The 57,021-nt window shown below is 39.1% G+C and overlaps 2 protein-coding genes across 2 annotated transcripts; both read right to left on the bottom strand.

Annotated features, from left to right (window-relative positions):
* Positions 1-22,164: 22,164 nt before the first annotated feature.
* smc3 (structural maintenance of chromosomes 3) lies at positions 22,165-46,837 on the bottom strand. Its single transcript, XM_072384523.1, has 29 exons — positions 46,631-46,837; positions 45,895-45,970; positions 45,700-45,738; positions 45,534-45,601; positions 45,258-45,329; positions 43,741-43,820; positions 43,566-43,644; positions 43,205-43,322; positions 42,585-42,760; positions 42,359-42,439; positions 41,770-41,934; positions 39,170-39,291; positions 38,525-38,738; positions 38,171-38,274; positions 37,085-37,184; positions 35,393-35,553; positions 35,040-35,181; positions 34,786-34,936; positions 34,390-34,540; positions 32,089-32,242; positions 31,803-31,961; positions 30,808-30,915; positions 30,418-30,526; positions 29,684-29,931; positions 26,474-26,686; positions 25,989-26,180; positions 25,024-25,201; positions 23,729-23,835; positions 22,165-23,096 (listed from the first exon to the last, which is right to left on the bottom strand). The coding sequence occupies exons 1-29, from the start codon at positions 46,643-46,645 to the stop codon at positions 23,025-23,027; spliced, it is 3,654 nt and encodes a 1,217-aa protein (XP_072240624.1). The 5' UTR covers positions 46,646-46,837; the 3' UTR covers positions 22,165-23,024.
* Positions 46,838-49,232: 2,395 nt separating this feature from the next.
* On the bottom strand, positions 49,233-54,260 carry dusp5 (dual specificity phosphatase 5). Its single transcript, XM_072384529.1, has 4 exons — positions 53,777-54,260; positions 52,815-52,954; positions 51,955-52,174; positions 49,233-49,955 (listed from the first exon to the last, which is right to left on the bottom strand). The coding sequence occupies exons 1-4, from the start codon at positions 54,138-54,140 to the stop codon at positions 49,549-49,551; spliced, it is 1,131 nt and encodes a 376-aa protein (XP_072240630.1). The 5' UTR covers positions 54,141-54,260; the 3' UTR covers positions 49,233-49,548.
* Between the last annotated feature and the right edge of the window lie 2,761 nt (positions 54,261-57,021).

The raw sequence follows: 57,021 nt of genomic DNA, 5'->3' as shown, positions 1-57,021 counted from the left end.
GAGACATGATCTCTGCAGAAATGAAATTTCTTGTAGGAATCAGAAATAAATGTAGTCCATAGGAATGTTCTCAATTAAAGTGCTGAACGTGTTTATGTCAGTATTTTTTATAATCCCTTACATTCATCAGTCTGAGACCACCAACATCTTTTGGATAAAATATGACCTCGCTTACTTTTGCATTTAAAATTAGTTAACCGGAAGTACTACTTCTTTAATGAACAGTTGGTGAAGAGTTGTATCTGTCGAGGAATATTCTGAAATCTCTTGTTCATCCACCTTTCCACACAGCAGCAACAACCTTGATTCATCTTGACGCAGGCCATGAGGCGACCTGTTCTCAGCTGCCAATAACCCTCATAATGTCAGCTGCCCTGCTCACCTGCTTCCTCTGTTGGCAGAGGCTCGTCACACAATCAGACCCAGTACTCCACAGTGGATAACATACATTGCTATCCATTACCGCCGGTGCAGACTAAATTCTAGTTGCTGAGTTGTTAAGTTATATATTAACTCTCACTGTAAGAGTCTCCCCACCAACTCCAACCGAATTTAGTTTTGAAAAGAGTTGGAGGTTTGGCTGGGAATGTGGCATGCTTAATAATTTATGCATTACCCACCTGGTGCTCTCCAGATAGCATAACTTCTGAACGGTAACAGATTGAGAACAGCTTACAAAATTTATTGCAGTCCAACTTTCCCCCTATCTCAGAAGGTGTAAAACAAATATGAAAGGGTCCAAAAGCAACATGAGCCAACCTTATTACATATCCAGCTGTAGCTTAACACCATCACAAATCAACAAGCTTCTTCAGTGGGCAACTCATTGCTTCATTTGGTATAAGCACGTGAGGTGTGAACAGCATCTGTTTGACTTTGTCTGCTTAATGAAAGTTTGGTACTCTTTGGGTAATATCTAGGCAGTTAATTAGACCTTGTAAATGTGGTAAGGTAAGGTATGGTTGGTTTATTCATCCCTTTTATGGAAAATATGTTTATGTCCGTGTATGATACGTGTAAAAGATGGATTTAGAAACTACACATGCTGCTTTCATTTCCAAACAACAAACAAGTCGGTTTGGATGCTTTTTAATGGGCACAGACAAGCAATAAATACCTGGAAATGTTTTCTATGATAGTAATGGGAGAGGAAAGCCAGTCCAAAGAGTAAAAAATGAACTATGTAAATGCAAAGATCTACATAAAAAACTGCATGGGTCCACCACTTTGAGAGACACTTTGTGTGGTTTAAAAGCTATTTTTTTTTTTACTTTTTAAAAGATGCTGAGAATCCTGAACAAAACAGAAGAGACACAATGGAGAAGCATATGCTGCCATCCAGACTACATCTTTGTCAGAGAAAATCTTACTTATGTAGGAAGAAAATGCTCAACAGTATTTTCAACAGAATAACTCTGTATTAAAAGAGTCTGGGTGCTAAACTGCACTGCCAGTTTCAGCTATTGAAAACATTTGGCACATTATGAAAGCGAATACAACAATAAAGCAATGCTCGAACTCTAGAGCACCTGAAATCCTATATCAAGCAAGAATGGGAAACATTTTGCATTCAGAGCGACAGCCGTTGGTCTCCTCAGGTCACAAATGCTCTTACAGTGTTGTTAAAACAAGAGGAGATGGAACCCACTGGTAAATATGCTCCTGTACCACCTTGTTGGCATCACAATCAAACTGAGCATACATTTAAAAAGACAAACGTTAGCTTCAATGTGTAATATTTCAAATAACACTATTTACACAATTTTCACCACATGCCGGCATTTTAAGAAATAACCAATTACAGCTTATCTCTTACGAAAACACACTTTTACATTTTAAAATGCATTCACATCAGAAAAAAATCCATCTTCACAAGCAAGTAAGAGTACTGACGTGAAAACTGCCTCCAAGAGAGGTCACAAAGTGGCCACTGTGTTTTCAACTAACACTGTGTCCAAACTAAACTGGCCTTGAACTTCTCCATAGGGAAGCTAATAAACTATTATATTTACAAGGACATGTGTCCATATAACATCAGAGGTGATCCTAAACTTGGATGGGTGACACTGAACTGGGTCACCTCAATAACATCCCATAACAGTCTTAAATACTTAGTATATATTCACAGTAACCGTTAATCATCTTGTGTTTTCTTTGTAACTTTAGGTCTTTCCACATAGCTTTTTTTCCCATAAATTAGCAAATTGTTTGTTGCTAACTAATCCCACCAGTGTCACATGTCTTTTATCACTGTCAGCCCTAGACCACATAGTCCCTTGACATAAAGGTTGAGCTGCTAATAACAGGTGACTTACTTATCTAATAAAAATAAATAAAAAAGGCATTCATTATAAATATATTTGGTAATGTACAAAACAAGAGTCACTCCTGACTTGAGCATATTCTTTCATGGTTCTATACACAGAGTATCAGCACATCGGTCTGTGGTTTAATTAACTCAGAGGGGCATATATCCTAGTCATTGAACTGGGTCCAGTTTTGTTAGCATCCCACCTTCTCTGCATCAGACACATATCAAACCATCTTAACAGTTGACAAAGTTATGAGAAGGCTTGACATCACATTAGCAATTTAATGTGTCTAAAGCTCACAGACCAGCTGACTCTTTCTCTTAGTGGTCAGATGAATACATAAACATGTCCCTGGTCTAAAACGGTAAAAACAATCAGACATTGCTTCTCTGCTTACTAGATCTTATTTCATACACAGATGATTTATCCTGTGATCATGATTAATCACATGTGGGTAATTATCACCCTTCACCTCCTCTCAGATTGCAAGGGGCTCCTCTCCTGAGCACCCTCTCTCAGAGGCTGAGCCCTGCATTTCTGTTATTTGGGGTCTGTACATCAGACTCCTGGTGATCAGATTGAGGCCACAGAATAAATCAGTTGGAATAAATCTTTAACAGACTTTATCTGCTGATGTCATGTGTCGGGTATTTGCTTTTCAGCTGCTTTATCTGGAATGAAAACAACTACATCTATCAACAGAGCTGTTCACTCTAAAGGTATAAAATTTTTTTTATTATTTTTTGGGGGTTTTGGTTGTATCACATTAGCTGAAGGTACCCTGAGACACACAGCCATACATGCACATGAACACACAAAAATACAGGGAAAATGCATATAAAAAAACTACAGAAAGATTTTTAAAAATTAATGGTATGCCCACATTATGCTATAAAAAGCATGAGAACAAGCTCTGTTTTGTTCGGTTTAGGTGTTATAGGTGACTGTGTCTACTGTGAGTCATGTGGAGCATTTATAGAAAGCTTTGAAATATGCAGCGGAGAGGATTCGAGCGACAGATCCACAAAATAATCGTATTTAGACTGTGTGGAAAAAGTCTAGATGATTGAGATTGTTTAAGCAAATAAAAAACTTTGATTTTTCACCTTATGGGAACGTGAAGGTAATTAAAGAAGACAAGCACTCAGGATGTAGCTGGAAATGCAGAAATAAGGCTCTATGCTTAGTATTACCCCTCCCTCTAAATTTCGAGTGTCCACTTGCCCCTTGAAACGACACAACATGCAGGGTTGAAATGTTCCATGTAAATTCAACATAAACCGATATTGTGCTAATTAGTATGTGGCTAAAAAAGTATTTGCGAGTTGTCCTGCATAACCCAAACTGATCCACACAAATTGATCCACCAGCATTTCCAGGTATCGAAGATGTTTTTCCGTCTTTCTTCCATTTTACATTTTACTCATTCCTTTTCCAGACAGTCATTAGGATAATGACCTGCTGGTGTAGTTCAGCTTATCTCCTGAGAAGAAATAATAGCTCCTGAACAAAACTCAGGTCCTGAGATTATATTAATGGCCATCAGCACACTGAGTAAAAACATAACTACAGAGAATATGTTCAAGTTATAAACACGAAATGTGATTACTTTAAAAAATGGTGTGTTTATCGTTGGATTAACTGTTCCAAAGAGTCTAAAAAATTTTTTTTTTTAGCTTTCCTCTGAAAACACTGTTTATAAGATCCCATAACATCCCTCTGTTACATTATTCAGTATGTTTATACAACATTAGAAAATAACAAATTACTGAGTGAGTTTGATGGAAAAAGCCACACTTTTGAAATACATCTAAATATGTTAGTTTGACCAAAGTCATACAAATCTAAACTTCTCAAAGTCAGACTATCAAACCTCAGATAATGCAGTTTAAAGTCGAAAACCTCCTGCATGTATACGCTCAATTTGACTTAAATGGGCCTGTGCACGTTCCCTCTGATACACAGAAGAAGAAACTGGTAACAACAAGGAAAAAACAGAAGGTATAGTGAAAGTAAAGGGTTTGTGTATATAAATATATCTGAAATATCAATAAAGCTGCTCTCATTTACATCATCTTCTGTTTCTTTTGGGAGACAGCTACACATGTCAGAAACTGTGACATGTTAACATGTTACATGTCACTTAAAGCATCTCCAGTCTATCACTTTTCTCTAACAAAATCCTGATTTTATAACTGTTGCGTTATCTGACTAAATCTTAAAAGCTTAAAAACCTTAAAAAGGATTGTCACTTAGAAATGTATGCAAAAGTGAAAAGGATCTTGAATTATCATCTTAATCTGATGGAATATTTTCAGAAACCTATGTTTATAATGAACAAACATGAGCTGAAACTAATCATTTCTTTAGAATTTGACCAAGTTGTTTATTGATTGACCATATGGTGCTTTAACTTGTCATCTTACAAAATGATTTCTGACCTCTATGTCTGTGTGTATGTGAGATTGAGCTCAACTCTGCGGAGCAGAGGTACAGTAAATTTGATTTAGTGTATTCTGGCCAAAATGCTCACCATGTGAAATAAAGGAAGATGCCTTTGGTGTGAGCACATGTGCTACACTCACCCCCTGGGTTCAGCTGTTGGTGCTGGCCTTACAGAGGGCGCAGAGAGGCTGTGCGGGACTTAAAACAGGGGGTGGGTTTATGTGTGTTATTTAGACGCCTGTGCTCTCCTACAGTTAAACCTGTAGGGCAACGTGCATTCAGTACATTCTCCAAATTCGTAGCTCAGGCAGTTCATTGAACTGTATGTGTTATATATGACCTTGCACTTACATAGCTGTATCGCTGTTGTGTGGTATCAAAACATGACAGACATTTTTCTATTAATGTGAAGAACTTGTAAACCAAAACTGGTTTATTATTATAAATACATTAAAATAAGCCAACTATCACTTGTCATGCTGTTAAAATGCTCAGCCAGATGCTGAACAAGTAGTTCAGGATGTTCATTTTGATTTTGTCCACAAAAAACTACATTTTCCTACAGGAGCTGCAGGAAACTAGGAACCGCAATTGAGAAAAATAACTGGAACAGTGAACCATAAAGCTGTCTTCTCTGTTTGTCTTAAACTTCTATTACTGAACCGCTCACTGAGATATAGACGCCTCCTACACATATTTGCTTGAGAGAGGAAAAAAGCACAACAGTAGCACCGCTGACACAATTATAAAACAGTATCTGACTCACCTATGACTCACGGATTTAATTATGCTGAATTCAAGTGTCCACATACAATAAACGGATGAAAAACATTTTCGAGAAGTATTTTTAGTGTCTCCCTGTTTTTCCTCTGCAGTAAAACAGGTCTTTTTTCTTCCTTAAATTTGTGTAAATTGATTTCCCAAGTCTCAAGCAAAGCAAGTATCTAACGGTAGCAACAAAATGCTAGAAGAGTTTTTAAAAAATCTTCTCTAAGTCATCACTTCAAACAATAACTCATCTCCACTGCACTAGAGGATACTAATCGAAATAACTCTCAATAGAAGTGGCTCAACCAAGGAAACGCCATGACAGCTACAGCTCATTAATCTCATGGCTTTGCATGAGGAATATGTCAGGCAGATGTAAGAGTTGCAAAATTATTCAACTCTTATGATGGTAAAATGGTAAAAAAACAAGAATGATGTTAAACAAACATACACCGAGTGAGATAAAATGAATATGATACATTGAGATTTCAACTTACACAGCTTCCCATGGTTTCAGTACCATTCTTGGTAAATACAACTATGTTCAAATCACAGTAAACGGTTCACTGACAAGCTATAGTTAGTAACCCTCCTTTGTTTATCCAACTTCCTGGCACAGAGTGTGACTTCTGTCCAAAAATCTTCGCTGGAATTTTTAGGATCTTGTCTTAACTGACTTTAATACTATTATTGTCTAAAGGGACGGTTTTGTAATGACAAAATCCAAAGAATTCAGCTCAGTCAGTCACACAAAAAAATATTTCCACTGCAACTTCTTTTGAGGTCTTAATAATAACAATAATAATAATAATAATAATAATAATAATAATAATAATAATAATAATAATAATAATAATAATAATGATAATAATAATAATAATAACAACAATGATAGTGTCTTTTAATAGAATGAAACATGAAAGACTACAGGACTTCCTCTCCCATCAACCACAGAATGATTAATTTAGCTATACTCGAGTTTCATACTCCTTCCGTTAGTAGAAGGAAACTAACCGTGACTAATTGTTATTGGCTTCATATGTAAAGCTGGACTAAATTTATAAAAAAGCCCCTTTTAGACACATCCTGCTCTCCATTAATCTGATGGCAACTAAACATGTCAGCATGGTGTCTGAATGAGCACCACGGTGCTTTTTCATAACAATTTGTGAAAACACTGTTACAAGGTCAGGCCTAGCTGTATCATGTTCAACACCACAAGGAAGGCAGCCTTTTAACCAGTAAACACACACACACAGTGCAGGCTTAACTTATCAATCATCCGACAGATCAAATAACAGCGTGCCTAAACTTTCCTCCTCCACAGTTTTCTTTCTGAATATCAGTTGCACCAAAGCAATCCCAGCCATTAAGTCGGTGTACAAGTACTCTGTTGAATGCTCACTACAGTGTGCAGTTTCTCTTCTCACACACATCAGAACAGCACAGACACAACCATGAAGACAATCACAGTTTTTTAAAAGATTGACGTGTCTATAAGCTTAAACTAAAGCTGTATTTTTAACCTGATCACATCCACAGAACATGTTTTACACGCCCACATAAACTGTTAATGACAGTACGGCGAAATGCTGAGAGAAAACTCTAAAGTAATGACAAGTTTGTCGTTACAACTCACTGGACGTACGGTCAAATCTGTTGAGTGGGCATCTCAACATTTGTTATCACGTGTCTGAAAAGCACTTGTGTTTCTAAACATATACAAAACAAAATGACAGCACACACAGAGACACAAATGCAAACACACATGAATTTAGCACAGTCTAAGAAAAAAGCACTTGTACATTTGTTTTAGGTGTAACAACCAGCGTCCAATTCCAAAAGGCAGTACACTTCATTAGTTCCTTCTGAAGTACCATTTAAATTTAGATAGTGCTTACACCGAGACCTTTAAACTCTGCCAGCTCATGTATTTAAACATTAAGGACTGGAAAGTAAGTGATGAAGAGCTGATCCCAAAGAACTTGATTGTCCCTTGTAACTTGAGTTAAGGTCGACTGCTGCTCACATTTCCATGGAATCAAACTGTATAACAAAGATTCCCCACAGCTGTGACTGTACCTCTATGAGGAAAAGGCTACAGTAGATACAGGGACATTTATGTATGTAGATATTTATTTAATTGCCTATCTGAAAATATTAACCTAATTTCAGTGTGACGAAGCAAAAGCACTACATGATATAATGAGGCAACTGACTGGCCATCCAGTACTGACAACACTGTGTCTTAATAGTGTGACCTTCTCTCTTAATAATCCTGCTAATCAAAATTGGACAGTAACTAAATTACAGTTTCAAAGTAGCTGATTCTGTGTTACTAATTTCAGGCAACTATAGCACAAATAATGTATTCTTAATTTCATCGTTACCGTAGAAGCTGACGTTACTCCCTGCCTCATATCAGAGGACTATCACAACAGCTAAGTCACACAGCAGCTTCATTTATAGATACACTTGATTTGAGCCATGAAACTGTCAAGAATTTGGGATTAATTGGTGTATCACTCTCAGGCCTGTTCACGTTACGTGCAAATCTCATTGGTAAATATATACCAATGGAGCTATTTGATAACTCTCTTTTCTCATTACTGTCTTTAAATGTTGTGACAGTGTACAGAGATATCTAAGCCCCTTAAATTCTGCCCTTTCAAATTGTTCCTGATAGTTAGTCCTGCTAAGTCTACCATCTCAACACCTGCTAATGTTGCTCCACTTGAACAAAACTTACATGTCCTCCAAGAAGAGAAAGACAAACAAGTATCTACAGCAGTGGTAGATATTTTGGGAATGAGTTTATTGATGAAACATTGACGTTGCAAGATTACAAAATCTCTACGATAAGAAGATGAAAACTAGAAAAGATTCATATGAAAAAATCAACTTTATGAACAATCAACAGGCAGTTACAGCATGCCTGCATGTACTATTTTTTAACATGTAGCGAAGGACTTGAATGGTACAGAACTCCAGCAGAAGATATTATTAATTTCACCTTGACTATGATAATACTCACTACATGCACACTTTGCTAATTGTGTTAGAAAGCTATATTGAAAGTTTGATGTTGTGCTTTGTCACTTTCAGTGACACCAAGAGAACTTTATGGATCTGCCATTGGCATTTTAGTATCCTACGTCTGAGCTGGGGGGACATTTTCTTCTCAGGGCACCATGCTGTGAGCTGGGCTATCAACGATGCACTTCACATGAAATCTTTATGGAACTTTAATCATCAAATTACAGTTTACAATACCACTAGATTTGACTGTAAGCAGATGCCAACCTGGCCATGGCAAGTACAGGGCCTCAGGGGCCCCTGTCTGGTGCCATGCAACTGTCAGGCATTTAACATCAGGATTAGCCACAGTTGTTGCTATGTGTCAACACAGCAATGAACACATGCTTAAGGTTGATTGTGAAGGAAGGAGATGGCAGTTAGACTACAGGGGGTAACACTACGAATATAAAATTCCTGTATGCACTTTGAGGGCCAAATCTTGCACAAGAACAGACAAGGCCTGATTAATCTGTAACTCTTGTGTTTATCACTGAAGAAGAGTCCCTGGAGGACTTTACTATTATATCACAAGCGTGCTAGGATTTTAAAATAGATTTTCTGTGAGGAAAAAGACACACCGCTCCAGCACTTTCCCTCTTTTTGGTGCAAACACTTAGTCTGTACAAGTGATTTATGAACTAATGCTGAGTGCAGGCTTGAAAGCAAACAAAAAAAACTCCGACACAAGACAGTAAACTACTTGGTGTCTATTTTGCCCAGCCTTGATCAAACAAAATCCTCAGATTTCAGACAGATCCCCACCATAACAGAGCTGTAAACAAAGTAATCATGTCCTCACCCAGAAGAGCATTCAGGCAGAGCCACGCCGTGTGATGAAGAGTGATAGATTAGTGCATATAAATGACCTTCAGAAAAATAAGACTGAAACCCTCAGCTGACCCCTCAGGTTGAAGTTAGTCTAAGTCTAAATTCCAGACAAGAAGTGTTATTAATCATACTGGTGGCCAAGTGAACTAGTCAGCATGTTGTTACTTCCACCAGTTCTTACACTGCAGTACGTAGCTGAGCTGTGGTGCTGTGGTGGTGATGTTTTATTTTTCTGTAATAAATATTGCTTAGACCGCTGGGATAGGCTCCAGCCCCCCGTGACCCGACCGACGGAATAAGCGGGTATAGAAAATGGATGGAATTTGTCTGTGTTCTTTCAGAAATATTGGACTTTATAAATCTGTCCTGATGCTGCTGAAATTAGCATAAGCAGAGAGGGAGTTTCTGGTATAACTTCAACTTCTTCTAAAGTAGTTAGTCACAGGTGTTACAGTTTGTGGGTGATCTTTATGGGCCACTAACTTAAACCTGCTGGGCTAACAACAAACCAGATGTGTTGCACGTGTTTTGGCCTCTTTAGGAGACACAAGAGTTATGTGAAAAAACTTGAAGATTGTACAATTAGCCACAAAAAGAAAATACACTATAATGTCTCTAATCTATAGCTGCTTTATATATAAGTCTCTTTTGACAATTTTGAATTCTAAAAAGGCCACATAACAACGTTTAGTTTCCAGTCATGTTGTGAAATGTACCATTGGCTTTTCCGGCACTCAAGCTCAAGAAAAATACAAAACTCAAAAGGACATACGAAAGCAGAACAAGAGTAAAGCAGAAAGACTGCAGAGGCCCAGTATGATTTAGTTTTCCCTGTGGTGATATCACATGTCAGCGTACTGATGAAGAGCTGCAGGGACGGTGCAGGTAAAATTTGGTCGGGCAGCCAACTTTCCCTTCTGTGACATGCTGACATACAGCCAGCAGGTGGAACAGAGCAAGGTAAAATAGCAAAAAGGAATAAGGTATGAGCGCTAATGTGAAAATGATGTGACACAACATGTTTACCATGCTTAACTAATCTCTTTGACCACAAACCACACAAAGAATGTCTCATCGAAGCATTGTTTAACATTCCATACAGTTTATAGCACATCTGACTGGTTTTCAAATCTTCCTTGACTGGGACCACACTGAAGAGCAACATCTCAAGGGCACTTGTAACAACAAAAGTCTTTTTCTACGTTTAATCTTAGCTTACAACTTTCACCTCTACGTTGCTGGACACCAACACGCTGTATCAGGGAAGGATACGTTTATGTTCGGACATGCAAACGCTTCTGTTAATGCTCTAAACCAACAATGAGAAACCTACATACAACATCTTTTCAGGATTACACACCCTGACAGGACTGCACATTACTTAGAACTGTATTTTGGTGCAGCTACGTCCTCTTACCAATCAAAACTCAAATGAATTTGTCTTCAATCTAAATCCTTCCTGGCATAATTTTACATAACTACCACTTTCACCCACATTCAGTATTTGGTGGCCTGTTCAGACAATGAAAACTAAAACAGGTTTCTATTGCATTTAAAAGGAGAACAGCACAACTTTAGGCCTGTGTCATGTAACACTATAACTGAAAAAAGCAAATGCGATTATGGATGGGAGCTCAGGCCGAAAAAAATGTGTTCTGTGCCATTCACTGAAATCTATGTGAGTGTAAAGTTCTTCACACAAATGTATGCAATGAAATACTGCATTGTGTAAAATTTAACTATATTGAAGGGCAAACAATCTCAGTTAATCAGTTTGTTACATAATATGTTTGTCTGGTGACAAAAAGCATCAGGAGAGAACAGATAACATTTGAATTAAAGTTGCTTTTACACATGAACTACCTTATTAAACTGTCCGTAAAGAGGTAAAAATATTTCAGATGAAATCTGATTCTTAAATGTAAAACCCTCAGTGGATATCAGGTAAGGCAGCAGCATATCTTTAATGTGCTGAAGATCTAAATTAAGCAGCAGACACAGATTATTCACATTTTCCTAACTCACGAAAATGTCACAAAGTGAATGTTCACAGGGAATAAAGAGAATCCCAATTCTTGCTCTCATTCATTAACCCAGCTGAGGTTCTGACAAATCTTTGACCAAAAACGTAAAAAATCAAGAACACAGAATATTGCACATTGAGGCCGACAGCACCCGTTAAAAGCTGAAAAAACTGATTCAATTTTCAGTTTGCAGCTGTGAACATGAGCCAATGCTTTAAAGAAGGATTATCTACATTTAATTGGATTATAATTGCACTACAATGAATTTGATTTTAAGTGGCTTGAATTGGACTGCATCTTTCAAGTGCCTTGAGAAAACATGTGATTGCTGTGATTTGCTGCTATATGAATAAAAGTGAACTGAACACAAGTGAACATTTACGGCGAACACACTGAATACAAAAATGCAGGTTTATTTGCTGGGGGGATTGGATACTAAACAACAAGTTTCTTGTTGGATTTCATCACTAAAGCACAGATACATAGCAACACTGACAAACTCTGGGTTTTGATTTATTCTAACAGCAAGAGGCCGAAGGTAAATGGCTTCACCAGATGGAGTTTGGCTGAGACTCTACACTGGAACTTCTTTATTCCACGTAGTCAACAAAAGAGCCAACGAAATCTATAAATTCTATCACAGTCTTCAGCATTTGAGTTTTTTGTATTTGTACTGAAAAACATACAATTCTCTATAATCATTGACCAATATATATAAAAAAGATCAAATAGAATATTTGATAAGCACAGCAGCAGCTCTTTTCCGTTTAACCCGGTAAACATTTAAACAAGAAATGAATGTTAACATTTTCCTCATTTTGATATTTATGTCAGCTTTTTTACTAAACAATGAAAATGTAAATGATTCTTCTTTATCTGAACAACTGTTGGAACATTTTTGGAATGAAATTAAAATGTGCAACCTCTCTGTAATTATCAAATAAATATAAACATATTCTAAGTTTTGTGCAGGTGTGATAAGAAAAGATAAGATAAAATTTAAATTCACTGACACATTTCAAGAGAATTTTAGAAACAAGCAAACCGGATCTACTCTCACCGTGTTTAGGATAGTTTTTAATATTATAGGCTACAGATGTGTGTGTGCTATGACTTTCCTTTTTCTTTCTTTTATATTATGTCTGTGTTTAAACATCTTTTCCTATTAAAAGTAGGAAAACATCTTTAAAATAATTTTTTTTCTTCACCTTTACAATTTCCCTTTTGAGATTCTAGTATTTACAGTAGCACGGCATTGCAATGTGTTTCATATTTCTTTAAAGGAAAAATCTAAAATAGCTAAACAACTATATACTTCTCTTGGAACAGACAACGAGCCATTACTTCATTATTGTTAACAAATTTAAAACTCTTTCTGATCAAAAGAGGTACTTCTGGAAATTACAGCAAATTAACAAGCATAATAACACATTTTTTTTAACAATCAATTATGATGAAGCATGTATGAAGCATATGTTTTAATGGTTTTTATCGAGTGAATTTGTGGTGTACATAATTTCCTCTTACCTCTGCAATGGTTCACTCATGTCAGGAGGGTATCCGCCACTTTGTCCTTTTCCCAACATTTTTGCTTGGCCTTTTTTGACACTCTCAATGCCACTCACCCGATCCCAAGCTTGCTGCATGGGAAAGCAAACTCCCTAGCACCACCTGCAGCCTTATCACCTCTGACCGCCCCAAAACGCCCCCTTCAAATAACTACCACAATCCAAAGACAGCAAATCCTGAGAAAGCAACTTTCTTTAGCCGGTTCTGTTTTTCTCTCGTCTTCGTTAACAGACAGATGACAACAAGCACAGCAGACAGGAAGAGATGACTACTGAGCACTTCGGCAAGGTCTCTTCAACGCAGCTACTCCTGATCGGCAGCTGCAAAGGCGACAAAGCCCCCTTTAGCCTCGTCTTGTCAACTCTCTTTCCCTGCAAACTATGCTACATACACTTTCTTCACTTCTTGTGTTCTCTCCAGATGGGAAATCTGAGCAGTACCTCTTCAAAGGAAAAGTGAGGGTTGACTGAGGGAAGTTAAAGAGAGAATAACAGAGGAGGTGGGCTCAGGGGATGGCAGAGAGGGGCTGAGATGAGAGGGACCAAATGGGTGTCCCTGCTCCATGCGGCACAACAACAGGGACAAGAAAGTCCCTCCAGCCACTGCTGATTATCACCTCTGCAGTCACACACCCACAGACACACACACCCTGGCATAGACTGGCCAATGACAGGATGCACTGGGGCTCTGGGAATGCCATCAGTCACTCAGTAGATGTCGGGATCAATTTAGCTGCTGAATCATTGGAGGGATCCAGTTTCCAGCCCTGGAACATGGTGTCAGATTATTCACATTTTGTAATGGTCTGACAGTCTGAACTTTCACATCTATGTTCCAAAAGGTAGAGTGAGTCTGATAATAAATCAGCATTACTAACTAAATAACAAGTGAGCACACAAAAGGAGTACCTAATACACAAAGGGGGAAAGAGACAGGCTGTAGCTTGTGTTGCTTGGTTGAATTCTTAATGATTTACTGTGGTTAAACAGGAAATCAGCAGTTAGCGGGGGTCAGCGTTGTGACTGGAGGACGTTTCTCTTCAAGATGGTAAACTACAAAAGAAAATATGTCTGTTTCCAGAAACCCAACCCCGAACTAAAAACACACTACCAGAACTAAATGTTTGTCTAATAAAAAATTTGACATTTTAAATGTTACTTAAGAAAATTGTAAATTGAATAAAAGAATAAAATCAAGAACTTTTTATATATGGTTGTTCTAAACACCAAACACATTTGGCTGATTTAATTGAGAAATGTGAAATAAAACCAATTATTATATTTTGCAAAATGCTGAAACAGCGAGGCGACTTTAGTTTGTGTCATAAAGTCAGTCATTTATGCTTATAAATCTATTTCATATATGTAGTGAGAGGACAAAAATTAAGAAAAAATAATAGAACCAGAGATTAATTTGTCCACATATATGGTTTGTACTTATGGTGTAAACTAGCTTTCATTCAAGGTTTACTTACACATTGATGGGCTTGAACATATCTTATAAACACAATAATTTGCTTGGCATTGTGTCACTCACTAATGTTCTACCCAAAATGTAAGTGTGTTGAGTATTTTAGAGTCACCCCCATCTCTACTAAGTCATCGCTGAGCAACTGAATGCTGTGCAAAAGGAAATATGGAGTAAATCGTGAGGAAACGGCATTTTCCCATCAGTCGAGAGGGGCAGTATTTTCTCCGTCCTCACACCGTTGGCTTAAATGATGAACTGCAAAATAAATTAAAAAAACGAGCAATTCTTGCTGATAACTCACTATTGCCATGCATTGCTCACGTGCAAATGCATGTATATATTCATGTGGCAACTCTACATAACAATCCCCCCACTTATTTTTGGCCCTGCGAGAAAGCAGATACCAGTGTAGCATGAAGTGGTTTCTATAATGGTGCATGTGTGGATAACCCAGTGCTAAGCTCTGCAGTTACTTTAAACTGTTTGTCTAGTGAATCTTCTCCAATCTTTTAAAACCATCAAACAACACAAGTTACTACCAATGTTATGAGAGGGTAATACACAAGAATACTGTGTTGCCTTCTCCTTGCTATACAGGAAATTGGGATTTCCAGAAGACATTTGAAGGAAACAGCAGATAATAATTATCCCTCCTCGGTCTGACATGTGTTAACATCAAGTTTAATGCTGTAGGTGGACTTTACATTAAAAGAAAATAATGGTTTTCAAAAAATGCTTGCAGGCTGTCGGATTCTGTTTATTCTCTTTTTTAAAGTAAAAAACCAGGCACTATGCCGGAATTGAAATCCATTTTTGAAAACTTATACCCGCAACTACAGCTGTTAATCCAGTCTTAAAAAACGATCACAGTAACACCCAAGAGAAAAAACTTCACGGTCATGCATCTGTGAGTGTGTCAGTCTGTCTGCTGTCCACACAACATTGCTGCCTGCTTCTAACCATGACGGTAGTTGTAGTGAATTAGAATGCCAGTTGCGTCCTCTCACAGCTCCTAAAGTGTGCCATCAAACCACATTTCCCATAATTCACTGATGCAGCCTCACCAGCTAAGATTAGCTCAGCCATGTGAACTGAGAACACGGTGAAAGGTAGTTTGTCATATACAGTGTGGCCAGCTGTGGTTGAAAAGCCAAGTGATGAGAAGTCATATTTGATGATCACGAGTGGCAACAAGGGGCCAAGTAAAGAACTGACCAGTGACAAAGTGTGCAACTCCACAGCAGCTTAGTTTTAAGATCATACCAGATTATGAGCACCTATAGTTAATAAAACCCAACCTGTAGCTGATATCGAAAGGAAATTCTCTGACCTTAGAAATAATGGGAAACAAGATTAGCCATACCTAACACTTGTCGTCTGATGATTAATTCATCACACCTTTGAGGGAAAATGTTTTTCATACTGTTCATGAAGCCCACACAAAGCTCACCACAGGCTTGGATGCATATGCAACACCCTTTGTACATCACCAGCATGTAAATCACTCGTGTCGAGTCAACACCTTACACAAAAAAAGGTTGATGATTAACAAAATTAATATGGTTTTCTTTCTGTCTTACCAATGCAAACCGCGAGAGGATGTTTAGAAAAAAATGATGTCAGTGCTACAGAATATCCTTGTGTAGAACGTCTATATCACTGGTGATACATGCCAAACATAGAAATGTAACTTCTATTCAGGACTACAGTTTTATATGACAGGAGAAATCATCATGCAAAACATGTGATTAAATTTAACTGCCTAAAATATTTGTGTGGCATTATCGAATATGTTCGGCAATCAGCCTTGACAGATTTAAGACCAGACATTTTATGTGCGTCTGGATGAGATTAAGTTTCCAGAATGTGTGTCCAAAACAGTATGTGGAGTTACGAACGCGGAGCAGTGTGTCTTACCATTGAAAGTCATTACATAAAAATCCATCTCTTGTTTTTAAAGGGAACGGGGAGACAGTTTGTCCTTTGTGCTCATATTCTTGACTGAAAAAATTAAAACGGCTTCTCTTTAAAAGTTCCACCACTACCTGAAAAGTGTCTGTGATAAATGAATAACACATGCTATTTGTGAAAAGCTGAAACAATACTGTGCTAAGCAAGAGAGAACAAATTTTTCAAGAGATCAGTTTTCAGACAATTCTCCCTGTGCAGCTGAGAATGCCTCTTGGAGCTGAGCCTTCCCATGAGGAGGGATTCTTGATTCGAAGAGGATTTAAGTTGACATGTGTAAAGCTAGTCAGGGCGCTGCTAATTAAAACTCATGTAATATTCTACCTTTGGCCTTACCGCAGTAACACTGAGCAGGTCACAAAATAATTCACTCAGCAAAGTGGACCACTGTCCTAGTGGAATAGAGGTATTCACTAAAGTATATCACTGCTATGCCGTGGACTGTGTGACAAAACATTCTGTGGGAGATCATCTAATATGTAACTGTAGCTAAGTTCACTGCAGAGACTTTGTCTTTTAGTTACATTAATGCTGTTTTGGTCAGATGATGCTGCAGTTATAAAATCAGGATTTTATGAGAGCAGAGCGGCAGTCTGGAAATGCTTTAAGCAGCCACGAGACGGTCTTAACGGGCTGATTTTCAGTCTGACAAGAGAAATAGAAAAATATGCAATATAGACTTGCCCCCAACCCATGCATGCATTTGCACGTGGATTCACAGTGAAGGTCAAATGTACTTATAGTAATTGATTGAGATGAAGGTATCTATTTCTTTTGTGTTCACCAAACACAACATACAGGGTAGAAGTGTTAATTGAGTTTTGTGTTGAAGCTAATTGTTGGTCAAGCATATCTGCACAAATCACAGCAAAAATGGACGTAGACAAACTCACAGTTTGGACACCGGTGCCCTTGTGGCCATATGTTATGATTGCTCATCAACATTTGGCCAAGAACCCAGAGAACATATGACCTCATAAAACCAGCTTAAAAAAGGAATGAACAATGACAATAACAGCCTGTAAATTCCATCATTCACGACCGGGCAGCAGTTGCATCATTTTACTGTTGAACTAAAATTACACAGTGACATACAGCCAAGCCGCAGCATTCAGAATCGCTTCCATCCAATCACGTCGCTGGCTTCATGGAGCACAAAAGGTCCGCTTTACACACCCAGAAGTAGAAGCAAGTTTATGAACACTTAGAAGTTTTATAGCCCTGAGCGACACTGACACATCCGTGCAACCTGCATCGCATCCTGTGTGAATGGATCAAGCCTCAAACCTGAGAAGCTCTAAACAGCTGAGATTAGAGGAATTTGTTAACACTTTCACATTTTATAGACTTGAACTGCCCTTAGTTAAGTGTTAACTAAGTGACGAATCTTGTAAAATCAAACAGCTACTTGTATCAGTAATATAATGCATAACACAAATTCAGCTGTATATACATTATCATATTGCACACGCAGTACATTACATTGATTTCTCTTGCCTAATTTAGTGAGTTTTAATTAATAATTTCATTCGCTGTTTTTTACGCTCCATCAGAATGCCTGTCAGCTGTCATGTGATCCCTCCTCATTCTGCCACTCACTGAACAGACTGTGGTCGAGCAGTCAGTTGCCACATTTAGGTCTGTATGTGTATCAGTATTGCAGCGATACGAAGTTTCTCTCTTGAATCAAAGCACCACATGTAGCTTTACAGTCAGTTTTCAGAGAAGGCTATATAACACTGTAATGGAATCCCTGCACTCTCACCTTTACGGTGCCATAATAATTCCTTCACAAGCAAAAAGAGCAAAGACAGTTCACTCAGTCAAAGTTCCTGTATGAGACAAACATACATAAGCCTAAAGCAAAGGGACTATAAACTGTGATCTTGATTTGAACATCAGAGTGGATCCTGAAAGTATTTTAGTGTATACATCACCATGTTACTATCTCTGTAACAGCATAGGCTACAGTAAGTTTTCCTTTCCCAAAACAAATGAGCATACCCCTTGAAATGATCTTTCTGTTTCATGATAAATGATATCACCACTTTTGCCATTTCCACCTCACCAAACAGCCTTGATTTAGTTTCAAATTTCTTTTATTTCAGTTTTTTTAATTAAATTTTTATTTCTATTTTTTTAATAGTACTTCTGATGCGCTCAGACATCTTGTTATGGCTCTTGTGGAGAAGAAACTGGAACTAGCCCTTTATTACAATGATTAATTCAGTTTACATGAAGCCTGAAAATGAAACCCATTATGTGAGAAGAACTTTAAAATTAATATGTGCATTAATTTCATTTGCAATGTTTTTTGTTACTTTGGTCAGAGGAAGACTCTGTCTAATGGTGGTCGCTTTAAGTATTTTCGTTTCCTCAAAATCACAGTTCAAAAAACTTGTAAGCAAAATCTGTCCCATAAATTTGGCTTTACTTATATATGGGATGATTTCCCAACAAAAAGTAGAAGAGGCATAGTGTGTTGAACAGTTACTCAGACAGTGAACAGCGTCTGCTAGCAGCTAACGCTCAGCAGTCTTCCGTTGGAACAGGTGTCTCCGAGCCAAAGAATTAGCACTAGCATAAATGTTGCGTTCAGAGGACCACATAAATTTGGAATGCAGAAAAACGCAGTAACGTTTGAGTTGCGTTAGTTTGAGTTCATATGTTTTAACAAATTATTTTCATCAGTTTGTTTTATCCAAATCAGTAAGCATTTCCCATGTGTATTACAGAGGCTTATACATAACATGGACATGGAGATGTATTTAAACTGCCCAGGGTTTGATAATAATAGATCACAACATCACCTGATCAGATAATACAAAATGAATCAGCAGACATTACTTTTCAGATAAAATTTGTTATTAGATTAAAGTTACCTAGTGAAGGATTTGTTCTCTTTTCTCTGAGAAAATACTCCAAAACAATACAAAAAAACTTACACTAAAGAAATAAAATCCTATGTGTTGGAGAATACAAATAACACAACATGTGTTGTGTGTTCCTGTGCCGTTTTTGGGAGGTTACTCTTTATTTGAGCAACTGAAAATGTTTTATGTGCAAGACACATTTGATACGTGTTAAAAATGTTATGACGCCATAACCCTGTAACCGTTTACAAGTTGTCCACATTGCTTGTCCCGGACTCTCATGTCTCACTCAGAACATCAACATCACAAAGCCTTGCGTTGAAGTTAAAAAATTTATCTCTTGACCACATTTAACCATTTCTATTCTGCAAAAAAAAAAAATGTTTTGTGCTAACTGAGCTACACAAAAGACAGTTTAAGCTTAAGTAATCAAATTATTTCCCACCTGAAAGGAAAAAAAAGTCTTATTCAACTTTCTATGCTGCAGCTTTCAGGGCTCCCGTTCAGATTTTGGATCAGCTACATGTTTGTATAAAAGCTTTTACGCAGGCCACAATCCCATATTGACAACATGGGAAAACAGGGAGCTAACAGACAGATGACAGACTGACCGATCAGCTAAAGGGCAGTTAAAAACAGATGGACATGAGTTTGGGGCAGCCGATAGGAATAACCAGTCAGCCTGCCAGGCCAGCATGGCAGATGGACCACCATGAAGTGCAAGGACAGAGTCAGTCTTTTCACAGGCCTCCCTCCTCCTCCCGCTGTCCTCTGCAGTTAATAAGCACCTGTTAGACAACAAATTAACTTGTTGACTTTGAAAATGAGAACAGCTTTATGCCTTTACTGTGACAAGGAGCTTGATTATGGAGTTGGTATTATCTGCTCGTGAACTCAACAATAATAATGGCAGAAGGCGGGCGGGGGGGGGGATTATTTTGTGTTTATTGTTTGACCGTGAAGAGAAGAGGGGACACCAGGGGTAGTTTAGCATTTGAATGATTAAGAATTCAGTTGCTTAACCAACAAAAAGAAACTTTCCTCTGAAAATGATTGAGTAAAAGGATAGATTGGAAGCAAAATGTAAAGAAATGCCACAACGTTTATGTCCATAATGACTTTCATTTAAATAAAAACCAAAACTGTATCAACAGATGATTTTCAATTTTAAGTAAGTGATTGATAATAAGATGAATACGATAAGATTCGGTGCCAAGACGTGCACAGAACACGGATTAAAATATCTAAAGAAGTGGGTGTACTACTGCCTGTTTTAGGTTTACGGTGAATAGAATAGTGAGACCACTTTTGATTTGAGTATGAGATTCTGATTATTATTGCTCCGAAGAAATGAAAAAATGCAAAGAAACCATTGCTTTTTATCCTGTGTGGATTTCAAAGGGTTAAGAGGTCTCCTCCTGTGGCTAAAATGGATTCAGCACCTCCGTTGCTTTGCAGCACATTTCCGCTGCTACAAATTTGCTGGAATAGTGTTAGATTACACATCAGAATAATAACAGCTAAGAGGTGAGATGGGTGAGTGGAATGAGGGTGTTATTTCTCCTTTTTTCACATCAGCGGTGTGAATTAGCTGTATAGAAGGCCAGATGAAAGCAACTTGGTCTGAGGCAGATGCTCCTGAAATATAGTGAAGTCGAGCCATGTTTGCTCTTATGAGGTTTTTTTTCTTCCCACCAATGAAACTATACGTGTTGGTTTTTCTCTTCAATGGTACAGAGCAGAGAGCTGTAAGAATAATCTAACCAGGCCGTTTAGATGATGAGGGCAAACCGCATAATAAAAATAGAGTAAGTGACAACAGAGCTGGTGTTTCACTGTGACGCAGGGGATCAAGTGAATCTTGGCGAGCGCTGCAGACCGAGATACTACAGAGGTCTGCGGTTTAAAAAAAAAAACAGAAAAAAAAAGAAAAAGAGATCAACGACACCGTCTCAGGAGGTCGCAACCTTTCAGATTCGCTGCCAGTGCAAGGTGATGTTACACCAGAATGAAAGCCACGTATGCCTGACATGTGGGGTCTCCCATGGTGCACAGCAATTCAACAGGATCATTGATCACATCACAAACAAAATATATCACGAGTGCAAGGGCTATGAAATGTGCGCCAGATGCTGACCTTGTTGCCACAGTTGCTGCCCACACGTCTTCACTGTCCCGCTGCCGAATGTGTTGTGGATCAAGTTTCCTTCCCAGATTAGATTAATTTGGTGGTGAAATTAAAGGATTATATACAGGAAAACAAGTATTGGAAACAGCCCAGCACAAGTACAGTAGTTACTAAACCAACATCATTGAATACTTTTTCATTTTGTGTACATATTTGAATATTTTAGGATAGAAATGACATGTCTGAATGAGCCAAAACTTTTGTCCAAAATCATCTTTAACGTGTATAAATCCATCTTTATTTGTATTTTACATACAAGCACACATGAGCTTTATTATTTAACCAAAGGCTAATTTCCATGCATGAGTGTTTTCAGTGTTTCAGTTCGACTGAAATCTTACATTTCTTAAAGAGTACTTCAGTAAATGCGAAACAATGAGACCTGAAGGTGGCCTAATCGTGTCACATATTCACCCGAAAAGTCTTGCCTTTACTTTTCGTTGACCCGTTTGATGTAGAAAGAGTCCTTCAACGACAGTCCGGTCTCAGCTGTGCAGCACCACCAAGTGGTCTTTTAAGAAGGAGGGACCATGAATATATGAACATGTGACCGAGCTCAATTTAAACTTTTATTATTTTTGTAGGTTTTCTAATTACATAAAAAGGAAAACATACATTTAGAAATCAGACTGGAAACTAGGCACAATATATGAGAAGTTTAATCTCAAGCAATATCTCCACTAAGTAGGGAGTAACCTGCTGCTTTAGTTACAGACAGCTTCACACCGAGTCAGGAGGTGTTTTATATCCAAAAATGTGTTTTCCAATTAAACTTTCATGTATTCAACTCACCTAAAAACAAGAAAGAAATACACAATACAGTAATAACAATAAGAAGAAACAACCAACTTTTAAACATTTAAAGCCATGTGGCTTTAGTGACAAATACAGGTTATCATTGTTTGGTGCGTACAAAGAGTCAACATCAGAGGAACCTCACTAAAAACGAACGCGGGTGAAGTTCTTTCTCAAGACTGGAAACAAAAACAGACGTCCAGATCAGGTTAATCTTTACCAAAGTCATATCAAAACTGGCTCAGCTGTACACAACTGTCCTGAAGGTCTGCGCCACCGACGCTTCTCACGCCGGACAGATGCCCAAACCTCAGCTCAAATGTATTGTTGGGAAAATTCTCCACAGTAACACAAACCTGAAACGCTCCCACAAAGAGCTTTCCAAGGAAAATAAGGAGTTTTCAGTGTAAAGTAAACACGCTGTAGCTGTCAGAGACTAACACAAATGCCTCTGGCTCACCGACTGTTTTCCTAATAAAACCAGATTTCATCTGGGATATATATATATATATCCAAACTTAAAACTGTTCTGATACGAGTCGACTTTTCTTTATTATTCATCTTTACCGTGGCTTTTTTAAAAAAAAAAGAAAAGGCTGTGGATTCAGCGGGATATTTCTGTCTGTGACCTTTGTTGTTGGAGGCTTCGAGCAGTGCACTAGGCGGAGGAGGAAGGTACGAGGGGATGATAGAGCGCAGGAAAATATTAACCATGTGTGGTGTCATCCTCCACAAAGTCTTTGGCCTGCTCCGCTGTGATCACATCAATGTGACTCACCTAAAAGAAACACATACACACAGTTAATGAGCAATCAATGGCTCCACTTCAGCGCCAGCGATTAATCTCATATTTCATGGAACCTGAAAAACTAACAATAATTCATCCTTCATCTAACAGAAATCCCAGTGAAACTTCTCAAGCTGATCATTTACATTAAATATTGACAAATTCTGGATTTCTGGAACAGAAAACTGGATAAACTGAGTTTCACTCATGTTAACACGGTCAAATGTTATGAAGGAGGGATTTTGAAAATACAGAAAATACCGTAACTAACAAAAAAAAGTCTTATTTTTACTGTTTTAGGAATAAAATGTAAAGTTAAAGTCAAAAACTTTAAACTGTGAATTAAGTGGAGAGCAGGTGAAGGAAATGGGATGAAAGAAAAAGGCAACAAAAATGTTTTATTTCCCCAAACTTCCCAGAATTTTTCATTGAGGACTGAATAATACTTATTAATGAATTATCCCCAAACAGGGAAACTACTCTTTGCAGCACAGAGAGTCCGTAACAGTCATCTGTGATTACAGAACTGCGTAAAAGAAGCTTCTTCTTAACTTCCTTGGCTTTGGGGGAACAACCCACCCGCCCCGCAGCAGAAACACCGAGCCGTGAAGGGAAAGCCTCACCTTGTTTCTGAATTTGACGCCGTAGAACTTGTCCGCAGACTCGAGCAGCTCGGGCCTGAAGGTGGTGGTGATGAACTGAGCGTGGCCGGCCAGCTCAACAATCATGTCTGAAACGGACAAGCATCACAAACATATCAACGAGGCGCCGGCTGATGAACAGTCCAGATTAGTTTATCCAAAATATCTGTGATCATTCCTGAGGAAATCCTCTCGAGTTTACAGAACATGTAACATATATTCAATTCTGTTTAGTTACAGCACAAAAAGAAACAACGGTTCTTTCCTCCGTATGACTGTTTAAGTACAAAAACCTGGATGTTTATCATTTTGAAATCATCTGGTGAATGTTCTGACTATGGAAGCTACCATGCTGCAAAATATCTGTTAGACATCGTAGTTCTAGATACTGTTACTCTTTAAAAAAAACAATTACAACTAAATCAATGCACAATATTTTATTAAAGCACCATCTTCTCTGCCCAAAGTGGACGCAAACTAACTGGTGGTGCTGGTCTATTAGCTCCCCTCAACATAAAGAACGTACACATAGCACACAGAGGTGAAGCTGTCAGCTCAGACCACCACGAAAAGCCACAAACTCTACATAAAAGATGAATGTAGAAAGTGTTCGATAAAGTACTCCAACCCTGCATTTCCTCTAAAGGAGAGTAAAGAGTGACGCCTGTGGTTGCAGAAAGAAAGATCGCAGTCTGAGAAAATGACTGTACTTCTCATTCTATTGTGAACTGCGAGTCACTTTAAGTCTACTTCAGTACAAGAGGTTCATTTAGTAAAAACGATGGCCCCATTTAGACGTACAAAGCAGTGTACGCTTTAGGGCTTCACTAACTTGTGTTAACGAGTTAGTGACGTGTGACAAATGGTCTGCAATTATCTAGCACCTTCGCTAGGTTCATAAATTACTGCCACTGGGAGCAGCTTGGGGCTCAGGCTGTAGTCTGAACCCGTTCAGACATAAATGTTCATCTCTTACATGCAGAAACTACTCCGGTTATATAATTAACTGATTTTAAGAAATTCAGATTTGTATCGCCTAGAGAAATGATTGGAAATTTAAAATAGAAACACAAAAGCGTCACATTCTCTCCGATCCTTATCCAGACCTGGAAAAAGCTAAAAACTTTCCATACTTTAAGACTGGAAGAACTCTGTTGCCTCAAACCAAATCAACCCCATTATCTTTTTGGTAGTCTGTTTAAATCTCGAAATGTTATGGGTGCATTAGCATGACCATGACTCCCAGACGTGGGTGTGCCTCAGTTTGTGTTTTTTACCTGAGACAGCCTTCCTGTGCTGGGCGTCAAGGGCCTGATCAATCTCATCGAACAGGTAGAATGGAGCGGGGTCACACTTCTGAATGGCAAATATCAGGGCCAGAGCCACCAGAGACTTCTGACCTCCAGACAGCTGCTGCATCTCCCTCATCTCACCCTGCTTTCCAGTGAACGACACCTACACAGGAAATGTGGATGCAGTTAAGACCGACACAGGAGCAGAAAAACATTCATTCTCACTTATTGGTAAAACAGTCCACAGATGTCCAACACCCTTTGACCTTTTCTAGGTTTAACAAAGTGCTTTACAGTGCGTTTCTCATTCATCCACTCGCATACACTATCATTTTACAATCTATACGCAGCACCTTTTTGTCTTCTCCACTCACACGTCGATGAGCTTATCAGTGTCAACGTGGGTTTCAGTGTTTTGCCAAAGATACACGGAGAGGCTTAGGATCGAATCACAGATCCTCTAATTGTAAAACTACTCCATCAGCTGAGCCACGGCCGTGTTCAATGATTTCATTATTAATAGATTCTCTCTTTAGAAAGGATGGACAAAGCATCTGCTCTATTATGAAATCCTTTATACTGATTGGGATACATTTAGTGTGAAGACAATTCTGTATCACTCATTGGGTGACTACCTTCACCTTGGACCCGCTTTGTGGGGAAGGATCAGGTGCTGAAGGACTTCTTGTAAATACTCCATAAATACACATTCACATGTTTCCAGACAACAAATTCAGGGAAAAAACTCAAATGCATAAAATACCCGGTAACAAAACAGCTTTTTTTAAAGCACTTAATTAAAAAATAAATCAACATAATTCCGATGCTCACCAGTGATGTTTGAGTGAGTGAATTATATGAAATGAAGGAGGATGTTGCCCTGCATACGGCATTTTTACACTTGACTCATGCAAACTTTATTGGTGGATCTGTATAAAACCGTTTCTTACTCTGATGCCAACTCCTGTGAACTGGTCCACTGAGGGAACGCTACTCTGTGACCCAGAGCCCCTCTCGCTGTCTGCACCCCCCTCTCCTTCATCCTGAGACTGGCTGCCTTCAGCATCGCCCTTCTTCATCACCAACGTAGCCTTGCCGCCTGGCACCAACTTCTGGAAAACCTCACTGAAGTTCTTTGACACCTTGAAGGAAGACGATGAGAAACCGTGACGTTTGATCGCATTACTCTGAGGTTGATTGGAATGTGAAACGGATGCGAGACTGACAGAGCATTTGCACCCTTCAGAAGAAGAAGAAGAAGAAATCTGACAAATCAAACTACATTAGGCTGACGAAAAGAAAAGCGCATCAATACAACATGAATTTAAATTTAGTAAAACATGGCACATTTACAAGCAAGTTAAATATCTAGAGAAATCCCTTTCCATTGGTGTAATGCTGATCGGTGCTGATCAGAAGCGGAGGTGCTCTGTACCTGTTTGAAGGTGAGCTGGATGGCCTCATACTTGCGCAGCTCCAGGACGTTCATGAGCTCCATGATGGATTTGTAGCCACGGTCCAGCTCATCCTGACGCTTGATCAGCTTTTCCTTCTGCTCGGAGAAGTTGACAAACTGGTCGAGAGCCTTCTTGTTGACGTGACTGTACTTCTTCAGCTCTGTGTTGCACTGCTCCAGTTTTCTGAACAACTGAACGAAACAGGAGACGTAACATCATTTCTTCATTAGCTGCAGGACAATGATTTGTTAGTCTAAGAAACCTTTTTGTGTTTACAAAGGTTATTCTTGATTTACTCCTCATTTCACCCAGTGGAGTGGTTTTAAAAGATGCTATAAAAACCAAACATTATGATCATTGTGAATAAAAAAAATAAATACTTAAGGTAGGGAGGCAGAGATATACCGGCCTGCCATCAGTCGATACATCAGCTGAGATTAATATTCAGCTTTTTGACTGGAATCAACCAACTGGCAAATGGGATAAAAATCACACCACAGTAGTGTCTGATATTTATCTGGTTTGTCCCTCTCGTGTCACAATGACCTGAAATCAACCGTATTTACTTACATTTCATTTTCTTGGTCACATTGTCTTTGGACATTTAGGCAGTGAAAAGTTATTGAGTCGGTCCCTTCGTCTCCTCTTCTTTTTTATACATTATACAACCTCACACCATTTTGCTCTTTAGTCATTTGACATTTTCGTGGGCTTTTGATGGAGTCTTTGTGGCCTTTTCAACCTGACAAAAATACATGTGTATGGCTGTACATTTGCAGGTTTCACACAGATCTGCAGTTTTCTGACAGTGGTGGTATGTCTCAAAACTGTCGGGGAAGCCAAAGAGCAAACAAGGTCGCCGTAATTCTCAAGTATTGCTTTAAAAGGAAAATAAATGACAAAAAAAAGAAGAAGCAATCAGTTGTCAGAAAAATGATGATTGTTACCAACTATATCGGATCGTTTTCTCCCTAATTCAAAGGTACATAGATGGAGTAGTTTTTTCTGTTCTTACAAACCAGTGAAAAATAAATCACAATGACTTAACTTTTCTAATGAAAGACCTGAGCTTGGCAGTGCTACAAGATTAGTTTTAATTCTTTGTTTCCCTCCCACAGACAAACACTGTCTGCTTTTAATAAATGCATTTCGCCAGCATCTATTCATATCCGAGAATGGAATGGCCTGATTAATTATGACAAAGTGCCGCACACTTTCCAAAACTCTCAAGCTATAAATTCACCCATTTAAATCACTAATGACCAAGGGAACATGAGCAAGTGTCATTAGTACTCGGCCCCCTCGTCCACTTCTGCAATCAGTGGTACCATCTTGCCCCCGTGCAAAGTCCCTAGGAGAAAGATCAAGTATATGAAGTGTTTATGAGAAACTGTGAAGCTATTTTGAGCCTCGTCAAGGAGGGGAGCTGAGACACAAAGACACACAGAACACACACTCAGACACTTATGAAAGATGCAGCCAGGTCCACTCATCTCACAGTCTTTGCTCCCAGCGGCAGCTGGCTGAAAGGAAAAATTAGACACAGCACTAACTCATGTCTGAGTCACTGAGTGGGTGGGATGTGATGCTTCTGGACTTTATTCCTAAAGAAACAAAGCTCCAGCTCTGTGTGTGTGTGTGTGTGAGTTCATTCCTTAATATGACTCTGGAGTTAAAAGAGGACACGCAGGAACACTTCCACCAGCTACTTAATTACTGTTAACGCTGTTGTTGGCCTGTTATGTGTCAAGTATCACCGTGGAGTCCAACTGTTCATCTCAGGCTGCTTTGTCTTATGGAGCATTTCACCATCTTTTAGCTCATTTCTCTCTTTTGATTGACAGATTTTAAGACATTAGTCTGGTTTCTAAATACTAGCGACGCAAATCTGAAACAATCTTTGGAAAAGCTGGAAAAAAATAAAACCTTTAGAAAAAAATATTCATAGGAATGAAGCAAGTGAGGCTTTGTAGTGTCGCCAGAGGGTGGCAGTATGGGTTATGTTGCTAGTGCTGGTCATTCAACAGAAGCAGTAGCTGTCTGAACATGAAACTAGTCCAGTTAACACTTTCTGAAAGACAAACAGAGATATGTTTGTTCCACGACTTTCAAAGCTTCATTATGTCTGGGATAGTGCGGCTAAATAAGCGAGTTTGAGCAGCCAGTAAAAACATGTTCCACTTGTTAAGATTGCACCAGATGAACTATCCGAAGCACCTTTAGGGGAATATTTATTGAACACCTGACACACTTCACAGTGCACTGCAAGTGTGGTCTGATTCTAACTGTAGTGAAGTCATCTTTTCCCAAGTCTTAAGAGTATTCCTCCTTCCATCTGTCCTTCGGCTTGTGAAGTTTTTAATGAGGTCGGGAAAAAGAGCTTCGGAAAAAGACCATACGAGGCAACACACACATTAAACAGAGCTCTTACGTTTAGGAGAAACAAAACAGAAACAAGTGGAGTGGCAATCCTGACAGGTAAATGGAGAGAGAGCTCTTTTTCAGGAATTTCTTTCATTACGGGGAATAACTTGGATAGTATATCCACTTTTGGAAGATGCCTGTCAGTCGTGTGAGTTTATCGTTTGACAGCTCAAACCGGACACAGCAGGCGAGTCCTTTAGTTCTAATTTTTGCTAAGTCAGACGCAATTTACAAAGTAGTTTCCCCAATACTCACCAGATCTGGTTTGAAAAAGCCTTGCAGAAATGCAGAACATTTGCATGTACTTTCCTTGCACATTAGGAAGAGATTTTCTGATTTTCACTGTTAATATTAATGAAAATCCAGTTACTGATCTTTTTAGCCAAAGGATGTAGCTCTTCTCAATAAAACTGTCTTCTGCCTGGGATTCAACTGCCTATCAACTGGATATTGAATATGAAGAAGTATTTGGAAGCTTATATAGCTAATATTTCACTCTAAAGCTTAAGTGGACAGCAAAAGAAAAACATGGATATATACATTTACCAACTCGGCTTTATAAGTTTGTAATTTATGGCCCAAAAAAGAAAAAAAAAGTTGTTTTCCTGCTGTTATTTTCACGCTTTCACACACTATAAGGATAAAAATATTCGTGTCAAAATGATGCTGGTGTTGGCTGGCAGCATCATTCAAGCCAGGAGCCATCTGTTAACATCATTAAGCATGGCGCGGAAGCGTGCGTGTGCATGTGTGAGCGTGTCTACCTGTTTAAGGGTGAGGGTCTGGTACTTCTCAAAAGCCTCCTGAGGCAGCGAGCCGAGCTCTCTGATCTTCTTCATGCACTCCTCTTTCTTCTTGAGCAGCATGCCCTGCCTGTTGGTCATCTTTTCCAGCTCTTTGGTGTCATGGTTGATGGCGTCATTCTGCTCTTTCTCAATGTTTTTCCATCGCTCCATGCTCCTTATGTGGTCCTTGATCTCTGCCTCCGTCTTGTCAATCAGAGCATCCAGATCTGGGAGGTGAAAATGTTACAGTAGCTTTTTTGTCTGGTATTTGCATAGATGTGTGTGGTTGTGGGCATGTAGTAAATTTATGCAAATTTTTTTTAACAACAGTCAAAACTGTAAGGCAGTTGTTAAGTAACACTTGCACATGAATACTAATCAGCTTCAGAACATTATGAAAGATGTTGTTTTTTTTTCTAAAACACATATTTGTATAATACAATGCTACGTCTGGCCTTTACATTAACTGGGACTGGACTGTTGAAACCAAATAATATGAATCTGTTTTAAATGGATGCAAATTCTTCTCAGGTCACTGAGTTTACTTGAACTGAAGCTGCCTTAATCTACTACGCTAAATAAAACATTTTGGCTGGCTTTTGAAGCACTCTGCCGGAGGATCTGTGGTTTGCATTTTGTTCAAAGGTCATATAGGAGAGGAGTGTTTCTGTGACCACTGGCACCCGCCTGTTGGGTCTTTGTTAAATGCCTACCTTCTGATCGAGTCAAAGTTTCTTTGACACGTTTGTTGATCCCATCCAGCTCAGATGTCGTGGCTGTCAGCACTGTGCCTCCCTCAGTCTCCCGCAGCTCATTTAGCTCCTGTGTCAATGCATATGAGGATATACAAAAGAAAAAGGGGGGACAGGGTCATGACAAATGATAATTTCTGACTTTTACGACCATCATATGAAAACAGTGAATTCAGAACATTCATGTAATAACTTCAGTTTTTTTTTTTTAAATCCTTGTTTAATGATGCTGTAATGATACTTCATTTATAATGAGAACATAAAAATAATGGACATGAATGACAGATGGTGAGGAATAAAAATATTTAACAGTACTGAGCTGCCCTCTAAGTGTTTCCAGGAACACTGTACCTGCTCCACTTGGTCAAGACGCTTCCGTAAGTTCTCATTGAGATACGTTTCCACTCTGGTCATGATTCCCTCCAGCTTGATTCTCTCATTCAACAACTGTCTGTTGTCCTGAGAGCCAAAAATAAGACCAACAAACAACCGTTACTCATATGATGCTGCAGACAAACAGGAAATTTGTAAAATTATTAATTCCAAGTGGCTGAATATCAACCCTAACCCAAGAGCACACAAACACCCACAAAATATACACATTTAGACATAAAGACACGTTAAAACAAACTAATTATTCCAAAACCAAGTGTTATGTAATAAATAACATGATTTGACAACTGAAAACATTTCCGTATCATAAGAGAAAGGCTCCATGTTGTGAAGAGTTGTTGTGTAATGATAGCAGGAATGGAGTGCAGTGAGGTGAGAGCAGTGAGCAGCTGGCAGAGAAAGAGGGGGCCATGCTGGATCACAGGAACATCCCACACACAGCTGCAGGCTGCCATTTTCACCTCACTCGCATCATTTGAATACAGCGACGGAAGGCGGAGGCCCAATGGAAACAACAGAATGTACGGTAGGTACAATTCTACATGTAAGCAGGCACCCATTGTTTCACTTTCAACACGACTCCGATCCCAGCTGCAGGGTGTGAGACCGTCTGATAAATGTGGAAAAAAACTACAAAAAAAAAAAACACTAAAATTTGTCTCTCTGTGCTCTAGATATAAAAAACGTATTTTCATAATATTATCATAAACACAAAGTCTACTGAAGGAACCACGGTTTGAAATCCATTGTTGAATAATCAATTCGGACGAGGACTTTATGGCTTATTTTAGTGATAACATAAACAAATTGCTGGATTTTGTCAACTTAAAATCCTTTCAAAATGACAAACATTCCAACTCAAATACAACATTTAAGGTTTAAATGGAGTGTTTGGGGTCTTTGGAATATAATTCACGATGTGACAAACCGCAACAGATCATGTTTCTCCTGACCTGCTGCAACTGACGAATCTCATCATTGAGGTCATCAACGCGTCTCTGATCCTCGAGGCTGAGCTGAGAAAGAAGATCTGTACCGAGCTCAGCCTTCAGCGACTCCCTGGTCGACTCCATGGCGTGGAGACTGGCCTCCAAACTTTGGAGACTGCGTTGCTGGAGAGGAAGAGGAGGGAGCATGAGTCACACACAGAGACAACACATAGAACTGGAAGTCCCAGACACCATTCAAGCAAAAGTTAATCTGGTTTGGGAATGTATACGTTTAAAATATGGATACAACCTTGGGCATAAATGTCTTCTCCGACTGCTGCCTCTTCTCCTTCAGCATCTTCATCTCTGACAGAATACTGTCTCTGGAAGCCTTAAACTTCCTCTGCTGTGTCTCGATCTGCTGCATCTGGTTCATCAGTTGGTCGATCTCATTGTTGATGCGTGGAACGACCATTAAGGAGGTACAACGACGTTTTTTTATGAGTGAGCATTTAATTCCTCATCCCTCAAAGGTCATTCAGCAAAGACAAGTGTTGACCGTTTAAATTCAGTTCAGTTTTATCTATACGATGCCAAATCACAACAAACGTCATGTCAAGGTACTTCAAAGATGCAATCCAATTAAATTATTCCAATTCATTGTAATCGAATCATAATCCAATCAAATCAAATGAATTAAAATCAAAATTAGTCTTATTCATACATACAAAGCCAGTTCAAGAAAACGTCGCCTAGCTAAGGAAACAACAGATTGCACTGAGGCTTCTCTTTGATCCAATCCCCCATCCTGAGAGTGCACGATGTGTGCATGAGGAACAGTGGAAAAGAAAAATTGGATTTATCATTCTCTACATTCGATTCTGATTGGATAAAATGCTACTGAAACTCATCAGGAAACAACAGAGAATGTTTAGTAGAAGGAGTTCTCATTGGCAAACCGTCTTTGGGGAAGCTTAAAGGCTTTTTAGTGCAACCCACAGTGCTTGAATAATATGATTGGGCTTCAAAGGGGAAGACGGTGTCATTCCGGATATCAAGGCCGAGGATTAAGAAAGGGCTGCACACACTCATCAATAAGGCAAATTAACAGACAGCCTTATAGATTTTCCAGGACTCCACTGGGACTTTGAGGTTTAACAGGACTCAATGAACACGGAAGCAAATCAATCTGCAGATTTAAAAAAAAAAAAATCTCCTTCTGTGGGCCAAATCAGATTGAAAACATAAATGATGTAAGATTACTTATTTTCATGTGTAATATTAGCTGACAGCAGATATACATCTCATCTAAATCCCCCCCAAAAAAGGTACTTTGAACAGAACCAAGCTGCATCAATTATGCTCAGTAACAATGCATAAACATTAACTGTAGAAACACCAATGTGGTGGCAAAATTAACTTGGAAACCGAAAATGGAAAGAGTGAGAAACGGATTCATGAAACAATGAGGTGCATCAACTTAACCTTGTGGTTATCAACAAGGCAGCAGTGGAGAGTGAACAACAAGAGGCTTTTAAATCATTGATCCACTCTGACTCATTAATGCTTCTCCTGCTTACTGACATACAGAGATTATCAGGTACACATTAACCAGCTTATACATCACAGGCTGTCAGTTCAAGGCTGCACATCATCACGCAGGCTTTCTTACTCGCATTTATTCATACCATGGCGGAAGTGACCATACTCAAACATACAGCACTTGCAAGCCAAAACCCTCTTTGATTCACTTGTTTTGCTTTTGTGTGCTGTCTTGAAGTGAGTCATGGCTCTGTCAGGTATGACCCAATATACTCTAATCCTTCTTGACCTGCTTAAATCCTACTTCTGCTGGCTTTGAGGGAGCCACATAACCCAAGCTGCATTTAAAACACAGGCTCAGCCATATCACATCACCATAAAATTGAGTGATTATCTAAGGGCACTTTCACAACAGAGTCTGCTTCTGGTCTGGTCTGCTTTAAACGGACCAGAGTTTGCTTCCTCGGATAGTCCGCTTCGTTTGGGCAGGTGTGAAAGCTCATCCGAACTCTGGTGTGGACCAAACAAGCGAACTCCAGTTCGAATATTCCAACAACAAGCAACTCATCGATTGGCCAGATGCCTCGTTCATAACAAAAACAAACAATGAAACAATACCAAAAAAGGCAGAGATTTACTTCTTTTGGCTGTATCGCCAACTTCAACCCAAAAGAAAAACAGATGCCTCTATCCTGAGAAATTCAAATCTTTCCAGGAAGCGTCAGATATGAGACACCAAATTCTTGGGATCTTGTGAGTCGGCCCATTTTAACATCATCAATAAAGCTCACTGTGGTCGGGCAGCTGTTGACACGATCCCTTTTTGAAGCTTTTAAAAACACAAAATGACTTGTAAAGTCATCTCAAACTCAAGAAACAGAGGGAATGACTAAGTTATTTTTCTGCAGCACTATTTGCAATAAAGGCTCTTAAGTTTTATTCCTAAAAATCCTTCCGTTTACTCTCCAGCTTCCTAAAGAAGAGCACATCAAGTACAAATTTCCCTGTGGTTCTCAATTAAGTATTGTAATAAACATACTAGTTACGCTTCTTAATTAAAAGGATATGTTCTATGTTCCTCCGCAGGTTCTCATTGAGCTTGGCCTCCAGCTCACCCAGCTCCTCCTCGGCTTTCCTCATGTCTTTCTGAAGCTCCAGGCGAGACTTTCTGGTATCATAGTAACCTCCTGTCAGAGCTCCACGGTGGCTCACTTGGTCCCCTGGGAAGTCCAAATACAATGTGTGTACATGTAAGGAATCTGTTGGGCTTTCACAGATCTATCCTGAAGGTGTGTGATAGTGAAGATAAATAAGCTGTAACACCTATGACAGCTTCAACTGTCTGTGACTGCATAAACATTCAAGAAAAGGCTTTAACAATACAAAAAGTACATAACTTTTTCTGCCATCCCTCTCTTATTGTTCAGATGTAGTGGTGCAATCCGTGTAACACGGGTCAGCTTACCCTCCAGAGTTATACAGTCCATGGTGAAAGCTCTTGCAAGCTGGGTGGAAACCTCCATGCTACGACAAATCAGAGTCTTCCCAAACACATGCTTGAAGGCCTTGTCAAAGTTTTGGCTGTAGCGGAGCTTGCTGATCATGGGGATGGCATCCTTTTAGGGGAGACAACAGCAGCAAAAGCTACACTCTCCGCAAACAACCAAGAACAGTCTGTAATATCTAAACCAACAGATGCAGTTAAGGAATGAATCTTACGTTGGTCTCAGGGTAGGCGGTGTCTCTGACATCCAGCTTGGTCAGTGGCAGGAATGTGACTTCTCCAGGCAAGTTCATTTTGTTGAACTCCATGAGAATTTTAGTACTAACTTCATCAGTCTCCACAATGTGGTAAAACAGTCTGGAAGATACAAGTTATGTTTCTTATTCAAATAAGCCAAATTAATAGGCAAACAAACAAAGAATGGCTATAACCAACTTAGGATCTATCATTATGAATTATCTCAGACCAAAATTCAAATCAGCTATGAAAGATACAGATGAGAATAACTGAACGTTGAAGCAGACAAAGAACAATCAGAAGCTAAAGAAAATGCTTAACCAATGCACACCTCGTTCCAGCAGTCACCTCCACACAGGTGTAAAAGGCTGGCTCACATTCAAAATTATTCATGACAATGCCATGGTAACCATTGATGACATGCTGGTTGATTCCCTTCCGCCGAAAATGTTCCAGGACTTTGTTGATGCTGTCGATACCATTCAGAATGGCCTGAAGGAGGAAGGAGATCAATGACAACATGTGAAAAACATATGAAATATAACAATAAACATTCATTTAAACATCAAATTCAAATAATGAAATCCAATTGCAAGAAAAACATTTTCTTATGAAATATCTGTGCACAAAAACATCGAAAAGCATCTGCACTAAATATGTCTCAAACTTCACGCTCAGTAGCATAAAAGAGAAAAACAGAAAAGAAGCGTCTACCTCAATATGGTGGAACACTAAAATGAACTATGCACAGCTAATATAAAACGCTAGAGAGGGAAAATAGGAAGGAGTCCATCAAACGTAGGAGATGAGACTGAATCAGCCAGGACAAATGAAAGAAAACTGAATGCTTGACATTTGTCCATGAAGCTACAAACAGCTTCTTTTCATCTCTGCAGATATTATTCAGAGGTGATATTTGATTGATGTACATGCCCAGAAGAAATGACTGGATGAGGCAGAGCGGAGTGAGTCATATGTAAATATAGCTAGCTATCGTAAAGAGAAAGTAGTGAGGTTGATGAATGATTCCATTTGATATAACCATCCTGATAACCGGGTGAGTCACAAAGTGAGTCCGTCTCAGTACTCAGGTGGGCTCACTTTGAGAGTGATGCACTTACTCAGACACTTGCCCATTTTCACTTCCCCCAGAGTTCTCAACAAGTAAGAGCATGAACGAAGGCTTAATACACATAATGCATGGTTAGACTATAGCTGACGCACTGACTGCAAATTCATAACACTGTGGTCTTGATGGCAACCTGCAGTGGATGCTGAGAAACTGAATGTTACCACCTTCCTTTTCTTTTTTAAATAATTCAAAAACAACAAAGTCAGTAGTGCTGAGCCCTGGCATTGATTGCACATCAACGCTTGCATGTTAGATCCTGGATCTTTCACGGTGAGGATATCTTCCATCTGGTCTGTCATAGTGGTGCGCAGCAGACCTCGATGATGCACATAAGCTCCAGCTGACCATCCACTATCGCTCACTTCAGGGCTTGAGTGGCGGGTCGGACATGATACAAAGATCTTCAGTTCTACTTGAGCCTCTTGTTATTCCCCCGGTCTGCCTCAACAGGCCTTTGTCTGCAATGGGGTGGTGGGGAGTGAAGTTTGCCATTGTAAGCCAGGCTTCCTGCAGCCAAACTACCCTCCTAGGTCTCCAGAGAGCGACTGCTGTCCCAGCTGTTGCTCCAAGGGCTCAAAGACTTTATCTCGATGTAAATGTGGAGCCGTGTACTCTTTATTTCAGTGGAAACATGGACTGGAGTTGGAGGCCATCAGTGTAAGTATCAAAAATTATTAGACTCAAGCAGTGAGGAGAGCATTCGTATAACGACCTATTACAGGCATCAATGAAGCAAAGATTATGTATTTCAACTCCCCAATAGTGCCAATGAGACATCTAAAGTGATCACTGGATAAATATCTTTTACTTGTGCTCAGACTGAAGGACTGATCATGTTGTTGTTTTATTATGCAAATTAGTAATTACGCAGTCATGCACAATGACACAGACCTTGCCTGTAGCTGCTCTAAGGAGCTGCTGTTTCTTTTCCAGGTCCTCTCGTTTGGCTGCCAGGGCCTGCTGCTCTGCGTTCTCCTCACGCCACAGGTAGCTGGACAGATAAGGTCACTCTGCTATGATTATGTCACGAGAAAGACACAGGCGTAACTGCCATGATATGATACTCACTGATAAGAAGTCACTGATAAAAGAAAAAAATGTGTGTAGATATATATATATATATATATATGTGTGTGCTTGTTTTCATTTTTGTGTAAGTGTGAATGTATGTTGTTGAGAATTATGAATGTGGTTCCATATTACAGCTTAAATGCTACGTGATTTTTCAAGAAACAGGAAGCTCAATTCATCCACCTTAGAGGTACTTCTGAAATCAAAAAACCCTGGCAAAGGCCAAAGGTATCATCCTCTGTGTTACATAAATAAACGTCAGTGTTTAAGTGCACTTAAGAGTTCCGGGGCAATTCACAGCAGACAATACACTGCTAAGTAGCTAAAATTTGCCAAGAAGAAAAAGCATGTTGGCTTAGAGGGGGGGAGGATTCAGCCTTCCCACTTAATCTGAGATGCAGACATGACTCATTCATCAAAATCAGGCAGTGCTACACAAGACAAAACTACACATAACAAAAATATAAACCCTAAGGCCACACTAAGCCTCAATTTTAATGCCTATAATATGCTGTTTTACTTACTCATATTCTTCTTTCAGGGGTCTATAAGAATAATTTGAAAGGTTGCACATTTAAAAAGAAAAAAAAAAGGGAAAAAAAGCATTGTTGTTCTTATGCTCTACATACTGTCTGAAATGCCCAGTTTTAGCACCTGTCGGAGTCTGAGGCAGATGTCAAAATTACCACGAGGCAGGCATGACGCATATATGTTCATGCGTGATGTCATCAAGATTAAAGTGAAAAACGTGGACTACAAAACAGGTATTTCTCCAGTGGGATGAAATAAATCTATTCAGAGTGTAATTTGTTACACTGCAGATCACAAAAAGCTAAATTACACACAAAAGGGGTGAAAAGCAAAAACAGGCTTCTTGTGATATCTGGTCAAAGACGCTGTTCTTACTTTCTTTCACTCTGGAGTTCATCTTTCTTGTTCTTCACTTCATAATACTTTTTGTCCAGCTCCTCAACACGGGTCTTGACCTCGTTAAGATCTTGATCAAGTTTCTAAAGTCAGAAAATAAAAACAATTGTCCCCGTCAGGAGATCAAATTAAAACTACATGAACATTTGCAACTGGAATACAAAGCAATTCAAAACCAAATTAAAATTTTCCATTTGCAAGACTTTAAAACTACAGCAACAGGGTGTGCTTTTGAGAAAATAAGTTGGTACACATGGTCTACAACAAACTCAGTGCTAACAGCTTCTTGATGGAAATCACGAAGCGCAGCTCAACAGTTTTGAGTTGCCTTACATTGTACTGCTCAAGATTCTTCTCCTTGTTCGTCTCCGTGTCCTCCAGGTCTTTGTGGATAGCTGCAATCTGCCTCTTCTTATCATTGATGGCCTGGTCCAGAGACTTCAACTCCTTCTTGATCCACTTGTCTCTCTCCTCCTTGGAGGTGAACTGACTGCCACGACCCTGCTTGGCATACAGGTCAGTCCTCTCCTGTGTAGCTTGGGCCAGTCTGGAAAGAAATATCACAAATAAACCATTTTCTTAGCAAATTATCATAATAAAAATATCAACCAAAGAAATGTGATTGTACACGTGTGGACAGCTATTAACTTTGTCAGTCAAAGGGTTACATATAGGTCCCTATTTCTCCACCATTCAACAAATCAGTTAAAGCCAAGCCACATCTTAATGTGTATAATTTCATTCAAATTTAATCTTTAAAACATCTATTTTGAGATGGCACTTTTTTACTCACGTTTCAACAAATTAACGTATCTAAACTTTTAGTTGCACTTGTCCAACTAAAGAAGTCTCAAATATGACGTGCCACCACCTCTTAATCTCGTGCACAGGAGGTTTTCAATGAGTTGACTCATAGACTGAGTTATGCCCGATCTTCAGCTGCTTAAGGAACTGTAGCTGTGAAAGACTCCTCTCTACCTGGAGATGCCACGTTCCTCCTTTTCCTTAACCATGTTGAATTTAGGTTCAGTCTCTTGCAGTTCTTTTTGTTTCTCCTCAATTTTCTCCAGCAGCTTCTGACGCTCCTTCAGCAGGCGTTTCTGGTGGAGCAAGAATTTTTAAACAAATCTTCAAATTCATTCAAATGTTCATGTATTAGGACAGTGTGACATGGCGATATGGTTGACACGACAAAAGCTGATGAAAAAAGCTAACGAAAATCATTGTTTGAAAAATCAAATGCCCTCATAAGCATTGTCAGCATGGCGCCAACGTAAAGATGAAGGAGCATAAGTTTCACCGCATCTCTACAACAGCAGACCTACACTGACAGAAATCTCTATATGGTAGCTGTTGGATGACCTACCGGTACGAAAAGAAAACCTCTTCTGAACCCCCCCCCCAAAAAAAAACTACCTTGATTGATGTCCAACCTAAAAGCTGATTAAGCCAAGACCACCTAGAAGCAGTGAGTTCTTTCATTTTGCCCCAATAACTTTTGGCTGATGTTGTGCAAGCCGTAGCCAGTTGGGATTAATCCAACCACCAGCCAGCATGCTGCCTGGGACCCATCATAGCTCACACACAAATGGAGCCAAAAAAGCCGTTATCTATGATTATCATCTTCGTACTCACATGCTCAGAAACCCACACTAAACACAAGGCCATATGGAGAGTAATTTATGCCAAATCTGTACACAAAAGCTTGTGCCAAGAATAATGTATAGAGGCGCAGAGTCCGATGGTGCCCATTCTGTTTCGCCTCTCATTTCGTCCCACAGGGGGATCCTCACACTTTCATGCATACATGGGTTGGGTGACATATTAAATCAAACACAATATGAACATTTTACACCTAGTGGGTGCAGACTGACAGATAAAGTAGACTAAATATTCTAATCAAACACTGATCCACGTTTATCTTTTCTATACGTTAAGGCAAAGCTTGTTGACTTTAATATTTTTCTTGCATTTGCTGAAATTTTCCTCATGCTCTGGCAGTAAGACAGAAGCTAGACAATTTTTGTGAAAGAAATGCAATAAAATATGGTTCTTAGGGATCCTCCTGGTGCCTCTGATGCAGTTTGTAAGAATCCACTTGGTCTGAGTAAAACCAGCCCGTATGGTGAGCCTCTAACCTGCCTACAGCAAAGTTCAGACTGGATGATTTTCAATTATGTTGGACTTTACTTTAGTGGCCACTCCACAACATGCTGTTCTTGTGATAGAGTCTTTTAAGTCACAACGGGTTCACACGAGATGAATGATCGGTATGCAGACCTCATCTATCTTAGTAAAGCAGTTACAGCTGTCATGAAGACAAATGATTCTCAGAATTAACGTTACAATATGATACAAGTAGTAACATGAAAAATCAGGATTCACATCATTTAGTGTGAACCTGGCTTTAACCCCTTAAAGAGTTGCCGTAGTTACTAGCCTGCGCATGTATGACAGCCTCTTCTGAAGGGAGGAGCTTTGGAAGCAGAGCTGTAGCACTGCAGAGAGGGAGGGGGAGGAACCTGCAAAATTCTGGGTATATTTTTCATATTACTCAGCCTTCTTTTCAAGGCTGCTTGTGTTTAATTTAAGTAAAAACATTCATACACCTCCCACCTCCACAATCAGTATAACATCCATTCATATGACCCATCCTATAGTATAACAGATACCAACAAGTCGATCAGCGCCAACAGTCTTTTCTGAAGTGCAGTGGATTGAACTTCATCTATAAGTTTGGATAACTCATCCCATGCTTGGAAAGTCTGGTGATCCTTCTCTAAATCCAGGGGGACACATAAAGGACTTATTCCTCTTTGTCTACTTTTATGGACGTTGTGTTAGCCTTAGACTCACCCACTATGAATGTTTAATACGGTGATGTTGCCTTCTTTTCAATCACTCACTATCTGAACACCAAGATTAAAGAAATATTATCCAAATTTTAAAAACTCATTCAGTTTAACTATCTGCTTCTTAGATTCCCACAACAATGTAGATGATTCAGCATTGTAAATATTATCAATGTCATAACGGCAGAGAACACCACACATACAGACAATCATCGCTAATTTCTGAGCCAAAAACATGTTATTTGAACCTGTCACACTGGCCACTGCAGCCATGTCCTAAAGACTGAACTGATGAGATCAACCCGATTCTTTGTCTCTTTCCAAAATTCTACTTTACAAACTGTTTGAATCTGTGCTTTTTAATTCATGGCAATCATTTAAGAGGAGTTCACTTGGAGCCAATATCATTAACCAATGAAGACCTCGTTGGACACAGCGTGAGGTGCATGTACAGGGAGCATAAAGTCTTTATTGGTTAATTATCTACCAAGTAAAACCAAAAGTATGTTGGTTAGAGTTGCCCTAATCAACCAACCACTTGGTTTGTTTTCCCCTACTATAGTCAGTTTCTTACTTTATAAACATTTTACAGACCTCACATAAATCATGTCAAACTCAGGCAAACATCCCTCCCTTCACACTGACGATGAAGGGGATGAAGGAGGGGGGAGTGCTGTTGGTGCAGCATCACGTGTACAGTGTGACGCAGATGGGAGGCTTCCGTACCCTCTGTTCACTGTTGCCTGCCAGCTCGTCCTGCAGGTCCTTGGCCTTCAACTCAAGCTTGGTCCTCTGCTTGATCTGCTCCTGGCGCTCTGCCGACAGTTGCTCTTTTTCCTCCTTCATAGCAGAGATCTTTGACTTCAGCTCGCGCACAACGCGCTCCGTCTCCTGTAAGACGGGAGCCAAAATGAAGAAAACAGGCTCCGAGATTAGTTTAAAAAAAAACTTTCCTACTCTGCACTGATTAAATTAGCTTTAGAAACTTTCTGAAAGTATGTTCACACCGATTTCGTAAGACATTTATAAGAAAACTGCTTCCTACAAAACAAAATACAAAAATAACATTAGATGTAAAGCTAATTCACAAATTAATCAAGCACTAAACTTTTGTCTCAAATTTGGATTTATCAAAAGCTACATAAGATTTTGACTCAATCGCTACAGTATCAATACAACAAACAGACATTTGTTATTGAAATATTTAAAGTTTAACTACGTTTTTTTGATGATTACTGCAATGCTTTTTTTTCTTTTTCCCCCCACTCCTGATTCCAGATTTGGGTATCCAGCCTTTTCAGGTGGAACTTTTTACCTCTACTTTGTCTCTGGCATCTTGCTGAGCATCACGCAGCTGTCTGGATTTGTCTCCACAGGTCTCTCTCTTGGAGGACAGCTGGAAAAGATCCGAGCAAAACAAATGACAAAGCTATAAAGTGAAGATCAGTTTTGTATCATGAGTACGTAGTATTTTAAATACATAAAGATAACTGTGCACGGTTTTAATCTGAATACATTTCTATCCCCCTTCCCTTTGTTACCTCATCCAGTTTGGCACGGGTTTCATTCAGCTCCTGGTTGTAAATTGTATACTCCAGAGCTCTTCTCATCTTGTCCCACTTCTGGTACTGAGCCAGCTCTTCCTTTTCGTCCTCCAGAGTGTGCAGACGCTCCTCAATGTACTTCAGCAGCTCATTGATCTTCTCTCGCTTCCCCTCTAGAAAAAAAAAATGCAAATTATGTAAAAGAATAAAAAATAAAAAATAAAAAAATCCTCCAACTGCAAGATGATTTCACCCTGAATGTTGTTTACTAGTTAATGTTTTTCACTGTCATTTATTTTTTTAATGCAAAATTGCAACTTTAATAATAAGATTTGAATTGGAATATATTGTAAATATCCAACATAAATGTCATGACTTTGTGTAGATCAAAGATTAAAAAAGCAATCTTTCCAAATTTTCTTAATTCACAAAGGCATGTTTTTTTTGTTACATCACTGCGCTGTAGATAATTTTCCTTTTTACGGTTCTTTGTAATAAAAAGGAATAAACAAACGAACCCTTATATAAGCAAGTGAATCACATTTCACCCTGTCAAACCAAACTAAAAACAAATTCAAAGCAACTGGTGAAATGACACCGTGTTAAGAAGCTTTTACCCGTTTCCTTCATGAGGGAAATGCTCTCCTCCTTTCGCTCGTCATACACCCGAGTTCCCGCAACCTCTCGCAGAAGCTTCAGACGCTGGGAGTCGGGTGCTGTGGCCATTTGATTAATCTGCAGGAACCATTGAAATAATGTAATACAGATTAAATCCCACAACGCTCTATTGTACCTGTAAAATTATTCTGACAGAAAGTGAATTTCCTAGATACTGATTTTACAAATAATCATCAATTATCATATCTGCTGATGCTGTGGGTCATGAGTCTTAAATATAACAATTGAAGACACGGATGCTCTATAATTTACGCCCTGCTTTATAAACAAATATGAAGTTGGCAGGTGCTCCTTTCTCACCTTTCCCTGCTTCACAATGTAGTAGGGGTTACTGCGAGAGAAGCCGGCACTCTCCAGAAGGTTCATGACATCATTCTTACTACAACAAGAACAACACATTGAATCCATGAAATTGGCAAGTTGTAATTTTCTATGATCACAGGCACGAGGACAGTCGACCCACGGCTTTACTTACGTCACCATCTTCTTGTCCAAGAAGTACTGGTCCTTCTTTGCACCAATGACACGGCGAAGGGAGACCTCCTCTTTGTCAATCTGGAGGGGGACGAATTTGTCACTGGTCAGGTTGAGAACTGCACATGACAGTCAAATTGCCTGTTTGGCCCCACAGTATCACTAGGCTGATTACAGTTTCAAACTCACCTAAAACCAAACATTAGATTTCGGTGGTGCTCTAGACATCCGACATCATCAACATAATAAGCACTGTGTGTAGTGGAAGAAATGTGGTGCAATCATACTTTTTATGCTGTATGTTTGATGCAAGTACAAATATGTCAGCAAACATCAGCAGTAAATAAATAAATAAATTGACCAAACAATGAATGCATAATTAAAATTAACCTGACAATTCCAATACATTTATAATGACATAGATAAATGTCTCAGAGCTACAAAGCAACTATACCTTGGTAGTCAACATCTAAATCAGTTATCAAACGCTTCCAAGAATTTTGTTAATATAGAGTAGCACAAAAATAATTAGCCCACAAATGACAGTTACAGGCTTGTCTTGGAGACATGAAGACCTGGATGAACTATAATTTAGTACTTTTAAATCAGACAAAACTGAGGTAATTGTTTTTGGCCTTAATTACTTCAGCGGTTTTCTCGCCAGTCAGTTAGTTACTCTGGTGGCATTAACTTAGCTTCCAGTTCAACTGTGAGAAAGTCACTTTTGACCCGGATTTGTTGTTAAGTTCAAATCTAGGTTGGACAACTTTAATGCCATCTTAGCTGGATGCCCAAACAACTTGAAAATCCTTCAGTTGATCCAGAATGCTGCAGCCAGAGTACTAACTGGTACTGCCAAGAGAGATCACATTTGTGTTAGGCTCTTTAAGCTGGCTCCTTGTAAAATTTAGAATAGAATTCAAAATCCTTCTAATGACACACAAAGCCTTTAATAGCTAGGCTCCACCATATATGAAAGATCTTACTGTTCCCTACAACTAAAAAAAGAATGAGTAGCAGAGCTTTTAGTTTTCAGGCATCTCTCCTGCAAAACCAGCCCCATGTCCATGTATAGAGTGATGACACGCTCTGATTTTTAAAGACATCTTAAAAACAAAGAGATTTTCTTTAACTGGTTGATCTGTTTTAATGCTCTTTTTCAATTTAACTTGTTTGTTTTTACAAAGTTTTTCTTAGATTTCCTTTTCTATTCTATCCATTATTTTCCAGTTATTCTGATCTTTATTTATTTTTTTGTTTCATGTCCTGTCCTTTATTTTACACCCTTGTTTTATTCAAATTCTTACTTCGTGAAGCACTGTGTTTGAAAATTGCTACATAAATAAAAGATGAGTTGAGAAAGTTTTTCAAGGCTAAGGCCTAGGAGTGATGCCGAGAGAGTGGCATGTGAATAATCTCAGATAATTCCATCTGAAACTTTGATTCCCCAAAAATTGGCATTTGAGACAGCCCCAAATTACAATTATTTGATCAATGCAAAATGTTTCCCATTCCTACCGGCAGCCGGTTGTCAGAGTTGTCAAATATAATCTCCACAAAGGCTGAAATAACACGTGGCCCAGTTCCTTCCTACAGTGACAGGGGAACAAAAATATAATCAACACAATAGTTAAAAAGTCTACCTCTAAAATGATTAACAGGCATGCTTGTAAAAATGTTGAATGATGTTAAATCACAAATATCTTATTTATAACAGACATGCATCTATATCCCAACACTTTGTCAATGAATCAATTTAAAGCTGTAAAGAAAGTTAAATTTTCCTGTACTAACATGGAGAAGGGCCAGGCGCTGTTCAGGTCGCAGGTGACTGAATTCATCACTGAGCACAAACTGGATAGCTACAAAAAAATCAGAGAGACATAGTTTTAGATGACAAATAACACTTACCAGTAACTGTTTAACTACAATGTGGCAAAAATAAATAAGGCTCACATACCGTAGAAAAAGTTACTCTTTCCTGACCCATTTCTTCCGACTGAAATAGTAATAAAAAGAGAGATGCCATTATTGACAACATGATTCATACATCAATCTTTGGCAGGGTCAATCTGGTTTTGCAACGAAATAAAGGGCATTCAAAATACACCGGAACAAGATTAAATCATGTTTTAAGAATGAGATATGCACTCACCGATGACATTGTGCTTCGGACTAAACGGGTCAACTACAGTTTGGTCCCTGTAACTTCGGAACCCCTGAATAATAACCTGCATGAAAACAGTGAGCACCCAGACAATAACAATGTCTGATTTGGGATAATATTGACCACATGTAGTTGATAGAAAATGTTAGGATACAATAACGATAAAACTTCAGTTTTCTTGAATTTATGGAGATTATTAGACTCAACATGTGCAACTGCTGAGGGAATATCATGTTGTTATCAATAGCGGGGAAGGGCCTTGCCTGACTGTCACTGTACAGGCTAACAGAGGCTATCATTCAGGACGTTTACCAGCTTGATAATAACATAAACTACGGTACGGTAACCAAAATAATACCAAATGTACATTTCGCATAACAAATTTGAATGCAACATGACAGTGCACAACGTTGACTTAGAGGGATTAAAATGAGCCCATAAAAGTTAGCCTAGTAGCGTTAGCTTAGCCTCTTGAGAGGTGGGCTTGCAGTTCCATTCAAGATAACGCCGACAGCGCTAGCTAACATTAGCAAACTAGCAACTTGACTGATGCGGTCTTTTCATGGAGTTTTCATGGCTTTTCAATTCAATCAGTGCAAAATGTATAAAGCCCAAACACACCACCCCACATCAGTCAGTAAAAATATCGTTAAGCTAATCTGGTTACTGTTATTAGGATAGTTAATAGTCAGCATCATCCACAATCTTGGATGCGTTAGCTTACCTGTTTGATGTACATGGCTGTTTAAATAGGGCTTCTCCTCGGCAGAATTCGGAGACAAAACAAAAAGGCCCCCCCTCCACTAAACTGGAGAAGCCGGGAATCTAATAACACCTACTTTGCAAATTATATTGACGCATTCAAAATTAGTGAAGTACAGGGTGCTAAAAGAGAATAACATGGAAAATGGCGGCGGGGGCGGGATGGAATGGGTCGTACCAGTATGTAAAAATGGCGTAGTAGCGACAACGAAATACTAAATTCTACGTGATTAGAAGTAATTTAACAGTAAAAATATTGAAATTTTAATATGATACACATATCTTTGATAACGTTATGTTCCCAGATAAACAAATTTGGCATGTGTAATACTTACTCACCTCTTAACCTGTACAGTTGGTACATTCTGTCTTTTCTCTTCTGGGCGCCAAAGAAAGACAGTACAGTGCCTGTGTCGTTCAAGTACCCATTCACCGCTGAACGACTATGGAAATCTGTTTTTGCCTTATGAAATAAAGAAAAAAGATCTACTTGATTATTATGTAATCATCATGAGATTGTCAGAATCATAGTTTGGTGAAAATAATGAGGAATATGTCATTAGAATTCAAATAATCTATTAACTATCACAACACAAGACATAAAGTCACAGGCTATAACCATCAGGCCACTGTCACAGTTGGGAGTGATTCATAAGAAGTTCAAACTAAATTCAAATGAGATGCTGAATCATGATTTTTGTGTTAGTGTCTAATATTTTGACAATATTGTTTTATATAGGAATCATAATTGTGTTTGCTCAGTTTATGTTGCTTTAAGCAGGCACAATAAAATGGTCTAATAAGGAAAACCTGTCATGATTAAGACTTGTTATTTCAGAATCACAATATCCTGTCTCACAGTCATTACATGAAATTTACTCTTTTTTTCAGTAAACGTCATTCAAATGCATGGACTGATAGGTGTGCCAAAAATTTATTTGCAAGGTAATGACTCAATAAATGTGGAAATATGAAGAGAAATACATTAAATGATGCATGCATGTGAAAATATTAACACAGTCAAACAAAATGATAACTATAAATCATTGTGTGTTCAGCTATTCATTGCTTCCATATGTATGCCTTATATAAGCTATCTGTTCAGCTGGTCACGGAGAGGTTTATCTCAAAGTAGCTTAAAGGAATTACAAAAGGCTGAATTCATGAGTTACACCGAAAGCTTCAGCAGACTGCTTCCTCGCGTCCATTCTAAAATCCTTCTATTAAACTCTGGGCAGAATAATATGCACATGTCAGGTGGAAGAAATGACACTCAAGAAGAAAGTTGTTGGTATTCACACTTCATATGTTCTAAATCGGTGAAATAAATAGAAAAAGTTGCAAAGAAAAATTGAAGAATTGAAAAAAGGACTCAAAAAAATAAATAACTTAGTTATGCAGCAATTGTGACATTCTGGGCTGTTACTGATACAAAGTAGCTGGTAAAGGACGATGATTTGGCTGATGGCCTATTATTATTGTAATGTATTTTCTCTTTAATGTCAGGCAAGCAATTAAATACAAATGGTTAAAAATAAATGAGCAGTTTTTAAATTTGTCAGCCCTTCACCACACTATCTATAACTGAGCACAAATTAGTCCATACAAATGTGTCAAACCTTTTATCTAAAAAGATCATTTGGGTAAAAAAAAAGTAACTGTTTCACAAGACTTTTTAGTGTGTTAGATCAATACCAACTGTATGACTTTTTTGAACTTGCATGGCCCAACACATTTTTTTGTGTCCAACAAATTAAATGGAAAAAGTCAATGCAAAGTCACTGTCAGACAAAGTCAGTGCGACACAACCAGGACACAGCAGATAGATACTGTTCACTGCCATCATTATTGTTTTCCTGTTTGCAGATAGGATTATTTGTATGTTACAAATTATTTGTCTTACAATTTCTGTCATTATATTTCTAATTTTATTTACTTTTTTTATTACTTGTTATGTTTCTTCATATTTTCTGCCACTTCTAGTTATTAATGTGTCCTTATTCATTCAACTAATCCTTTCAAGATTTATTCTGTTTTGTAGCACACCTAATACTCCACACCACAGTTTTCTATTATCAAAAGAACAACAAGTTCTTTTTAAATCAAGGTGTTTGTATGTGGCTTCTTTTCTGTTGTCTCATGTCACATTGATTCAAGTATTTATGATTAAAATAAAAAGACTTGTTTGAGTACCAAAAATGTGCAGCGTGACTATATCTCAAGAAAATAGGACTGCTTATCTGAATCTGCTCTTAAAGACACACTCAAAGTCACTGCAGGTGTCACTGTTGCCTCTTTAGTTGTATTTTGCCCCGTCAAGGCAAAACCTATTCACTGAAAACAAGGAAACTAAAGTTGTAATTGATTTTTCATTTGTGAGAGGAGAAATAAATTCAGTTACTTGAAAAAGTGCAGTTGCACTTACATTTAATGTCTCACCCGCGCCATCCATACCGAATACAATTGCTACAATGATAACATGACAATTTTTTGTGATGAAAACATTTATTAAACACATATTAATAACCACATTGTTGAAAAAATCACCATAGTTTTCAAATAAATTAGTTTTAAATGCCTAACTGTATTTGTGAATAGGCAAATGAATCACAATATCAGCCTAAGGCATGTATATTGCGGTTTATCACTGTGCTGTGTTGTTTCATCACTGCAGTTCAGAAGACAGGAAAACAGCATCAGTGTCTGCTGTTCGTAGATTTATTTAATAGACCTCCAGTCGTTTGAAGTGAAAACTATTCTCTTGACTCTTCATTGCTTCTGTTGCTCCAGTCTATCTGATCTGCTGGTTTCAACACCAGGCACACAGACAGCATTGATTCTTTTATTTTCAAGTAAGACTACAAGCAGTCACAGATCATTTTAAGGCAGTGCAGTTATTGGGCTCAGTTTGAACTGGTGGTGGACTGGGGACTGCAGGCAAGAGGTAGGGAGGGTGAACACAGACGGCTCAAAGTTTTTGGTGTTAAAGGTGGCGGTGAAGTCATTGGCAAAAAATGAGGCCGACTCCTGGACACAGGGAGTGGCTGGTTCAGGTGTGGCAGCGAGAGCCGGGGCATTGGACAGCACCTCTGACTCAAACTGCAGCAGCTGGCCCATAAAACTGAAATTTGGTGAGATGACCGCCCGCCGCTGCTTGATGATGTCAAACGCTGCATCCAGCCGCAGCTGCTGGGTTCTCATGATGTAAGCCATGCAGATGGTAGGTGAGCGTGAGATGCCTGCTTCGCAGTGCACCAGGACCTTCCCTCCTGACTGCTTCACATGATCTGGAAGGAAAAGAAAAGGGCACGTCCGTGTTAATGTTGTTTTTTTTCTTCTTGATCATCAGTAAAATGTTTATTCAGAGCTCAACCTTGAATTTAATTATTTGACTTGAGTGTGCAAAGTGTTTTTATCTATTTTTTTATTTGTATGTCTCTATATTTATATATTTAAAGTATTGTAATTTAAAACGAATCAGCAGGGAGTTTGAATCAGCAGGTATCCACACTGTGGTATCATTGCCTGTTCCTGCTTAATTCTGAGAATACTTCACACGGCAGTAAAAGCTGGATAATATGGACAAACTGGCACACAGAAATTCAAACCCATCCTATACCAGTTTCAGTGCTGCACACAAAGACTCTTCTTTAGCTCGTGTTAGTCACAGGACGCAGCTGCTCGTGCAATTTTCTTCTCCTGCACTGCTGTGCAGCCGCCACGTTCGCTGTGGCACAGACGCATGTTCTTATTTAGCTGCACTCCTATATGCTTATCAGTATATTTCAATGTCTGCGCGCAGCTCTTTCATCCGTCTACGTCTCCCTCTTGATATGTTCTAGATTTCACTGATTCTTAGAGTGGAAACACGTACGTGTCTCATTTTCTGTCTTGCATGTAAGTCTTGTGTACTTACAGACTAACCTGTAGACACCTACACATTTCTCCCTCTGTTTCAGAGACATAGTGAGGGCCAATTATGTTTGTTCCTGAGAATCACTGCAGGGAACTGAGTTCTGACAGCTCTGATTCTTGATAAAATGCATGAATGAATCATAAAATTCAATCTAGGGAGGAAAATATAGCGTGAGTGTGACACCAGCTGTGGGTGTTTTAATGACCATCCTTTGGCTGAAGATGACATGACATGCTTCAGTGGCTGTTTTTATTCAGGATGTCAATAATATTTATTATTTCCTCCCCAGCCTTACATCAGCCACTCAGTCACAGTTCTGATTTGCTGATTGATTTTAATTTGAGACCAACAGACCTGATTATTTGTGGACACTGCATGTCTAATCACTTGGCGTAGCTGCTGAATATCAGAGGTCTGAATATAGGCTAAACCTGCTCCTGCGCAGTTTTCTGCCTTATGTAATAGCCAGGCTTACGTAGAGGCTGCATCCCCAAAACAATACACAATTCCAGCAATAGCTGCCACCCAATACAGGTCCGTCAAGCTGCTTGTGGGTGAGCTTTGTCCTTGGTTATACATGGCTATAAATATCCATCAGCACATTGTGTACATCCATGCTGATGCTATCTACTACCTCTCCCCTGTCCCACACCCTGTCTTTTCTTCTGTAACACATTTGCTGACCTGCGAGCCAGACAAACCAAAATGCTCTTTTGTTGTGCGTGAGTCAACTAGTGTTTATGCTCCACCCTACCATCATAAACAACTGTTTGTGTGTCAGCTGGCCCCTAAACACTTCCACCCGTTACAAAACAGCTCACCCAGTTGTCACACTGACTGACCACACCCGGCAGAGTGTGATTTGGCCTGAGCAGCGATGACGGCATGGGAGCGTCTTTTGCAAGTTAAGACGGGGGAAGGAAGGGAGGGTATGAAGGAAGTGAGCAAATCCTGACTGACAGAAGACTGGCTGGATATGTTGGTGGAGGATTGAAGGCTGGTGATCAAGTTAAACTGATTATTGCTGGGTTTCTTATAGCCCTCTATTTGTGAATGACAGCAGGTGAGGGGCTGCAATAAAAGCAGCCTCATTGGAAGACACTTATAAGTAGGCATTCTATGAATAGAAGTCTCTCTAACTGACTGGGTATTTTTAAGACTTGGGTAATGTGGCATTATAAATACTCAAAATCTAATATTCTTCCAGGAAAAGACTCCCAGCTGGATGCTGACACCCTGTATTTCTGGTTTAAATGGTTGAACTGCTCTGAGCTTCGTGAGTTTATATGACAACAAAACATTTTTAAAAAATCTATCCCATAAATAAATAAAAACAGGAAAGGAATCTGCATGCATTCAGTTTCACTCACCTATAAACTCTATGGCCTCTTGGAAGTGAGAACTGATGTCGGCCATGTGGTTGTCCTCCACTGGGATCCACTTGTAATCATAGTGGCCCTTGGTTGGCTGCAGGTCCCGCCGTGACACGTTGAGCAAGGCCGTGATGTGAAGGTCGCTGAGATAGTCTTGTCTAGAGGCGTGGTAGGCACTACCGAGGTAGAGGAAAGGCAGGATCTCTACGGGTTTACCCTGAAGTGCAGAAATGGGGCAGAAAACAGAGATGTGAGTGCAATGCTGAAGGAGTAGAACACACAGCTCTCTGGCAAGACATAACATCAGACTGCCAGCCTTGATGCATCTGCTTCTACCCTTCCGCCCCTGAGAAAGTGCACCCATTTTCCAAACCACAACATCTAAGCACCTGCCAGCGGAACATTATGTTCATTTGCAGACTAAAAGCACAGGAAGATGGAAGAATGATACCCGCTTTTATCTAAGCCATTAGGTGCAATAAGCCAGTGTGTCAGCCACAGAGATCTTTCAGATCTAAAGCTGCCTCATGTTTTCTATTTTGAGTGGACAAGACAGGGGAAAGGTCAGAGATGAAAGAGTTTTTTTTTTCTTCTTCTAAGGGGTGTCCCGATATCAGCTGGGCATCACTGAATGGCTGCTGTCATTTTGTGCCAGATATAAAAAAGGACTGGGGAGCAGGGAAGGTCACAGAATATCATATTTATACTGAGAAAATACTTTGATGTCAAATATAAATGTCTCTGATCTCATGACAGTGCGTTTAAACTTAAAAATAAAACCTGACAGTTGCTGTGTGCTCTGTGGCTGCGTGGGAGAGATGGAGGGGAATACTGTTTTGAGAAGGGCGTTTCCATACCTGATCGTAATCTGGTTTGTGGTGAGAAAGCTTCTCGCTGTGGCCGTTGACTTTTTTCTCGGTTTCAGTTCCGCTGTGGTCAATGGTTTTCACCTCAGTGCAAAGTTCAGGGTATTGAGAGTGGAAGTTCTCGTATCCTCCTTAGAGAAGTAGAAAAAAAAAAGAAAGAAACATGAGTACACCTTTCAAGAAAGAGGCTTAGAATAACACCACCTCTACCCTCTAATACACATCTTGTGAAATGGCTGAGTTTATGAAACAGTCTTAGCAGCGGATTACAGCCTTTATAACCTGGTTATAGACGCGTAATTAATTACAGGAGATCGCTCTAAAGGACCGGTAATCCTTTTAGGGTAACATCCTGAGGACGGAGGAGAGACAGACGGAGATGGATGCATTACACCACATTATCACAACCCTCGAGAAACTTATTTAGCTGAAAGAGAAGGTTTCTTTCTCAACAAAATTCGTTGCACCACCAATTTGCCTGCGTTTCTCTCTGACTCATCCGCTCCACTGACGCACGCATTTATCTAAGAAGTCAGAGAAAAAAATGTCGGCTTCTCCAAACGCAGGTAATAAGGGACAAAGACGAGTTGGCGATTGTATAAGTATTAATACAGAAAGTGTTGATGCAGCCTTTTAAGGACTGTTCCGTCACTTAAAGGAAACATCGCATCACACTAATTCACAATCAGAAGCAAATGCCAGAGGAAATTAAAATGTTAACTATAATGTTCATTCTGGATAAAGATTTTTAGATTCACGAACGATTAGCCCAAAAACACATTTCTAAAAAGTTTGATTAAATGTGAACAATTGCGGCTACTAATGATTTCGGTGACTGATTTTGAAAGCCGATTATAAAGGAAACTGATCACCCCCCCCTCCCCAACACACACACACACGCACACACACACACACTCTGAACTAAAATGGTTGAATTTTTCCAAAGCTCTCACCTTTCAGGAAACAGATGCTTGCCCCGCTCGCTAGATGTGAGAGGGTATTTATTACTATTTGTGCTACACTGTCCTTTTTCAGTTTTTGCCAGTGGGACGTCCGGTCATCGAGAGCAACGATGGCCGAGATGCTCCCCTCCCGAAGGCGAAACAGGGCTGTCTCATCCGGGATGACAAACTGCAGAGGCACCGGCCCTCCTCGAGATCTCCGGACCACCACTGAGTTGAGATTAACGTTGACGGAGCCTTTGATATTAGAGTTCGTGAAGGAGAAATAAGGTCGGCAATCCACAATAAGGCAGCTCCCACACTCCTTCCTGATGATTTTCTTCAGACGCCGGCAGTCAATGCTGGAGACTTTCATTTTGACGTTTAGCAGTTGTTGTTATTATTGCCTAAAGAATGAGACGGTATCACTCCTAAATGCGGGCGAACGAAGAGCCCCGTACGCGTCTTTGCCTACATTTCCTCCAAGGGGATTCCGGCCGATCAGTTTTATGTGAATGAGACCTCCGGCGCGTGACGTCGCGAACCATATATGGACACCGGTGACGTCTGACGGTAGGAAAAACCCGCCCACGTCTGTGACTCTGCTGTGACTCCGCCCGCGGGTCTGGTAAATAAGAAACTCTACAACTGCGGTGTGTTTGCTTCAGTCATTACTCACAGCGTGTCCTCTGTCGGCATATACGCTGGTTTTTTGCACTTATAGGCCCCACTTCGTGCTTACTGACCATTTAAAGCACAGAATGGCAGAGTTTCAAAAGAAATTATACAGCCAATTGAAAAGATCCTAACAACAGCAATACTAGTCAAAACAAGTGCAGTGTGTTGGAAGGAGACACATATTACAGTATAGCCCCCATGCCATTGGAGGATTTAATGCAGGTTATTATTCAGGCAAGGTTGGAGAATCATCACTTTGTGATCTGTGGTGAGATCAATGCATACACTCAGGAAAGAGATGATGTGGAAAATGAGGATATTTATAACATGGATCATCTGGAAACCATATATCATAAACATAAAATGATGCATTTACAATGTGAGAGAGGGTCAGTTGATGTGTATTGGTGCTGCAGTGTTGAATAATAGAAAGCCTGTGGTTTCATATTATGAATGGGAGATGAGGACAGTGCAAAATGTGGGAGTGGCTACTGCTGCAGAACAAATATTTATTTATTATTCTCAGACTCTCCATCTGTTCATCGGGTTTTCGGTTCATAATTGTAGCCATAACTAAGATAAGCTTACAGTAGCCTTGCTGTTTTATTAATTTCACAAAGACATTTGACATGGTCTGGAGATAAGCACTTTGGGATAGATGATCAAAAACTGATGATTTTGAGGAGCACTTGTTATTATATATAGTTATTATTACTAAGTGACAGAGAGCATGCTAAGTATGATTAGTCGATGGTTACATGAACCTTATAGTACTGATGCATGACAGCACAACAGTCAAGCTCACCACAGAGATTGTTTGTCTGAGGGAAATGACAGGAGATGTTACAAATATTTAGATATTAAGCCTTCTAATTTAACAGCTAATTTAAAATGGCTTTTAGAGATATAACATACAATGATTCAGAGAAATGTTTGCTATCTCAACCAAATAGATATGATTTAACATAAAACGTAAGATTGGAGCTGTGTCAACTTGTAATAAAATACAATATGTAGAGGTTAAAAGAGATTAAAAGAGAATCATTGGTTGTTGGGTGGGACTTTTGAGCAGCAAGCAAGACAAGGTATGCCATAGTAATTAGGATTTTCTATCTTAAATGTCAAGTCAAGTCAAGTCAAATTTATTTGTAGCACATGTCATATTCAAAACAATTGGAAGGAGCATTAAAAATACATAAAAGACTATAAAGAGAAACAAATTAAATTATTAAAGTTAAATTAAGATTATTAAAAGCAAGCAACAATCTAGATAAATTAAAAGCTGTACAACAATAGAGTTTATATCTCAGTTTCTATTATTCGTTTTAAACACCTCTTAAATCAGGCTTGAACAGAATTGTAGTGATATCAACTGACCTAAAACGACTGAAGTTTAGAAGCTGAAAGACCCATTCATACAGACTGGAGTGGAGAACTAAATATGATGTCACCTTGTTACCTGAGTTTAAAAAGAAGTTGAAGTTTGAAGTGTATTTATTGTAACCAAATCAGCTGTGATCTCAGACAGGGAAATAGAAAATGTAATTTAAGTGATGATAACTGTTGGGGGCAAATACAATTTATTAAATACAAATATTGAGATAATACAAAACAGAACAAATCAAATTCAAAAGTATTAAGGTTATCGTCTACCAGTGATTAAGTCAGTGCTTTCACTGCAGTCTGAGAATTCAAAAGTTATTTGTAAACTGTTCTTTTTACACTAAATTAATTGGATCAGCCTCAATTGTTGGTACTCCTTAGTATTTTAGGTCATCAAGAGTGAACTGAAAGGAAATTAATTATAAATTAAAAACACAGTTTTTTGTTGTGAGACACGATGAAAATTTGGTCTTTTACAAGGATAGCGAGTATTAGTCACCTTTAATTTTCATATTTTATCTAATTTTCTATCATAAAACAAGGAAAATAATAAAAAGTGCTTTGCATTTGGCGGATTTGCTTTGAATCTACTTAAATAAAAAATTAAGAAATCTATTCAATGATTGCATTTTACCTATAAATTGATCGAGTTTTTTGAGTGATTACTCACTTGAATCTCTATCAAATGGATATGAAATGGCAGATAAGAAAATATAACCACACACAGAAAATATCACAATGAAATCGGAGAATGAACCCACACACAGTCTCACAGGTAACACGACTTATAGTGAGAGTAAAAAGAAATAATCTATTATTATATGAAAATCAGTGGCTACCACTCCCATTGTGTTCCAAATCCTCAAAGGAGATTTTTGTGTCAAGGGTTTATGAATAATCCCCCGTGTAGTGCTCAGTAGTGTGGGGAGTTTCAGGAAGAGATCAGATGAAGTAGCTGACAACAGCAAACCTCTAACTTCCGCTCAGTCCCATGTATAGCCCAGAGAACCAGCCTGACATCCATCCAGCATCCCTCAGCATGTAAGCCTAATCCCCTCAAATGAATTAACAGGTTTAAACGTCACACTGCCCGTGCGCACATGATGTGCAATCAATCCTGACACACAGCTCAGCACTGTATTTGGGTTTAGTTGGCATTTGTATGTAAATATGTTGCCAACAGTGAGCGTAGCCTT

The sequence above is a fragment of the Leuresthes tenuis genome, unplaced genomic scaffold, assembly GCF_036924035.1.
Source record: "Leuresthes tenuis unplaced genomic scaffold, fLeuTen1.0.hap1 SCAF_4, whole genome shotgun sequence".
NCBI lineage: Eukaryota > Metazoa > Chordata > Actinopteri > Atheriniformes > Atherinopsidae > Leuresthes > Leuresthes tenuis.
The sequence above is the reverse complement of the archived record's forward strand: the minus strand, read 5'-3'. Positions and strand labels throughout refer to the sequence as shown.

Excerpts from the sequence above, each read along its gene's own strand:
- dusp5 (XM_072384529.1), bottom strand. The coding sequence starts at position 54,140 with ATGAAAGTCTCCAGCATTGACTGCCGGCGTCTGAAGAAAATCATCAGG. Across the intron at positions 52,955-53,776 it reads AAGCATCTGTTTCCTGAAAG|GAGGATACGAGAACTTCCAC; the intron begins GTGAGAGCTTTG and ends TACTTCTCTAAG. Across the intron at positions 49,956-51,954 it reads AGAGGCCATAGAGTTTATAG|ATCATGTGAAGCAGTCAGGA; the intron begins GTGAGTGAAACT and ends TTTTCCTTCCAG.
- smc3 (XM_072384523.1), bottom strand. Across the intron at positions 45,330-45,533 it reads AGCGCCTGGCCCTTCTCCAT|GAAGGAACTGGGCCACGTGT; the intron begins GTTAGTACAGGA and ends CTGTCACTGTAG. Across the intron at positions 43,323-43,565 it reads ACATTGTGAAGCAGGGAAAG|ATTAATCAAATGGCCACAGC; the intron begins GTGAGAAAGGAG and ends TGGTTCCTGCAG.